Raw genomic sequence first — 72,089 nt, forward strand, 5'->3', positions numbered from 1 at the left:
TTAGCTTTAGGGTTAGGGTTAGGTTAAGGGTTAGGATTAGGGTTAGGGTTAGGTTAAGGGTTAGGTTTAGGGTTAGGTTAAGGGTTAGGTTTAGGGTTAGGTTTAGGGTTAGGTTTAGGTTTAGGATTAGATTTAGGGGGGTTAGGTTTAGGTTTAGGGGTTAATTTTAGGTTTAGGGTTTACAGCGTGCTTCTGTCTCCGCGCTGTTGTCGCCCTGTTGATGATGTCAGCGACGCGGTTTAGTCAAGCACGGTTTTGTGGTGGAACCGAGAACAGAATGGTCATGTGACAGAATGTGACTTCTTTTTTTTGAAGAATTTTTTTAAAAATGAACACAAACAGACAAAAACGAAAAAAACACAAAACCATCTTCCATTACAAATTGTAGAAAGTGTGGCAGTTGGTTACAAAAACTTCAGTGCATCCCTTCCACAGTCATCACCTATAATTCATATCAAATCACATATTTTTAAATCAAGTATGCAGTATTTATATACATTGCTTTCATCATACCTCAGCCTTCATTTGACTGCAATTGTTTTTACATCCTTTTATATGAAATATTCCAATTTAGAGCAAAACCACATAATGGCATTCCGTTAACTCCTCCCAACATCCCACAATAAAATTGGATCTTTATAACATGTTCTAAATAAAAAATTGATTATGTTTAATTTCTAAACTTCCTTTCATAGTCTCCATTTGCAATGTATATAGAATTTCCTCTTAACAAACCAATACATATATATGCATTATCATTATCAATCATTTATTTAACTATAACCATTATCACTTCACTTTATACATAATACTCTAAATTTAACTAAATTTTACTTAATTTTTATTATCAGCTTTCATTACATCAACTTGTGTCTTTCCAGTAATAGTGCAGTCTTATGTCTCTTGCCATTTGTAGCATTAGCATTCTGATTAATTTCTTGGTAAGTCTTATATAGACTTCTCTTCACAAGTTATTGTTCATTTCATTTCTTATGTAAACTCGAAACCCTCCATTTGCTTCTTCAATCAGCTTATCTTTAGTTATCACTCATGCTTCAGATAAAGTTTCTCTCCTTACTTCCAACAATTTTTCTCTCTTTTCTTCTTCTCGACTTTGAAGTCTGGGATAGAGTTCCAGTCCATCTATCTCCCTTTTCCATGTTCCACTCTTTTCATTTCCAGCCAGGCTCAGTTTAGTATCAATATCAACAATCTTCTTGTTACTTTGATTATTTTTTCCTTCAATTTTTAGAACTCTGTCCTCCACTTTTTCCATTTGATAAACATCCTTCTGTCTCACTAATGTCACCTGGTCTCTGCTAAAAATAAAAATGCATATACCCCAATCTGCCCTTGGTCATGAGATCAGTGCTACATGAAGACCATCTGCCAGTATCAAATCCACTAGAGAAATGGCACTTAGAAGAAACCAATAAAGATGCTGCAATGCACCAGCCAGGCACAGACAGTAACAATGATCAAGGTTTTGAACTGTTGCCCTAACTTTGGAACAGCTTCCTCATTCGTACAAGTCATCCCTTAAATATTATTATCCCTTAAATAATAGCTGATGATAATCCATGCCACCGAAGTCCATAATGCTGAGAAAAATGTAAAAAAGAGAAGAGGTTGACCAATAGCAAGGAATTATATCACGATGGGTTTGCCACTGGAAGACCCGAAGAAGCGATTGGAGATAGATCATCCTGAAGAAGGTCTATATATGTGACTACTAAATTGACACCACCTTGATGATGCATACATTCAAAAAGCATAGAGTATTCCTTCCTTTAGGGATTCTTCAGGAAATGGTTTAGTCAGAAATGCACAATCTGTGCCTCCTCCAGAGCAGTGGGGAAATTCAATTTTTTTTACTACCAGTTCTGTGGGTGTGGTTTGGTGGGCATGGTGTGGCTTTGTGGGCGTGGCTTTGTGGGCATAACAGGGGAATGATACTGCAAAATATCCATTCCCACCCAACTCTGGGGCCAGCCAGAGGTGGCATTTGCCGGTTCTCCGAACTAGTCAAAATGTCCGCTATCGGTTCTCCAGAACCTGTCAAAACCTGCTGGATTTCACCCCTGCACCAGAACCTTGAATATAGTCTAGTAGCTAGTTATGACTTTTGGCCAATCACTATCTCTTAACCCAACCTATCTCAGAGGATTGTAGTCGTAGGAGGCAGCAGCATTCCATAATGCTCAATCAGTCAATCAGAATAGAGCTGGAAGGGACCTTGGAAGTCTTCTGCTCCAACCCCCTGCTCAAAGACCTCTGTGGTTTAATGGTTAACACATCTGCCTAAGATGCAATAGAGCACAGGTTCTAATCCCAGTAAGGGTATGGCTAGCTGATGAGAGCTAAATAGCTTGAAATAGATCTATACTAGTCTCCCTTTATTTATTTATCAGCACAAATACAACACACAAACACACACACACACACACACACACACACACACACACACACAGATAGATATAGATATAGATATAGATACAGATACACATACACATACACATACAGATAGATATAGATATATATATATAGATACACACACATACATACATACACACACACACACATATATATATATATATATGTATACACATGATTGATTAGGAAAAAATGTTATGCGAAAGATGAACTTTGTGTAGTGTCCAAAGATCTGAACTTTGAACATCTAGCCAATCTTGGCTACACTAGAACTCTTTTCTCTTGGAGAGCCAATTAGGACAACCTGAAGACTGGATAAGTGGTTCTGGGTGATTATATGTCACATTTTTATTATGATTACAAATAAAAGATCTCTGCTCTTTGCTATAATAGTAATAAGAAAAAATGACAGGGCACAGAACCGTTTTCCAAATCTTGCTGGGATAGTGAAAGACCAGGATTGATTTCAGCAGTTTTAATATGTGTGCAGCATGCTTAAATATTCATAGTTCACGGTTTTGTAATAGAGTCACCTCGTCATAAAATGTTTTGAAGAGAGAGTGATGCTGCCCAGCCTCTGATACAGCTAATGGGTTTGAAGGGGATCCTAATGCATCAAGAATGACTGGATTGAGTCCTTGTGTGCAAAGGAGGATTATAAAACATAATTATGGAGAAGCAACAGTAGCCTGCCTGAGGCAATTTTATGCAGGCCTGGGTGCTGCGAACAATACATTTTGCTGATGAAAATGCCTACAAATTTCACCTCACAGATAGTTAATTAGTTACCCTACAGGGCTGAAGGAAGGTCACCCAATTACTTGTTTATTAATAAGAAGAGTGAATGTTTGTCAGTAGAAAAGAGTTAAGAGAAATTGGATCAACCTCATTCCTTATCTTTACGTAGAGCCTTCTCTACATGCTCAAGAGTATGAGTATGATTTCTTACACAGTATAATTTTGCCTTAGGAGGCAGAGAAATCTAGTCCACCTAGCTATCATATAAACCTGTCAAGTATAGGGCCCCATTTATTTATCAGCAAAAAAACAACACAAATGTAACAAAGGCAACAGTAAAAATATTGGGTTTCTGTCTGGATGGTCTCTTGTGACGAGCCGATAGACGGAGATAGGAAGTAGTACTCTTCCTCCCATATTTGGTAGTAGTCCAGGCAATCCCAAAAGCATCCCTGTTAGTCCTCAGGCTATTTTCTCACCAATTCATGTTGTATAGGTGTTTGGTATTAATTTTAATTTGTGGATGTTTGGAACCTGAGCTCCTCTGCTAAGTGGTAGAGATACAGAGGTCAGAATCAGAGTTGGGTTGCTCCTGGTTTTGCCCAGATTGGGAGAACCAGTAGTAGTGGTGGTAGGAGGCTCCGCCCATGTGCCTGGATGCTTCTGCACATGTGCAGAAGCATTGTGTGCGCATGTGTGCGTGTATGCATGAACGAACCGATAGTAAAAAAAAATGGAAACCCACCACTGGTCAGAATGATAGGCTTGAAATGTAAAAGGCACAGCTTTTGGGGCTCAAAGTTCAGGCTGAGCCTTTTAAGTGAGATGTCAAGCCGCTTTCCCAAAATGGGTGGCACCAAGACAAAAAATAAATTAAATTAGTCAGTTAAATTAACTACACTTACTACGTTAGTTCATTCATATTTAAGATTCCACCCCATTATATTGTATTAAAAATTACCATTCTTTTAGAAAATCCCCCCCCCCCCGATCTTTAAACTGTGATTTATACAATGTAATAATTTCATAATCTATTGCATTACAATTTGGGTCATATATACCAAACCTCATGTGAATTGAAATCTTGGAAAATTAGGTGTGTAAAATTTGGCTGAATAGGAAAAGAAATAGCAACAGCACTTTGACTTATATACCACTTCACAGTGCTTTACAGCCCTCTCTAAGCGGTTTACAGAGTCAGCATATTGCCCCCAACAGTGTAGGTCCTCGTTTTACCAACCTCAGAAGGATGAAAGGTCGAGTCAACCTGGAGCCTGTTGAGATTCAAAATGCCAAATTGCAGGCAGACGGCATTCAGCAGAGGTAGCCTGCAGTACTGCACTCTAATCACTGTGCCACCGAGGCTCATTTTAAAAGCTTCAGTTCCAGAAGTTACCTCAGCCAAAAGTTAATTACATTAATTAAAGGAAACTGGATTTCCTCAGTTTCCTTTGCATTAGATGGTGTAACTGTTGAATGTAGAAGGAAATAAATAAGCACACAAAGATAGCAGAGACTTGAGATTTGAAGAGAACCTGGCCTTTATCTTAGACGTATGGGTTCTAGGATAACACCCAGGTTCACTGCAAATCTCGGCTCTGTGTTAACTTTTTGAATAGGTCTTTCTTTTCTGTGGAACTGTTTTCCCATCTGTATGGCCTCATATCCTGCTACAGATCCATCTGAATAATGTGCCAATATAAAACATTCCTGAGAAATTCTGGACATCTCTTTAGCAAATGCTGTACAAATGCACAGAGAACTGGTCAAACTTCATAAAATTTACTAGAGTCCAGTCTATCTCAATGCATTAGAACAGGGGTGTCAAACACTCGACCCGTGGGCCGGATGAGACATGCGCTGGCTATGTCTACCTCAGTTTAGCGAAGGTGGAAAAGTCGCTATATGTCACGTGATTACGTGATACAGCTAGTTTGACATCCCTGCATTACAAGGAAGCATATGAACATGTATACAGTTATGCCTTTAACTAGAAAGAATGCAGGCCATAAGCTAGCTTATGCTTAAAGATGACCATTAAAAAGTGAACTAACCAACCACAAGGTTGAACAAAATCATCCAGTGCAATATTTCTTATTTTGCCCCTCTAGGATAAAAGATCCTGAAGATGACTATTTCCTTTATATGCTCAATAAGGGGGAAAAACACATTTCCAATGATTATAGTGAGAGGCTTTCCAAGAACAACTGCTAAAATAGATCAAATCATTAGTCTGGCACTTTCATTATTCCGTTTCTAGCAGCAGCTTGATTTAGTGGAAGTTATAAACACTGAAGAGCGGCTCTGTCTCCCGCTGTTCTCACCTAGATTTTTGCCAGCTAGAAATTAAAAGATACCCAGTTTTAAAGACATAAAAGAAGATGACTGGCTTTCAGCTGTTGTTGATAGTATTTTTACCGTGTTTCTCAGCAAATATAATAACAACAAATGGAGCACGTTCTATGAATGGGCTCATTCTACCAAGCTGTACTTTCCTTAGTTTTGATTTGTTAAATAAGTAACAATTAGCTGGGTTTATAGATGGTGCTAATCTATAATGATCATGGGAAGTGTTAATACCACCTTATAATGCCTTGGTAAGGCCACACTTGGAATACTGCATCCAGTTTTGGTTGCCACAATGTAAGAAAGTTGTTAGAGAGACTGCCTCCTGCCAGTTACCTCCCAAAGACCTATTAGATTCCACAGACTAGGCCTCCTCCGAATTCCACCTGCCAGCCGATGTCGGCTGGCGACTCCCCGGGGGAGGGCCTTCTCTGTGGCTGCTCTGGCCTTATGGAACGATCTCCCTGCTGAGATCCGGACCCTTACTACCCTTCCGGCCTTCCGCAAAGCAACTAAGACCTGGCTGTTCCGGCAGGCCTGGGGCTGTTGAATTATCCAGCCCCATCAGATGTTACGACTGTTGTTGAATTTTAAATTGTTGTTTTTTATTTTGGTACCCCCCCCCTTCCCTTCTTATTGTTAGCCGCCCTGAGTCTTCCGGGAATAGGGCGGCATACAAGCCAAATAAATCTAATCTAATCTTGTTGAGACTCTAGAAAGAGTGCAGAGAAGATCAACACAGATGATTACGGGACTGGAGCCTAAAACATGTAAAGAACGATTGCTGGAATTGGGTACGACTAGTTTAAGGAAAAGAAGGACTAGGGATGACATGATAGCAATGTTCCGGTATCTTAGAGCTTGCCACAAAGAAGAGAGAGCCAAGCTATTCTCCAAGGCACCTGAGGGCAGGACAAGAAGCAATGGATAGAGGCTAATCAAGGAGAGAAGCAACTTAGAACTAAGGAGAAATTTCCTGATAATTAGAGCAATTAATCAGTGGAACAACTTGCCTCCAGAAGTTGTAAATGCTGCAATACTGGAAGTTTTTAAGAAGAGATTGGATAACCATTTTGTCTGAAGTGATGTAGGGTTTCCTGCCTAAGCGGGGAGAGGGGTTGGACTAAAAGACCTCCAATGTCCCTTCCAATCTGTTATTCTCTTCTCTTCTCTTCCATCCCACCCCATCCCATCCCAGCCATGGTTACGGAAAGAAGCAAATCTGCTGCCTGATTTTGCTGTTAAAATCATTAAACATGCAGTATGAGCAAGGTATATCCCAAACCAATATTTTTTTAAAAAGTGCTTTATTTGTACAAGTGCTTTTGTGCTACTTCAATCACACACACACACACACACACACACACACACACACACACACAATCTAAACAGCTTATGGAAGCAGGATTCCATAAATACTACAATCCATATAATAGGAATAAATAACATGATATACTGACAGTCTCATTAGCAGCATCCATGCAAACATCTTCAGTCAATACTTCCTCCATACCTCAATCCCTCAGTGCTTACTTAAATAGCCAAGTACTCCCTAATCTTCTAAGTGCCAAAAACAAGGATGCCAATTTTATTTCATGAGGCAGGGGGAACAGATTGCACAGGAGGAGAACTCTAGCACAGGATGCTTGTTTCCAAGTCTTTTCTCATCGCACCTCAATTAAAAGTCCTTTATACACGTTAAATAAAGCCTGCCGTCTGTTGGGTGCCTTATGCCTGTCCATCAAATTGCTTCTTTAATACAAAATACAGGAAGGATCACTTCGTGTCCTACTTTCCACCTCTATTCTGCTACCGCTATGTGCATAAAGAGCTAAATCTGGAATAACCAAAGGCTGCTCTTATGCTAATAATTACTTGCAGCACTGTTTCCAGTGACTCTGCAAAGTCTTGGGCTTTTTAGCCTAGTTATAAACATTATCCTTGACTTACAACAGTTCATTTAGTGAGTGTTCAAAGCTACAGTGACACTAGAAAAAGTAGACTTATGACCATTTTTCAACTTATGACTATTGCAGCAAACCCATTGTCATACGATCAAAATTCAGACACTTGGCAACTGATTCATATTTACGACGGTTGCAGTGTCCCGGGGTCATGTGATCACTTTTAGTGACCTTCTAACAATCGAAATCAATGGGGAAGGCAGATTCTAACAATCCTGTTGCTAACTTTAACAACCGCAATGATTTATTTAACAACTGTGGCAAGAAAGGTTGCCAAATGGGACAACATTGACTTAACAACTATCTCGTTTAGCAACAGGCTCAATTGTGGCTGTAAGTCAAGGACTACCTGTCCAGTCCCAAAGGTGCTTTTTCAAGAGGCAACTGGACTCTCTGGTTTTTCTTTGAAGACAAGAAGCGTCTCCTCCAAGAAGAATTTTCAGCTCTCAGAGCTCTACAGAGCTGAAGAAGCTTCTTGGTTGAGAAATGAAATGTCTTCAAAGAAAAATGAGGAAGTCCAGTAGCCTCTTGAAAAAGCACCTTTGGGACAACCATGAGGTGGATGATTGAGAATCTCTATAGACTTCCTGTACTGTATAGATAAACTCTTGCCTATTATTCATGTCCTGCCCTTTGCTTTTGCTCGCCTCCTACTGCATTTCTCCAGTTAACCTGTTTGGTTGTTTGGATGATGCTTAATAAATAAACAACCAGCTCCTGTATATTTTTTGCTGGCTGAGCTGAGTTGTGTGTGCATTTGTTCTAATCTGGATAGGAGGATTGACTAGGAGTGCACCTGAAGAAAGCAACCTCTGCCACATGTCAGTTAGACTACTGCAATTTCCTCTCAATGGGGCTTGAAGATAAACAGAATGCAACCGTTGACCTAATAATTGGTGCTTGTTTGAGTTTGAGCCTCCCACCGTCACTACTTCTGGTTCACCCTGATAAAAGAAATGTCCTTCTGGGTTCAGCTCCAAGTGGGGAAAAAGACACTGGAGACATGGAGGCTGCTTGGAAAGATGGTTTATTGTTGGACAAGGCCACATGGATTGAGCCCTGAACTGAAAAGGTGATCACATGCTTCAATGTCGGTGGAGAAGAAGAGAAGGGCTGAGGGAGGGGCTTGCTAGGTTTTTTATAACCTGTTTAGTCCCACCTCTCTGCTTCCTGTTCCTGTGTAAGAAATGTATTCTGATTGGTTGTCAGACTCCCATAGGGCCATACAGGGGTAACTCTCTGGGCTGCGTTTTGAATCCAGGTTTGGTTGAGTTCTCAGATGCCATGTGGTCAGTTGGGGCCAATATTACCATGCTTTAATCCCATCTTCCTGGAGCTGAAGTGGAGAAGCCTTTATTATGTAAAGTGAACTAGCTTGGCCTTCTTAATGGCCCATTGACAAAGTGGGGATGGGCAGGAAGCTACAGGCAACTATTCTGTCTTTTAAAACATGTTTCTTTCTTTTCATATCCAGAGAAATATTCTGCCTTTTCAATATTTCCTAGGATATTTCATTTTTCTGGGGGAGGGCTGGGTGATAACTTCCCACAGCCCGATTCGGGCTGAACCGGGAGCAACCCACCTCTGATTCTGACCTCTGAATCTCTACTACTTAGCAAGGGAGCTCAGGTACCAAACACCCACAAAATAGCACCTATCTTTTGTAAGTGGTTTGCTTAACAAGTAGGCTTCGGGTTCTGTTCAAGTGCCAGTTGGTACGTGTAAACCTTATTACCTGCTCAAGTTCCATGACCTGGCTGGGAGAAGATGCTGAAGTTCCTACCACTAAAAACATCAGAGAGGATACAAACTCAGCAAATGCCATTCATTAAAGCGAATCTCTTGTTCTCCTCTGGAAGTGTTTACTTTCCTGCAGTTAGGCTGATCCCATCCTTTTTATTCCTTAGGAAGAAATGCTGAAGCACCCTTTCCCTGTAGCATGACTTTTTGGTGTCATATTTTAAAAACCAATAAATAAGGTGTATTTATAAGGTTTATGTTATTTTTTAAATTTTGTTTAATGTTTTGCTGATTTTATTGAAGTTTAAATTATGTAGTTTATAGGCAATCTAGACTTGGCCCCATACAAGCAATTATAATACATGATAATAAACAAACAATAAAACTGCAGGTTCCTAGGCTGTAAAATGAGAATTTTATATTCCCTCTGCTGGGAATTTATTTTGGGAAGATGCAAGAAAAACTTGACCTTATATTTTCTTCCCTATGACAAAAATGAAACCATCTCCAACATCAGTAAACCAGTTATTTGTTTCACGCCTGGCAAAATATCTAATGATCCTTATCATCTGACCAAGAATGAAACAAAATTGAGTTGCTGGGATTTATGTTTTCAGTGACTCTGTTCCTGCTTCCAAGCAAGAATTGGCAAGATTTCTGGCATATTTTGATTTTCTTGACTTTCTCCTTCACTATAAGAATGCAATTGGATAGGGGACTTGGAAACATCAAGTAAAAGTCAGGGACAATGTTTCCATCCCCTTTATTTAATTTGAATTAAATTTAAATATTAATTAAGCCAGATTTTCTTTTTGTACTGGCCCCATGCAATACTTTTTGGAGTATGATCCCTGGCATACCACTTAAAGTCCAAATACCATCTTTGACCGATAAAACTGTGCATGCCTCTGTGGGAAGTTTTCATCCAGCCCTCTCCCAGAAAAATGAAATATCCTAGGAAATATTGAAAAGGCAGAATATTTCTCTGGATGTGAAAAGAAAGAAACATGTTTTAAAAGACAGAATAGTTGCCTGTAGCTTCCTGCCCATCCCCACTTAGTTAATAGGCCATTAAGAAGGCCAAGCTAGTCCACTTTACATAATAAAGACTTCACCAGCAGCTACAGGAAAGCATGATAATATTGGCCCTTTACTCAACTGACCACATGGCATCTGAGAACTCATCCATACCTGGATTCAAAACACAGCCTAGAGAGTAGCCCTTGCATGGCCCCATGGGAGTCTGACAACCAATCAGAATACATTTCTTACACAGCAACAGGAAACAGAGAGGTGGGACTAAACGGGTTATAAAAAGCCTAGCAAGCCCCTCCTTCAGCCCTTCTCTTCTTCTCCACCAACATTGAAGCATGTGATCACCTTTTCTGTTCAGGGCTCAAGCCATGTGGCCCTGTCCAACAATAAACCATCTTTCCAAGCAGCCTCCATGTCTCCAGTGTCTTTTTCCCCACTTGGAGCTGAACCCAGAAGGACATTTCTTTCATCACCTCACAAACCTGTTCACCTAAAAAACAGATTATCTCAGTCTCAAATAATCACATCTGTCACTGTGCACCTCTAAGTATATGGACAATTCTATAAAGTAAGCAGAAATGCAAAACCTTCCTCTGATCTGACAATGTCTTTGTAGGAGTTTACCATTAGTTAATCAATCATCTGCAAATTCTGATCAACATTGCTCTGCCAGCAATTGATAAAGATACCATAAGCCTCCATTGTGATATATATTGACATGTGTCACCAATTTGTTTACCCCCAAGTACACAAAAATGAGACTCCGAAGAGAGAGCTATGTGCTGTCCAGCCAATGATGGTTAACTTCTTAAGTGTTTACTACATGGGAAAAATCACTTCTTCCCTCTCGGGAGAAGATAATTATTTTTTTTAGTCTATTATTGTTGGGAATTTTTTTTTTTTACAAATTTAATTAAAATGACTGGACTGGAGGCATGATAAAAATTAAAAAAAATCTAGCATATCCATGATCTTTTACTAGATGATAAAACATAAATGTAAACTGGCACAACATAATGAGAGACAACACTACTTTGTTCTCATCTCCTCCTCATTAATTCAGAATTTTAGAATTTATCATTTCTTTTGCCCACACAACATAACGTGATCTGCTCAAGGCTTTTTTTTTTTTTTTTTGACTCCTTATTGGCAAAGCCTTCAACTTGTACTACGGACTTTAGCCTTGAAGCCAAGTGCAAATTAGCTTTAAATCAGTGAAGCTGATTAAAGCCTCATTGTATCTGAGTCCTAATAGGAAGCATATAGACAAAAGAGAGGGAGGGGAGGAGAAAGGAAAGACCCACTTAAACGCAGCAAGAGTTGCCTCTTGTAACTTGGAATGCGCGCAATGCTTCTCAGCTTTATTTCCTTGGATAAAACCATGAAAGGCTTTGGGCTATTTACCTGCTGAGAGAATGGAGCCAAATTTCTAGTTTGATGAAAATAGCCAAGGAACAATCAAAGGCATTACTGTACTTTGTTTCTCCTAAACAGTAAATAGCTTTAAAAAAAAAACCTTTAAAAAGAAATCTAAAATAAAGGAAAGGGGGAATGGAATTGAATCATTTCTAAAGTACCTTGGGTGAGTGTGAAAATGTTATATTGACTTAAATGCATGTTGAGGCGAAATATAAAAGACGATATTTGGGAAATAATAAAAAATGTTCTAAGAATGATCCACTTGTAAGGATTTTGTTGTTGAGCTTTTTCCTTTTTTATTTTAAGAAAAGATCAAAGGTCCTACATGAACATAGCCATGCAGTTTTCATAGTAACAGTACCAAGGTGGATTCCCAGTGGCTTTTTCCAATATGTCTTTTAAGCTTTCCTTGTCTGGACTACTACCAAGTTTTGTTGGTCATCTCTAACACAAGGAGGAATCAAATTTGACTCTGCTCCGCTTTTCTAGAGGTCTAGATATTTCTAGAGAAATATCCTTCTGGGTTCAATTCCAAGTGCGGAAAAAAACACTGGATTCATGGTGGCTGTTTGCAAAGATGATTTTAATGGTTCACCAACAAAACCGTGCCTGACAAAACCGCGCCGACAAAACCGCAGGGACAAAAGCGCGAGTTTGAAATCGCACCGAAGAATTAACACAGAAGTGCGCCGACAACAGCACGCCGACAGAAGCGCGCTCTAAACCTAACCCTGAACCTAACCCTGAACCTAACCCTAAACCAAACCCTTACCCTAACCCTAAACCTAACCCTGAACCTAACCCTAACCCTAAACCTAATCTTGAACCTAACCCTAAACCTAACCCTAAACCTAACCCTAAACCTAACCCTAAACCTAACCCTGAACCTAACCCTAACCCTAACCCTGAACCTAAACCTAAACCTAAACCTAAACCTAAACCTAACCCTTAGCCTTACCCTAACCCTTAACTTAACCGGTTCACCGACCCTTACCTTAACCGTAATGGTGCTTCTGTTGGCGCTCTTTTGTCGGCGCGCCTTTGTGGGCGCGCTATCAACGTCGTGGTTTTATCGCCATGGTTTTGTTGGCGCACTGTTGTCGGGCGCGCTTTCGTCGGGTCACAGATTTTAATGGTGAACAGAATCACATGCCTTAAAGATCTTGGGCGGAGGGAAAAAAAGGGAAGAGATGCTGAGAATGTCCCAGTTTTATGCCCTCTCTGGTTTTTGAATTTGAGCTTGTTTTCTGATTGGTTGTCAGACCCCCTCATGAGTGCTAACCAGGGGTGAAATGCTACCAGTTCGGACTGGTTCACCCAAATTGGTAGTTTAAAAAGCTACCGGTTCTCCCGAACCGATAGTAAAAAAAATGTGAACTGGTGTTTCCAACGATCAGCTGTGATGTGCAATTTATATTGGTAAATATAATTTAAATCGCGTAGCACAGCAGATTCCCCCCTTGCTGTTCTACTTACCTTTGCAGGTGTGCTTGGTAGCAGGCTCTTCCCACCTGCCTGGACATCATCACGTCCATTTTTGATGCTCTGCACATGCACATGGGTTCTGTATCCCGTTGCAACCGGTATGGTGCAATGGGGCCCGGCATCCACCCATGAATGCGTGCAGCTCACGCATGCGTCCTTACCTCTTGTGACGCCTCCACAAGCCTCCGCAATGCTCCAGCTGCTCGGCGGAGCATTGTGCAGGTGCCATACGTGCCGTGTGCATGCATGGAAGCACCGAAGAGCTCAAATACAGGTAAGGAGGACGGGCGGGCAGGTGGGCCCTCCGAAGCATCGTACCGGAATGGTACCCGGTGCTCCCGGCAGGCACCAGTACGCCCGTACTGGGGCGTACTACCTGCAACCCACCACTGGCAGATACAGAAAGTAGATTTGACCCCTGGTGCTAACTTCCTAGAGTCAGTACAATGTGCTTGTGATGCCTCCATTTTTAAAATACCACTTCTAGCAAACCAGCAGTGAAATTTCTTCTCTTCAAGCAAGGCAAGATTTTCAGCATAAGCCTGTGTGAGAATCGGGGTGGGAGTTGATTAGGAGGAAGCAATGTGGTAGTTCTACCCCTATATCTAAACTCCTGCTGGACAGACAGTTTTCCTTGGCTTTCTAGCCTACCAACCTTTATACAGTTTTATTTTCTCCATGCAAAGATTTCTATGGGAAAGTGAAACTAAACTGCAAACATTCTAGGTTAGCATGCTGTACATAAGGAAAAGGTCTACATTGAGATCTGTTTGGAATCTCCCTCTTGAGGGAAATAAGTAGATTTAGATCTTTCCTGTTTCAGGACTTAAGTCTCTATGTTTGGTATAGCTAATAGGATGGAACCGCGAACACTGGATTCATGGTGTCTGTTTGCAAAGATGATTTTAATGGTTCACCAACAAAACCGCGCCCGACAAAACCGCGCCGACAAAACCGCAGGGACAAAAGCGCGAGTTTGAAATCACACTGAAGAATTAACACCGAAGCGCACCGACAACAGCACGCTGACAGAAGCGTGCTCTAAACCTAACCCTGAACCTAACCCTAAACCAAACCCTTACCCTAACCCTAAACCTAACCCTGGACCTAACCCTAACCCTAAACCTAATCTTTCGCGCCTAAATAATCAGACTTAGCTTAGCTTCGCTTCTATTCATTTATAATTAGTAAAAGTACACTTGATTTCAACAAATGGAGTCCGGTGGTTTTCTTTCCTGATTTGTGAATGAAGAAGGGCTGACAATTGGACCATGTGATGGTCTTGTGGGTGTGGGGACAAGATCATGAACTTTCAACTGGGTGGGGAAACCTAGTAAGCTTTCAGATTCAGGTTTTCCACAGATGTGCCAACACGTATCTCTTAATAAATTGGAAGTTTGAGGAAAGTTCTGCCTTGGACTCCGATTTAATTTTGGATGATATTTGGAACGCTGACAATATGGTTAGCAATATATCTTCATGGGGCACCCAGACAAGACAATGCTGTAATGGCCCAGTTTAACCCATGCAGAGAAGATAGACACACGATAGGTTGCCAAGCAATAATTCAAGCTGACAGGAGAAAAAAAAATCAATACAGGCTAACAGTACCCTTCATGTTTTCGCGACATATGTGAGGACACTTTTAAGAAAGAATTCTCACAGCTGCCAAGGATCACAAGAGAAATTCTGTGGCCGCCAAGCATATGAATAGAAAGCTCTGAGCCAAATTTTAATTTATAGAAGAGGTGAATTTATTCTGCGTATGCTCACCAAATCTACAGGTAAAGCCTGCAATTACACGACATAAAACAAGATAATCCAGTCCCACTGAACTTTTCAAAATTAATATTAATTGGGAGACAGCAGTTTTAGCACCCTTCTTTCCTGCCACTACTTTTTTCATGAAAATCTCAAAAGACAGGGTTTTGCAAGTGATCGTTCACACATACACAAATGCACACACCTATACAGAGAGAGAAACCTATACAGGCCTGAGCAAACTACAAGTAATCCTGAACTTACAAACGTTTGTTTATCAATATCAGTATTGATATTACTACCTTTTTATATACCTTAAATTCTATTTTTGCAGTTTCACTTACACTATCAGTGAGTTTCTTACATCTCCAAATCCGCGAGAAGATCACAATACGGTCTAAATATTTTAATCGGCTACTGTTCCTAAAGAATTTTGCTTTCCTTCTTTTATATGTTGCTAGCCTGTTTTACTGTTTGTAGTGTAGTGTTGTTATACAGTTGTAATATCCCACACAAGATCTAATTCCTATAATTAGATTCTAAGTGGTACAAGATTTTATCATTCTGTTAGTAAACCTTATATTTACATTATTAGTATGTTATTTTATATATTAATTATTATTCCTACTATAATTGCAGAGGGACAGTGGTTAAGACACTGAGTTTGTCGATCAAAAAGGTTGGCAGTTTGACGGTTTGAATCCCTAGTGCCGCATAATGGAGTGAGCTCCCATGCTCTACATGGGGCAGCCCTTGAAGAGCATTCGGAGACTTCAGCTTGTCCAGAATGCAGCCGCGCGAGCGATCGTGGATGCACCTCGGTTCACCCACGTAACACCTATCCTCCGCGAGCTGCACTGGCTGCCTATTGGTCTTCGGATACGCTTCAAGGCGCTAGTCGTCACTTATAAAGCCCTTCATGGTATTGGACCTGGGTACTTGAGAGACCGCCTGCTGCCAATTACCTCCAATAGACCGATTAGATCCCACAGATTAGGCCTCCTCCGAATTCCATCCGCCGGCCAATTTCGGCTGGCGACTACCCGGAGGAGAGCCTTCTCTGTGGCTGCTCCGACCCTCTGAAACGAGCTCCCCATGGAGATTCGAACCCTCACCACCCTCCAGGCCTTCCGCAAAGCCCTTAAAACCTGGCTGTTCCGACAGGCCTGGGGCTAAAGAGCTTTTGCCGCCCCCCCTCGAATGGTATGGTTGTTGTGTGCTTTTAAATTGTGTATTGTTTTGTTTGTCTTTTTATCCCTTATCTGTATCCCCTTCCCTGACTTGGATTGTGAGCCGCCCTGAGTCCCCTCCGGGGAAAAGGGTGGCATATAAGTGCAATAAATTCAATTCAATTCAATTCAATACTTGTCCCAGCTTCTGCCAACCTAGCAGTTGGAAAGCACGTAAAAATGCAAGTAGAAAAATAGGAACCACCATTGGTGGGAAGGTAACAGTGTTCCGTGTGCCTTCAGCATTTAGTCATGCTGGCCACATGACCATGGAGACATCTTTGGACAGCACTGGCCCTTTGGCTTTGAAATAGTTTGCCCCCTAGAGTCAGGAACAACTAGCACATATGTGCGAGGGAAACCTTTACCTTTACTATAATTGTAATTCTATGTATTTTATATTGTTCTATGCCTGAAACAAAGATTGACCAATTGATTGGCTTATTTATAGGCAGGAGACCCTGCTAGCAAGAGAATGACCACAAAAACTGCTAATATCAAATCCCAGTTTTAGGCCTTTTTTGGGGGAGATGGCACTATCTGAAGGTGCTCCGTGTGTTCAAAGTTTTTCTTTAGTCCTATAAATAAAATAAAAAAAAGAAGTACATGTGGACTGGAATGCTGAAGCAGCAATTTTATCAAATGCTAGCTAAAGGGTATCTCAGATGCTGAGTTCTATAAAGTCTGAAATCTAATTATTTTTATGATAATGCCTTGAGCTGATGGAGGCCAGGGGGAGGGGATGTGAAAATGTGGCACTAAATAAAAACAGTAATGCACTGTCAAGCTCAAGTCCAAAGACAACACAGCAAAATCCAATCGAGTTGTATCTTTTACTTGCTTATAGCTGATGGACAGAATCTTGCCAAACTAAAGCTACAACTTGCTAACCTACTAGGGATATCCTGAGAGGTTCTATGATGTGCCTACCCTGAACCTTTTTCTCCCTTACCAATCCAGTTTGGGACTACACAGTCTCTTAGTCTGAACCTCTGTGAGAAAGCTCCATGTTGCTAGAACTCTCCCTACCTCCTCCTCCTCAGGTGCACATTCTACTACATACAGGTCAGAGGTGAGTTGCCAATTTGTCTACTATCGGTTTGGGTGCGCTCCGGTGCATGCTCCTGCGCATGCAACACTTCCGTGCATGCACAGAAGTGTCCAGGCAGGTGGGTAGAGCCTCCCGCCGCCACTACTACCGGTTCGCCTGATCCAGGTCGAACCGGCAGCAACCCACCAGTCCTTGACTTACAACCACAACTGAGCCCAAAATTTCTATTGCTAAGTGAGACAGCTGTTAAGTGAGTTAGATTAGATTACTTTTTAGATTACTTTATTTGTATGCCGCCCTTTTCCCTGAGGGGACTCAGGGCGGCTCACAATTCGAGGGGAGGGAAGGACAAACAAGTTACAAACATGAAGACAATACATCGTTAAAAAGCACAACAGTCATACTATTCGAGTGGGGTTGAAATCTTTAGCCCCAGGCCTGTCGGGACAGCCAGGTTTTAAGGGCTACGCAGAAGATCTGGAGGGTGGTGAGGGTACGAACCTCCACGGGGAGTTCGTTCCAAAGGGTCGGAGCAGCCACCGAGAAGGCTCTCCTCCGGGTAGTTGCCAGTCGACATTGACCGGCTGATGGGATTCGGAGGAGGCCTAATCTATGGGATCTTATTGGCCTAGTGGAGGTAATTGGCAGTAGGCGGTCTCTCAAGTTTTGCCCCATTTTACTACCTTTCTTACCACAGTTGTTCAATGAATCACTGAAGTTGATAAGTTATGAACACGGTTATTAAGTGATTGGGGCTTCCCCATCCACTCTGCTTGCTAACCCCTTTCAGTCGCCCTAGGATTATCTATGCTATTGGTCAGAACAGTGAATGCCATTCCACAGAACACAGCTTAAAGACTTAAACTGGGGAAGGAATTTGGAAGTCCAGGCCCAGCTGCCATTGCCAGATGTGGGGAAATCGGGGAATACTTTAGTTTCCCTCTCCACCTGACTATGCCCAGATCTTCACAATACAGATGGCCAAATACCAATAAAGGAGAATATTTGTAGCTCAGGGTTGACGTGATGGGACCTTGGTGCTTGTTTCATTATCCAAACTACGTAACCTCATCAGTGCTAGTCAAGCACTGATGATGTTGCCTAGTTTGGGTAATGAAACATCTGTAAGAAAACAACCAGCCTCCGAGAGCACCAAGGACCTCTCAGAGAACTAAATATACTGGGAGATTTGGCACAAGGTTTCAGTGCGTGCTCACTTCCCCTTCCTAGTGTAATTCTATAGGTATTTTTTACCTGAATTCATAATTGCAGATAACGACACCATGAGACAGGCAAGGCTCTATAGACCTTTATTTCTTTTTTTAGGGGAAGAGAGACTTGTGAGGGAGGACTGGTACATCTGTATAGGACTGTGATAGTGAACCTAAGGCACATGTGCCACAGGTGGAACGTGGAGCCATATTTTGTGGCATGCCAGCCTTCAGCTCCCTTGCGCATGCACGCACCAGCCAGCTGGCTTTTCGCACTTCCGGAGGGCCAGAGGAGGCTATTTTCACCCTCTGTGGGCTTCAGGAAAGCCTCCGGAGGCTGGGGAGGGCAAAAAAATGGCCCCAACAGGCCAACCGGAAGTTCGGGAATTAACTTCCGGTTGGCCACCCGGGGCAGTTTTTCGCCCTCCCCAGGCTTTAGGAAAGCCTCTGGAGGGGGGGTCGCATGCACATGCATGGGGGTGAGATGTGCACACATGCGCAGGTGGGCAGGGAGGATTCAGTGGGCACACGTGTGCACGCAATAGCCCCAACGCAATGTGCATGCGCAGAAGGTGGTGCTACCACCCTCTCATTTGCGAACCAATAGGGAAGGTGAGTGAATCCTACCGCTGATGGGCACCAACATGAGTCCAAAAGCTCAGAAGATTAAACCTCTGGTCCTGATAACTGACCCCGATTGGATCCTGCAACATTATCCTGTGAAATGTATATTCACCTTTATTTGTGATAAGGTTTCGGTGCTAAAATGGTAGCAATTAAAAACAAAACTGAGAAAAGTAGGTATTCATTTTGTCTTTTGGGAAGCCTTTAATTAGATCCCATATTTATTTATTCATGACTTTCCAAAGACAGTCTGTGAAGAAACACCACTTGCTTTGTTTAATGTTCTATTACGGTATGTGTGCATTGCTGTCACTTCCAGCCTAGAGATAATAGTTGACCATCTTCTACAGAGAGCAATGTGATTATCTGTGAGAAGCGCATACATCCCATTTTTTCTATGCAATGATTTTTGCACACCTTCAAAATCTGCAAGATGTGGTACAAATGAGGTGAGCTATTATTATCGTGGGAAATATTGCTTCCGTTGCTTCTATTGTTCCCTTAAAACTGTTAAGTATTTAACTCATTAAGATGAATGTGCCACCAATTTGGTTGGCAGTGGGGCAGCCTTAACTCATTCCGCACTTATCTGATGCTTCCTCTCTCTAACCAGAGGGCTCAACTAAACTTATAGTCAGTGGTGGGATTCAAATAATTTAACAACTGGTTCTCTGCCCTAATGGCCAGCAGGGTAGGTGGGGCTCAGTGGTCACGTGACTAGGTGGGTGTGGCCAACTCAACATCACTCCCCGTCGATGGGTGCTTCACCTTAGCTCTTACAATGTAATCAGGGTTAACCAGAGAGACAGTTTCTGTAAGCAGGTCAACAAAGATGAGGCTAGAAACAACACCAGAATGTTTCCTTCCTGCCTTCCTTAAAGGATTAGCCCTGTAAAGTGGGGAAAAACAAAAGGAGATTTCTTCCAACAACCGGTTCTCCGAACTGCCTGGAAAGTTACCAACTGGTTCTCCCGGATAGGTGCGAACCGGCTGAATCCCACCACTGTTTATAGTGTATGTCTATTCATTAGATTTAAGGAAACTCTTTTCTGAAGGAAGCACTTCTATTACCACATTGTCTTAATCCAAAACTGCATTTTCTGGCCCCCTAAAAGAATTCCTTGCATATGTTAATTATCTCCCCCCACCCCACATTGTCCATTTTACCAATAAATATCCATCAAGGAATAAATATCAGTTGTTGCGATCATTAGCTCAGACTTCCTCCAAACTGGACTTTCCAGATATTAGGAATTACAAATCCCAGAATCCCATTTTGCAGGGCCAATGTGTAATCCCAACGTGGCATACATGTGCAATACTAGCTGGTAACTAGTCTCTGGTAACTAGCTTCCGCATAGGAAATGACATCACTTTGGTAACGAGATCATTAAACAAACATTGTCACGATGGACAAGATGTCACTGAGCCTTTTATAGAGGTACCTCAGATGGGTGGATTCACACAAGATCAGAGTTGGTATTCAGCAGGTTCTAACCAGTTCTGGAGAACCAATAGTGGAAATTTTGAGTAGTTCAAAGAACCGGTAAACACCGTCGCTGATTGGCCCAGCCCCCATCTATTTTCTGCCTCCCGAGTCCCAGATGATCAGGAGGAAATGGGGATTTTGCAATAACCTTCCCCTAGAGTGGGGTGGGAATGGAGTTTTTACAGTATCCTTCCCCTGCCATGCCCAACAAGTCACGCCCACCAAGCCACACCCACAGAATTGATAGTAAACAATTTTGAATCCCATCACAGCATAAGATGACAAAAGTATAAATTGATAGGTTTGGCTTGGTACATTGTGTGATCCTAACCGTTATGGCTAGTAAGCTATGGGTTATGTATCAGCATGGTGCATGAACTTGGTTGCCAATCACCTAGTTCACTCCCCTGTCTTCTTGTCAAAAGCTTCTAACGCCAAAAGCTTCTAACTCCATGAAACTCAAAGAAAACCAAGACTGACTCACCATAGTGGTATTCTGGCAAGCCCTGTGTTGTGTTTTACCCCAACAAGTTCTGATAGCGTATCAAACAAGCTCAAGGACTTTTCCCCAAATCTGGCTAGGTGAAAAGGAATGGGGAGGCAAGCCATTGGAGACAATCTGTCTGAGGAGAAAGAAAACAAACAAGGGATGATCTCACAGGAACATAAATCCCATCTGTAGCGTAAGTGTGGGAGGGCATCCTTCATTTTCGGGGAGTGGAGGAAGACGATGCTGCCAGTTTGCTATCAACCTCATACAACGAGCAGAATCTTATACCGCACCCGAGTTCTGGTAAAATGGTTGTGTATCAAGATCTGTTAACATTTCTTTTCTTTTTTTTGTTATTCAAACCGCCAAGGAACCTTGAGAAAGGTTCTTAGGGGTTAGTTCAAACTATGGAATATTTCTCTTTAAAGACTTGCCAAAAACTCATGAAATGCTGCATTAAAAAAAAAATTGCAGTGAAGTTAGTGGAAAGCTGAGTGCATCTAAATCAGATTGAGGACTTACCTGAGCGTTTGTGGTGTATCCAGCAAATTCCAACAAACTCAAGGCCACAGATTACTTGTGTAGATGCAACTCTTCAGGAACAAAGTCATCTCTTAGAAGAGAATTAGAGGGGAAAGAATGTGTTTGTTCTTCTGGTTATTATCACACTTTAAAAGATAAATTGGGCCAATATCTTTTGTGGCTGGTTTATATCTCTAGAATGTGTTACACATTTGCATTGCAATGTTACGAGTGGAATCGTATCTTCATTTCACATGATTGCCAGCTCTGAACTAATCCTAGCTCTTTGTTTGGGCTATCTGGATTCAAATTTTGCATATAGAGTTTATCTGATTCCTCTTTGAACTGGTTGATTATGCATTCTCTCTATCCAAGCAGCTACTATATTATTTCCCAATAAATGAAGATGCCACTAAAAAAAACGTTGTTCATGTTGGATCTCTTAAGGTTGTATCTCACAAAAATTTGTTTCTGGAAACAAATATGTTTAATTGAGCTGTGCATGCTTCACAAGTTATTTATAAATAAGTCTTCCAGTCCCATGAAATGGTGGTATCTTTCTGCTATTCATTATATTTCAGGCTTCCATGACAATCTGAAAAAGTGGCTGTTTTTTTAGTAAGTCAAACTAGAGCCAAGGTGGCTCAGTGGTTAGAGTGCAGTACTGCAGGCTACTTCAGCTGACTGCTAGCTGCAGTTTGGCAGTTCAAATCTCACTGGCTCAAAGTTGACTCAACTTTCCATCCTTCCCAGGGGGGTAAACTGAGGACCTGGATTGTTGGGGGCAATAGGCCAGTGGTGGGATTCAAATAATTTAACAACTGGCTCTCTGCCCTAATGGCCAGCAGGGTAGGTGGGGCTTGGTGGTCATGTTATTGGGTGGGCATGGCCAACTCAACATCACTCATGTTGATGGGCGCTTCACCTTAGCTGTTACAATGTAATAAGGGTTAACCAGAGAGGCAGTTTCTATAAGCAGGGCAATAAAGATTAGGCTAGAAACAACACTAGAATGTTTCCTTCCTGCCTTCCTTACAGGATTAGCCCTGTAAAGTGGAAAAAAACAAAATGAGATTTCTTCCAACAACCGGTTCTCTGAACTGCTTAGAAAGTTACCAACCATTTTTCCCGAATAGGTGACTCTGTAACTTACTTAGAGAGGACTGTAAAAGCACTATGAAGTGGTATACAAGTCTCAGTGCTAAATGCTCTTAAAGAAATATTTCTTAAATACAACTTGTAAAGGAACTATATTTTTTAAGGCTCACGAATAGCCAAGAAAAAAAGTTGTGGCTGGTACAGATGTTTTGCATTCATGTGAAGAAGAAAAAATATGTTTGTAAAATTGCAGCAAGGAAAAACAAAACACGTGAACTAAAATTTCCCATCTCTAAAATAAAACTATCTTCCAGGTGTTCAGCAAAGGTTTGTTATGCAAGGTTCAGAACCCCATGTTTTCCCAATCTCAACTCAAAGCAAGACAGAGATTGACAGTAGCTATGAAGTCAGTTCAGAAGGGATTTAAAAAAAACAGTCAATTACCAAATGCTGCTATAATGGGATAACTTGCATGCAACCCCACCTATCAAAATCAGGGATATTAATATCTCAATTTAATCTACATTAAAGATCTAGCAATCTTCCAGAAGATCTCAGTTGCTTTCTGCCCATCATTGATCTTCTTTATAAGGAAAGCATGGTGAAAACATGCCTGAAAACCTTGAATAAATGGTTTTCAGGTCCACTAGCCAACTTCCTGAGCAAGTATCTCTGCTAACCATAATCAGGGGAGGGGCAAGGGAAGGGCGAAGCATCCAATGCTCCAGGAGATACAAAATGATTGTATTGGTACCTGGGAAAGGGAAACATCATGCAATCAACTGGGATGCAAGATATGAAGTGTGGATGAATGAAGAGCAGTTTGTCAAAGTGAAAATTGTGAGATTTTAGAAAAGACTCAGTATGGCAAGGATAAAAACCTTCCTCTTACAATTATCATAACTCTATGCTCAATGGATGCGTAAGATGTAGGATGATGCTAACTAGACATGCCTAGGTTTACCAAATCTGGATAGCAAACACAGCAGCAAAGACATGCAGAAAAGACTCTAGTGTTTTCCCGTCAAGCGATCACTCAGAATTTGGAAACCCAGATTTGCTGCCCCTCAATAGCCACATATTTGTTTTGCTTTTCCTCAATGATAAGATTCTCCTATGGCAATAGACCAACCTCAAATAGGCTTTACTTGGGAATCAGTGTGTGTATATGTGGAATCCTAACAGTACAAATGATCGAACAATAAAAACAGACTGTCCTTGGGAGTGAAAGATGACATTCCTTTGCTGAACACCATTTGTCATGATGCTGTAATGGTAGATCTCCACACCAGGCAAGTGGTTAAGAGTAGATGATCTCCAAGATCTGTTCCAAACCTTACATTCTGTTGTAAATTTAAAACAGATGAAATAGATAGCTCTTTCACAGTTTCACTTTGTGGAAATCATAACCACAAGTTCTGGTGATCAGCATTCACTTGGGTAGCTTCAAAAGGGGATTGGATGAATACATGAAGGGCAAGGGTCTTGAAAAGAGTCGGGGTTGCCTTTGGGTTGAGATCAAGCATGCCTTGGCTACAGAGAGGTATACCTCCAGCTCCTGTTTAGAAGAACCACAGAGGTATTTGAGGTTCTAGTTGCTAGAGAGGACGAACAAAATTCTTACCAGATTCTGGAATTTCGTTTATATTTAATCTGTACTCTGATTTTTAATGACTGCACCTCTTCATCAGGGTAGACGTGTCTCCCCTTGGTTGCCCTTTGATGAAAGAACACCTAATATCTGCTCAAATTCCAAATGTGTCCACTGGCCCAAAGGTTGCCTAGGCCTAATGTAGCTCAATATACCTACATGCCAGTGGTGGGTTTCAAAAATTGTTCGAACCTACTCTGTGGGTGTGGCCTCCTTTGTGGGATTGTCTTGCCCATGTGACCGGATGGGAGTGGCTTGCCACCCATGTGACCGGATATGAAGATGCCAACGACACTTGTCAGAACCACCTTAAATTACCTCACACACAGCACTGGCATGCATAAGAATATGAGGTAAACTTGTTTTTTAAAAGGCATCTTTGGTTTGCGTTAAAACAACTTCAACACACGCAATGTTCTGATTGCACCACAAACGCAGTAGTCATCCTTACCTTTCACAGAGGCACTGAGTTTTATAAATATGAGCATGATAGTGTAGAATAATCATATCCAAGGACCAGTGGTGGGTTTCAAAAAATTTTGGAACCTCTTCTGTAGGTGTGGCCTGCTTTCCGGGTCCACTGGTGGAACCTCTTCTAACCGGTTTGGTAGATTTGACGAACCGGTTCTACCGAATAGGTGCGAACTGGTAGGAACCCACCTCTGCTACATGCTAACATGAAACAGTGTCCACACAAGCCGTAATAGCATATACTTTAACTTTGAGGTATATGACTAGACAATTCCCCACCCCCCCTTATAAAACCCCTGAACTTGGATCTTGGAAGGTTGTACGGATAGTTATCTGACCATGTAATGAGAGGACTGGAAGCAGTGCCCTCAATTCGGCCTTCCCCACTTTGATGCTGTCTTGTAGAGGAGCACAAGGATGTCCTTGGAGAAAACATAGCTAGCCTGGAAATGAAGCATGAGAAAGGAGCTTAAGATTGCCCTGCGTTGACTTTCTTTGGTATAAGAGGAGGGAGGGAAATATAACCAGGCTTAGGCCCAGGGTACCTGCGACACCACCTACTGCCACCGGTAGCCTCCCATCGTCCAGTGCGATCCCACAGTGTTGGCCTCCTCAGGGTGCCGTTGGCCAGACAGTGTTGGCTAGTGACCCCCAGGGGGAGAGCCTTTTCTGTGGGAGCGCCTTCCCTCTGGAATGAGCTGCCCCCGGAGCTTCATATAATCCCCGACCTCCGGTTCTTCTGACACGCCCTAAAAAATTGGCTTTCCCAGCAAGCCAGCCTGGTCTGAACAAAACAAAACAAATTATTGATCACTGTTAATTTTAATTTTAATTCTTTTTTTAAAAATGTCATTTCAATTTTAATTGGGTTTGGGATATCCTCTTTAATTTCTTTTTAACTTTTGTATTATGTGTTTCTTTTAATGTTGTATGCCGCCCTGAGTCCTTGGGAGAAGGGCGGCATATAAATCGAGTAAACCTAAACCTAACCTAATTCTGTTAATGTGGTCCATATCAATAAAGTAGGGTTTTAATAATTCTTGTGGTGTCGGTTTCCTGACCTGGCCTACCTCATAGAACTGAGATATGTTGAAGTTCAATTGTAATTAGTTCCAGCTAGCGTGGAACTCTGTTGGCATGCATTAAATCCTGTTTGAACCCCATTCCTATTTTACACTGCTGTGTGTCCTGGATCGAATGGTGTTATATGTAAAGGTAAAGATCCACACACACACGCGTGCTAGTCGTTTCCAGCTCTAGTCGGTGCTCATCTCTGTTTCTAAGCCATGGAGCCAGCGCTGTCCAAAGACGTCTCTGTGGTCACGTGGCCAACATGACTACACGCCAAAGACTCACGGAGCACTGTTACCTTTCCATCAAAGCGGTCTCTGTTTTTCTACTTGCACTTTTTATGTGTTTTCGAACTGTTAGGTTGGCAGAAGCTGGGACTAGTAACGGGAGCTCACTCCGTTACGTGATGCTAAGGATTCGAACCGCGGAACTGCCAACCATTCTGATCAACAAACTCAGCGACTTAGCCACTGGGCCACTGCATCCCTAATGGTATTATACTTTCTAGCAAAAGATTTAAGGCCCCAACACTGATAGAAAATCGAGTGATCTTCAAGCATCGGAAAAGTTACTTGCAAAATGCTGCATTTGAGGATAATAATAACTGCATAATTCAAGGTTGAGACCACACAGCACAAACACTGTAGGGACATTTCCTATCCCCAGTGAATTTCCCTGACATAGATATAAGATTTATTATAGCCCATTTCACCATTATAGTATTCACTAAACGGGCTTTTTAAAAAAAAATTAATTAACAAACATAAAAAGTGAGAAGGCAGCAAGTGAAGCAGAACATTGTAGGGGGGTGGGGAATGAGGTAAGGTTTTTATAGAAAGCTTCTGAATTTGGATTCCTTCTTCACACTGCAATAATAATTCCATATATACCGAAATGTAAAGACCTTATTGAACATTCAGGAGACTCATTAAAACTAAAAATGCCATCTGAAAAAAAAAAGAAAGAAAAATAAATTAATACTTTTCTTTGGCAGCCGATACTTAAAAACATAAAAGAAAAACCTCATTTCTAATGTGGAAGTTCCTTCAAAAATTAGCGTATTCGGTGATATAAATTAGTTTTCTTTGTGAACTAAAATTGACTTGCCGTTAACTACTTAGTCCAAAAAAAAAAAAAAAAAGATAGCTGGTGAAAAGGCCCAGCCTCAGAGCTTTGGACTGTGAGTTCCTTTCATGCTGTAAACAAATGCTTCAGATTTAAAGCTTTCCCATAATTGTTATGCTAACCTTGGAGTGAAACCTCTCCATTTGCATTTGAAGGAGCTAAATATTAGGCAGGAAAGAAAAGTGCTCTTTTTAAAAGCATGAGAAAATGTTCCTTCTTTTTGGTCCTCAACCATCTGGGCAGGCTCTGTTTTTCTCTCTCTCTCTCTGGCAGAGGAAGAAGTGGAGGGAAAGGGACGGGGGGGGGGGTGGCGGTAATCTCACTCACTGCTGCTCCCCTAGAGGAGGAGGAGGAGGAGGAGGAGGAGGAGGAGGAGGAGGAGGAGGAGGAGGAGGAGGAGGAGGAGGAGGAGGAAGGAGGAAGGAGGAGGAGGAGAAAGCAATTCCTTCTGCATGTGAATGGGAGCATGAATTAGCTTTATTATAGGGAAAAGCCAAAAAAAATGCATTCCTGAAGGATATTAAAATGTAGGTGAGAAAGTCAAGGATGTGGTGGCTCAGTGTCTAAGACATTGAGCTTGTCGATCAGAAAGGTTGGCAGTTCAACGGTTCGAATCCCTAGTGCCACGTAATGGAGTGAGCTCCCGTTACTTGACCCAACTTCTGCCAAACTAGCAATTCAAAAACACTAAAAAGTAGAAAAATAGGAACCACACTTGGTGGGAAGGTAACAATGTTCTGTATGCCTTCGGCATTTAGTCATGTTGGCCACATGACCACGGAGACATCTTCGGACAGCACTGGCTCTTTGGCTTTGAAACGGAGATGAGCACTGCTCCTAGAGTCGGGAACGACTAGCACATATGTACAAGGGAAACCTTTAACTTTACCTTAGGTGAGAAAAGGGTGGGAATAGAAAGAAGCAGCTTTGATTAAAATCCTCAGAAGTTCAGCAACATAAAATATATTGTAAGAGCTGAGATCTATGTGGGTGTGGGTGTATAGGTATTCTTGATATACAGCAGTTCATTTAGAGACTGTTCAAAGCTATAGGCTACTTACAGCTGTTGCAGCATTCCCCATGATCATGTGATCAAAATCCAGATACTTGCCAACTGTCTCATATTTATGACGGTTGCAATGCCCCAGGGTCATGTGATCACTTTTTGTGACTTTCTGACAAGCAATGGTGAGGCCAGATTCACTTAACAACTGTGTTACTGATTTAACAACTGCAGTCACTCACCGAACAATTGCCGCAAGGAAGGTCGTAAAATGGGGCAAAATTCACTTAACAACTGTCTCACTTAGCAACAGAAATGATGAGCTCAATTGTGGTTGTAGGTTGAGAACTACCTGCATAGATAGATGGATAAATAGATGAAAAAGAGAGAAAGAGATAATCAAGGATCTTTGAAACTTTGATCATACAATTTTATCTTAGGCTATGTTTTCACTTGCTTGGGACAAAAATATCCAGTAGGATTTATTAAATAGCAAATTTGAAGAGAAAATTAAATGTGTTTGTGATCCTATACACGTATAATCAAAAGTATTATAGAATGGCATAGTGCACTCTTAATCTGGTTGTAGAAAGTGTAAAGAAATTTTGATTTGAAGGAGATTTGGGTGAGTGATCCCTTTGAATTGCATCTTCACATCTTCAAATCAGTTTGTGCCATCGAATCGTATCAGGATCATATAAGTAGCTTCAAAGAAGTTGGATAGTGAATGGCTTTGCAATGGTTTTTGCTGACAAAACATTGTAGAAATTTTTCTCATATGGTCAAAGTTCAGAGACTAGAGATTGTTACAATGGGCTTTCCAATGTTGATATGAGTTGCTGGTCAATGAATTGTATGACTTCTACTCATCTTTCTGCTGTTTGGAGGGCATGCGTTGTTATGCATGTCTCATCCTTCTGAAAGAATCTGCTTAGGCAGGTTCATTTGCAGGTAGAAAGAAACAGATTTATTCTGCTGCTGTTTCTGCTCTGATTGTTCTTTCTTGGGTGGGTCTCCATCATTCCTCCAATCCATAGATTTTTTTTGTTCTTATCTCTCAAACCATTTGTCTAATGTTTAGCATACTCTCTGCTATTTTTTGTGCTCAGTAATTGCAATTCTTCACTCTGTCATTTTGTTCTTTCTCTCTCATTTCATTGTCATTCTCCGGGCCTCCTGTTAAAAAACTAAAATAGAAACCACGCAGACATAAACAAAAAAATCCTGTTTACTTGTTTTATATTTTAAAAATAAGTTATCCTCATTTCTGTTGGAAGGGAGCTGAGGCTTTGGCGAAGAGAAGATGGCTTCCTCAAGCACCTATAGACTGAATGGACTTCTTCAGGTGAATCAATTAGGCTGACAAGCCAAAACTTCTTCATCCCTGATTAAAGATACAACCAGCTGCTTCTTCTGCACAGCTGGCAACAACTCAAGAAAATGTGGCCTGACAGCCATGTCATAAGAAAATAGGGGGGGGGGATCCAAATAGTCAAGAAAGAATGAGGAAAGGAGAATTCAGCAATGGTAAATATATAAACACACACACACACACACACACACACACACACACACACACAAGATTACACAATTCAAAGAAAATCTTTCAGTCTTACAAAGTGCACACAAATTCCAGTGTGTTCCTGTATGATGTCAGTCAGTTACACATTTGCTAGGTTAAGACATATTGAAAGAGTTTCAAAATCTTCAAGTATATAAAAAAAGGGTGACAAAATGGTTCCACCACAAAACCGCGGAGGACAAAATCGTGCTCGACGAAAGCGCGCATTTGACGTCATCACAGTGCGACGAAAACATCGTGCTGTGATCGAAAAATGTAAAAATAAAGCGAAAACCTTACCCTAACCCCCCCAAACCTAACCCTAAACCTAACCCTAAACCTAACCCTTAACCTAACCCTAAACGTAACCCTTAACCTAACGCTAAACCTAACGCTAACCCTTAACCTAACGCTAAACGTAACCCTAATGCTCTAAACCTAACCCTAACCCTTAACCTAACCCTAACCCTAACCCTAAACCTAACCCTTACCTTTATGTGAATCGGCTTGCTTTAATTTTAATTTTATTTCAATTTTTAATTTTTTTCGTCGCGCTGTGATGATGTCAAATGCGCGCTTTCGTCGAGCGCGATTTTGTCCTCCACGGTTTTGACAGGTCACGGACAAAATCACAGATGTAAAAAGAAAAATCTGCCATAATTACTCTTGATTTCTCTCTTCCTGGTTTCCAGGAAAGAAATGAAGATTACTGAAAGGAAACAGGAAGCCTTCCTTTAAAAGGAATCGGAAAGAAATCCCCCCCCCCTGCTCCTTAGATACAAATGGCAATAACAGATCATCAATCTGGTAATCGACTGACCTTTCATCGTTTTATTATTTGTCTTTCACATGATGCAACTACATACTACTTCTATAGAAAAGAAATTTAGTGTCCGTGCTACCACTTCCGTACTGTGCAACTCCTGGTCCTTACTCCGTGGTAAGTAGCATCAGAAAATGCTAAGCAGAAAAACAGGGGGACACTTATGCGATAGTCCTTCTAAATCTACATAACAAATCTACATAAATTTCCATAACACGGTGCTTCTCAAAATAGGCAGTTCTGCCCCATATATTTTCTAGACAAGCATCACTAGGCACGTGTTCCCCATTACCAGGTATTTTCACGTGCCACTGATTTACTTCCCATAAACTCTTGTTTGCTAAACTGTGAATGGTATTCAGCTGAGATGTGTTTAGTTCGGTGGATTTTTTTCCCCCTAAGTTGAAGAGCTTTGGGTTCGCTCAGTAGATCATCCCACAATGAAAACCTTCAAGAAAAAAGCATCATGTCTCAGCAGTAGGTGTCCACTTCTAATCAAATGGTGTGTAAATGCAATATATAGCTATTAAGCAGAAGCTGGGGATTGCAGAAAAAAGAGATTACATTGTAAATTGGGCTGTTAAAGAAGATGGGTTTAGAGCTAATTTCGGTCGCATTGTTTTTTTCCATTTTTCCTCACTCTGAACCAATGCTAACTTATGCCGTTAGAATAAGAATTCTTAACATTTCAATGCTGAGGAATGGAGAGTTACTTAGTTTAATTATTAAATTTATATGCCGCCCTTCTGAGTGTTAAGTGACTCTGGGCAGTTTATCTGGTTGGGTTTCCCAACACTTTTATACTTGAGGAACATGCTGAAATCCTGAACTCGGAGAATGAGATTTTCCCCCAAACTGAAAATCTACTATTTCTCAAGGCTGTAACGTTCCCGTGGTTCGCCCATGAGGCCAATGTTGAGAAAAGACAGGAGACAACCTTTCTCGGGATGGAGCGACGACCCAGATTGGGGGTCTGGTAGCCCCTTTTATTGAGATAGAGCAAAGGCAGGAGGAGCAGTAGTACAATTTCTAATCTACTGCTCAGTCTATATATGGTCAAATCCTGGACGTCAATGGTAGGGCACATCTCAGAATGTTATGTTATGCACTATCAGGATGTTATGGCGTTTTAGGAGTTTGTTTTCTCCTGTGTGGTTCAGCGTGACTCTGCAAGCCCTAGTATGAACTGGGCCATGGGGGACACACACCTACACAAGGAACTATATTACAACACAAGGCCTCTTACAGTAAGTAGACCATGCCATCGTTTTCGTTTAAGAGTTGTGGTCTTCAACAACAAAATTCAAAATAATCTAGTTCTCCTTTAGGAGGTGTATTTTCATCTTTCCATAAAAGGAAACAGGACATTGTATAAATAGCAATGGCAGTTAGACTTATATACCGCTTCATAGGGCTTTCAGCCCTCTCTAAGCGGTTTACAGAGTCAGCATATTGCCCCCACAGTCTGGGTCCTCATTTTTCCAACCTTGGAAGGATGGAAGGCTGAGTCAAACTTGAGCACCATCAGGATCGAACTCCAGGCTGTGGGCAGAGTTTGCAATAGTGCAATTTAACCACTGCCACCATCAGGGTTATTATTAGAGTGGTAGCATATTATGTAGCATAGATTTTTAACTTTCCATTATAAACAGATACCTGTACATGAAGAAAAACAATTGAAACAGTTCAGTGGCTGTTTTTTCTTTTTTAAATGCATTGTATTTCTCCTCCTCCTCCTGCTCCAATGATGTGGTGAGAAAGAAATTGTTAGGCAAGATACTTAATGAAGAAGACTGCCATTGAACTAGAAAACAGGATATTTTTTCACGGCATCCCAAGGTAAATATAAAAATGTTCTCAAATCAAATTTGGCTACTGACTTCATGGATGTTGACATAGGTGAAGAAACAAAAATATAGAATTGATCTTGGGTTCTTCCAGGATGTTCCCTTCTCAACTTAGAAGCCACAGGCCTAGAATTTGCTAGTGGTCTCCCATCCTAATATTTACCAAGTCTAACCCTGCTTTGTCCAGAATCAATCAAAACCAGATAGGTGCATATTCTATCAGCAGGTTCAAAATAGATTTTGACACCGCACCTTTCCATGGTTGCCAGTGCTGAGAATCAACATCTAAATCACCATCACTAAGAAGAGTGGTGCAGTGGCCTAAGGGTAGAGCTCTCTCACCTCAAAATCAGGAGACTGTGAGTTCAATCCTAGGTAGAGGCAGATATTTCTCTCTCCGGGCACACTGGGAATATATCTGCTAAACAAAACTCCGCATTGGCAACAGGAAGGGCATCTGGCCAGTAAAACACTTAGCTCCATTCAGTTGCCCAGATTAAACCCCACAAGGGATTATGGGGCCATTAAAAGAAAATGATTCCATCACTAAGAACATACCTAGGAATTATGCGGCAGCCAATCTCAAGCGAGGCTCACCTAATATTAAAAGTAAACAATAAGAGTCCGGAATGATACAGGATCTCCTGTTTGACCAAGGGGTTGGACTAGAAGACCTCCAAGGTTCCTTCCAATCCTATTATTCTATCTTCTAAATCTTATATAATTTTGCTGGGGGTTGAAAACCAGTGCTACTTTCTATAAGATCAGACCAAATCAGTGTCCTGGACAAAACAGGTCTTTGTCACTGCAGCGAGGTTGACACTGTGATGATCATCTCCTGCAACACTCTCTACTGAGCCAAAAAGTGAATCTAAGCAATTCAATCCGATCCAGCACAGGGGGACATAGGCGGCCCATCGTTTTTTTAAACCCCTAGAGGAAAACAAAAGAATTCACTCTTAATTGCTGTTACTTCGGCAGCCAAGCCATTAATGCATGGGAGAAAAGTGACAGAAACTTTGGAAGAAAGGGAAATTCCAGCAATTACAAGTGAAAGTGGTTGTAATAAAAAAAACAAACCGCTGAGAACTGGAAGGGGATGTCAAAATAGGAGTCGGGGGATAGAATGCGCTGGAAGAAGGGGACGCGGCTTGCTGGACTCCCGAACAGCCGCTCTGCACGTTGCAACAATATATTCCAGGCTTGACTTGAAGGCTATAAGGCTGTTTTCATCTGCTTTGCACTCCATATAAGAAATATGGGCCTTAGTCATTTGGGCTGATGGAGCTGCAGACAAGCATTCAGGAGAGAGATCCTTTCAAGCCATTCCAAAAATTAAGAAGACAAAAGAGTCCTTGAGCAACAGGCTAACAGAATAGACAAATGAAAGTTGATGGGAAGAATGTAGCAGGATCATGAGAATGTGTCTTAAACTTGAGCGTTCCCTAGTTTGAAGCCGCCTGGATATTTATGGGGCCGCAATTCTCAATATTCCCAGCCAGATCCTTTTTCTAATCTTTTGAAGGCAATGCTAACAGATACCAGTTCCCCACTGTTGCTGAACTGGGACAAATATATCAGAATTTCTGCCAGAATAAGTCAAACAGCCAGCAAACAGGAAACATGCAAGCAGATTCTTCCACCTTAAGCGTGCAAACAAATCATTTCAAATCTGCACCTTTCAGTTGTTCTACTGGCAAAGTACCTTTTCCCAATGTAGCATAAATGCCCCACAGCAGTGGTGGGTTTCAAAAATTGTTTGAACCTACTCTGTGGGTGTGGCCTCCTTTGTGGGAGTGGCTTGCCGCCCATGTGACTGGATGGGAGTGGCTTGCTGCCCATGTGACCGGATATGAAGATGCCGACGACACTTGTCAGAACCACCTTAAATTACCTCACACACAGTACTGGCATGCATAAGAATATGAGGTAAACTTGTTTTTTAAAAGGCATCTTTGGTTTGCGTTAAAACAACTTCAACACACGCAATGTTCTGATTGCACCACAAATGCAGTAGTCATCCTTACCTTTCACAGAGGCACTGAGTTTTATAAATATGAGCATGATAGTGTAGAATAATCATATCCAAAGACCAGTGGTGGGTTTCAAAAATTTTTGGAACCTCTTCTGTAGGTGTGGCCTGCTTTCTGGGTCCACTGGTGGAACCTCTTCTAACTGGTAGATTTGACGAACTGGTTCTACCGAACAGGTGCAAACTGGTAGGAACCCACCTCTGATACATACATACATACATACATACATACATACATACATACATACATACATACATACATACATACTCCCTCTCCATTCCCCACCTGTCTGAAAAAGTCCAATGCAATCACATGTTTGCCATTAGGCCAGTGGTAAAAAAAAAAAAAATCAAGATGGTGGCCATAACCATGAATGTAAAAAAGGGTTGGGGTTTGATTGCATAGTGGAGGCTAACATTTTGTCTTTTTGATCTTCCTTCCTGTGGACATTCCTGCTTGCTGGATGATACCCCCTAGAACAGGATTCCAAATTTGCCAACATAAAGATTTGTGGAGTTCATTTCTTAGGAATTCTGGGAGTTGAAGTCGACAGAAGTTGCCTAGGTTGGATACTTCTGCTCTAGAACTTCCTCAGGAAGCTTAACACGCGAGGCAGGTTGTCCTTGTTCTCCTTGAAGCCTCTATGATGGCATTTCTGATGGTTAGGTTCAGTGGTGGGATTCAAATAATTTACCAACCAGTTCTCTGCCCTAATGACCAGCTGGGTAGGCGGGGCTCAGTGGTCATGTGGTCATGTGGGCGTGGCCAAGTCAATGTCACTCAGGTTGATGGGCACTTCACCTTAGTTGTTACAATGGTAATAAGGGTTAACCGGAGAGGCAGTTTCTGTAAGCAGGGCAATAAAGATTAGGCTAGAAACAAAACCAGAATGTTTCCTTCCTGCCTTCCTTACAGGATTAGCCCTGTAAACTGGGAAAAAGCAAAAGATTTCTTCCACCAACCTGTTCTTTGAACTGCTAACAAAGTTACCAACCAGTTCTCCCGAATAGGTGCGAACTGGCTGAATTCCACCACTGGTTAGGTTGCTATACCTGGCTCTGGGAAGGGAAGCAGGAACAGATTGATCTATCCCTGATCCCTGCTGCTTTAGGCACCTGTCAGAGGCAGAGGAGGCCAAATACTAGTATCTGTGTATGAAGCTGTTATCACATAAAGGCTGCCCCTGATGTCCTTGGGTCAACATCAGAATGCAAGTGCAACTTCACAATGCTGGCATAATGACATCATCCACGCGTCATCTTTCTGATTACAGTGTGATTTGTTACAGAGGCCAGACTGTGCTACCTCAATATGCAGAGATACTGGGGAGAATTTAAAGAGCGGCTCTCTAAGGACTCTTGTGCCACCTTTTTCTAACCATGCCAGGTAAACTAAGCCACATTTAAAAAAAAAAAAAAAGATAATATCCCCCTAGCAATGGACATCAACCAGAAGGAATCCTCCGATGCAGGTTGCCCAGCATTTGCTTCTGTTATCCTGAGGTGGGTCTCAGACTTACCAGAATGAAATCCATCACTCTGCATGCATTTTAAAACAGTCCCCAAATTATCCCAAACAGAAGAACAGGTAGTCCTCGACTTAACAACAGTTCATTTATTTCCCACAATACTGCTTTAGGCCTAAAGATATTTAGCCATGTAGTAGGCTGTTTTGCTATTATCCTTCTCATCTTTCTTATCTTCTTCTCTTTCTCATCTTTTCATCTTTCCTACTACCTTCTCTTATTGGTATCTATGATTATCACTTGTTGTTGTGTCTTATGATGAATGATTGCAACGATGATCTATGACTTATCACTTTGTTATTTGTATGTATACTGAGAGCTTATGCACCAGAGACAAATTCTTTCCGTGTCCAATCGGGTTCCACCACAAATGCGCACACAACAAAAGCGCGCCTGACTAAACCGCGGTGTCTAAAGCGCGGTGACAAAAACCGCGCGATGAATTAGCGACTAATTAGCCCTAAAGCGCGTCGACAAAAGCACGCTGACAGAAGCGCGCTGTAACGCAACCCTCAACCTAACCCTAAACCTAACCCTAAACCTAACCCTAAACCTAACCCTAAACCTAACCCTAAGCCTAACCCTAAACCTAACCCTAAACCTAACCCTAACCCTAAACCTAACCCTAAACCTAACCCTAAACCTAACCCTAAACCTAACCCTAAACCTAACCCTAAACCTAACCCTAAACCTAACCCTAAACCTAACTGTAAATCTTACCTTAAATGAAATCGCACTTCTGTTGGCGCGCTGTTGTCGGCGCGCTTTTGAAATCGCGGTTTTAGCGCCGCAGTGTTGTCGGCACGCTTATGACGTTCGCGCTTTTGATGGGTCACGTCCAATCGCACTCAGCCCATAAAGAATTCGACCTATCTTCTATTTAGTGACCATTCAACGTTGCAATAGCGCTGAAAAAAAGTGACTTATGACCACTTTTCGCAGTTACAACTTTTGCAGCATCCCCGGGGTCTTGTGATTGAAATTCAAATGCTTGGCAACTGGTTCATATTTATGACGATTGCAATGTCCCAGGATCATGTATTCTTCACCTTTTACAAATTTCTGACAAGCAGAGTCAATGTGGAAAACTAGCTGTTGTTAGTTGTTACTAACTTAACACTTGCAGTGGTTCATTTAACAACTGTGGCAAGAAATGGGGCAAAAAAATCGCTTAACTAATGTCTCACTTCACAACAAAAATATTTGGACTCAATTGTGGTCGTGAGTCAAGGACTGCCTGTACTTGAGTTATTCATTTGGAAAACTGCCATACGGGAAAGTAATATTTCAAGGTATATTAACCTGAAGACAAACATGGCCATGTACCCAAAAGTCATGCTCCAGGGAAGCTAAAAAAAAGCATGGTTTTTTTCTTCCTAACGCACACACAAACCATTTTTGATGAACCTAGTTTTAAAATCAAAATAATCTCACCATTATTTTGTATCCTTTTGTTGAAGGGGGTGAGAAGTCCACATGCATAAAATAATTGATTGTAGATCTGGGCACATCTAGGCTTGTAGATTAATGTGCTAGGTTGAAAAATATTTGTTTTATAGCAGGGAATTTTTATATTGTGAGTGGTTGCATCAACCATATATCAACACGTATCATACAATTTATAGCCGGTTTTGCATCATCATCATATATTCTACAGTGACCCAAACTTTTGTGATGTTATGGCATGCTGTCTTTGTAATTACATTAGTTATATTTATGATGCCATAAAGCAAATTATAGTTTGCATTCTACGCACAAGGCCAACCCAGTAATACACTAAAATGTTTTTTTATAACCAGATGGAAATGGATTAATACAATGGGAAAGTTGTTTGTTCAATGTGTTGAATGTCTTCTATCACAATGTGGAGATACTTGGCAAGCACCAGATGAAGGGGAAAAAATATATTAACAATAGCAGGAATCCATCAAAAAAAATGTTCCTTTACATTTTGGGAGTGTGCGTGATATTTGAAAGAAAGCATTGATCCTTCAATATCTGTGTTTATTCTTTGACAAGCCAATCTACCTCCTTGAGAAATAGATCTGTATTAACAGTCACTTGAAATGGGTTATAAAAAGCGCATAACCGGGGGAGGACAATATTTCAGACAACAATGCCAAGAACTGTTGGCATCCTACGATTTTCACATCATTGAAACTTTTCCACACTTTTTGGATGTGCAGCCCTGGTATCTATTGAAGTAACAGCATTAGCTATTTGCACAGGGAGAGAACTAAAAAAACAAGGGATAGAAAAAAATATCCAGTAACAAAAATAAGTAATAATTCAACAACAAGCACCGAGGGAACAGACACAAAATTAGCTCTCTTGCATTTCTCCATTGTGGCCTCCTGCCTGGGGAACTTTGTTCCAGTTGCTATCTGCCAGGTCCTGTGATTACAGGCCTTAAGGGAACTCTAAAAACTGGTCTCTTTGCCTTGGCTTAGAACTCCAGTTGACACAACTGTAGGCATGGCCCTGTCTGAATGTTAACTATTGGCTTCACATACAAAGAGGCATAGATACAGATATAAAATTGCTATTGTCTGAGTTTTAATTTTGAGGGATAGTCATGCTCTCTTGGACCGGATAATGCCAGTTAAAAAAAGGGAGTGGGTGAGGCTTCAATGGCATAGTTGTAGCCACCATCCGGCTTCCTAGGCAGGAAACAGACCAGATGAGTTAATTCTATTTTATGGTAAGGCTTCCATTAACAGAATCTTGTAAATCTGAGAGTACAAAACTCCCACTGTCTCTTTTACAGTCTGATAGCTTAGGGCAGGGGTGTCAAACTCGAGGCCCGTGGGCCGGATCCAGTCCATGGGGTGCTTAGATCTCCCCTCTGGGGACACCCTGGAAACAGCAAAGGACAAGCCCATGGTCCCTCTGCCAGTGAAAACTAGGCTCCGTTTTTTTGCTGGGCTGCCCACAGGCCTCCAAAGCTCCATTTTCGCTGGCGGGGGGCTGCAGGAGACGGGCCCTGGGGTTTGTTTTGCTAGCCCTCTGCCAGTGAAAATGGAGCCCTGGGGGGGGGGCACAGACAAATAAACTAAAAGCAAAGCAAAACAAAACAAAACGATGAATGTTTCCCCTTTTGCATTTAAGCATCCAAGAAGGGACAGGAAAGGAGAAAGGGAAAGAGGAAACACAAAGAAAAAGATAAAAAGATGGGAGAAGAGTAAGGAAGGGAAAAGAAGGAAGGAGGGGAAGGAAGAAAAAGGAGAATGAAGAGGGAAGGAAAAAGAAAAAAGGAAGGAAGGAAGGAAGGAAGGAAGGAAGGAAAGAAGGAAGGTGCAGTAGTTACTAAAGAGAAAGAAAATAAGCTCTAGCAATGGTTTTGTACATATTTGCCTTGGCACTTGCTACTAGCAGCCCTGCTGCCTTTTCGCCATCCCCTTGTCTCCTCCTCCTGACCTCTTTTGGTGCCCACAGGTGCCCCTGACACAAGTAATGTCAAGCTGGCCACGCCCATCCTGGCCACCCCACCCCAGCCACGCCCACCTGGCCTCTTGAGATCAAACACAACCCTGATGTAGCCCTCAATGAAATCAAGTTTGACACCCCTGGCTTAGGGAGATTCCTTTCTAAGTTTCTTTCTCTGTTCATTGTGCAGTTGTGGGCTTCCCACCATTTATCTAATCGTTCCCAGCTGCAGCATGCTCCAGCTGATTCCCACCTTCCATTATACAGTAGATATGGGCAGTTTGGGCCCCCTTCCCTCCAGACACCCATTTCTAGCCCCCCCCCCCAAGCTAAAGTGAAGCTTTTACAAATTGTTTGGCCAGCATTGTCTTTTGCATTTTTAACCAAGGATCTAGCATTGGATGGCCTATTCTGTTATATGAGATGGCAACAGGCGATTTAGACATCTCTGGAACAGTGGTGGGTTTCAAAAAATTTTGGAACCTCTTCTGTAGGTGCGGCCTGCTTTCTGGGTCCACTGTTGGAACCTCTTCTAACCGGTTCAGTAGATTTGACGAACCAGTTCTACCGAACCGGTACGAACCGGTAGGAACCCACTTCTGCTCTGGAAGAATGGTTGAGCAGCAGGGGTTAACTCAGCCATGGCTGAGGAATTCTGGGACTTGAAGTCCACAACTCTTAAAGTTGGCACGTTTGGAGACCCCCTGAGCTAAAGCAAGGAAAGCTGGGATCCCATACAGCCACAATGACATCCTACCTTTATTTAATAGATGTCCTAATAGTTTATTTTGTAAATGAAGGCAACAGTATATGAGCTGTGGAACAATCAGCTGGGCAGATTCCAGTAGTAGAGGGAATGTGAGGATCCGTTTAAATAACCATGAGCACAGATGCCAATCAAGAAATGTAGCATAGAAAAAGATGCACTAGTTAAAGAATTCAGTGATAGAGTCCACGTTCTTCATATGACGGATAATAGCAAATGCTTGGTATCATTATTTAGAATAGTATAGAACAGAACAGAAGGATAGGATAAGATAAGATAGAGTAGAAGAATTGGAAGGGACCTATAGATGTTTAGAACATCTATAGAACATGATGTTGAAGATGGCTACCTGAGATTGATGATGCTACTGATATTTAAGTAGTGAATGAGTAGCTCCAGGGTAGATCAAGGACTCCAGATGTAACAGAATGATATCTTCCATAGACCTTTTCCACGTACGAATAACAAGGACATGCTTTGCAGAGGAAGCTCAGGAGAAAACAGGTCGTTTCCCGTTGTCTTGTTTACATGGAGCCCTAAATGAAGTATAGTCTTTGAGGTCTTCATGTGAAGGACTGCATGTGAGATTATAATCCTTAGCATTGACTCATACAATTGTGTGGATGAGCTCAATATATGGGGCTCCCCAATTCAGACTGTTGAATACAAAAGTCAAAAAAGCCATTTATGGGCATATCTGGCTCCTGTTAACACTGCATACTTGACTCAAGGGTCAAGGGCAGAAGAGGGTCATTGTGTTCCGGCCACATGAGTCAATACCAAACAGATTAAATGTAGCAGATTGTGATGAGATGGGCAGTCAACAAGTGTAGTAAAATAAAAACATAAATAAATGTAACCTCAAAAAGAGCCCATCATGAACAGGTTAAATGGAATGAGCTGCCCCCGGAGCTTTGTATAATCCCCGACCTCCGGTCCTTCTGACGTGCCTTAAAAAGTTGGCTTTTCCAGCTAGCCAGCCTGGCCTGAACAAAACAAAATAAATTATTGATCATTGTTAATTTTAATTCGAATTTTCTTTTTAAAAAAATGTTATTGTCAATTCTAATTGGGTTTGTTTGGGATATTCTATTTAATTTTTTTTAAACTTTTGTATTTTGTGTTTCTTTTAATGTTGTACGCCGCCCTGAGTCCTTGGGAGAAGGGCGGCATATAAATCTAATAAACCTAAACCTGAACCTAAATGAATTCCATCCAGGCTTTTGGGCTGTGGGTACACTTATAGCCAACCAAACGATTCATTTTGCATCAGTTGTCCCCCCCCCCCGCCAGAAACTGTCCCTAAGTGATGGAGCAACTGAAATTACAAACCCTTCAGTTATAAAGACAAGAGTGGCAGTATAGAATAGCCTTGCAAATGCTAGTTGACTTTAATGGCCAAGCCATTCTGCTTGACTAACCAAAGGGGAAAATATAAATGATGTCCCCGAAGCTTTGAGGTCCTGGGATACTAAGTACTTTCTGAACAAAATGGGGGAGGAATTGAATCTTTGTTTCCAGAACAATATTGTTTGTTTATTCATTAAATTAAGATTAATGGTCCTGGATGGGTTGCAATTAAAAAAGGTGAGAAAAAGAAAAAAGAAAGAAAAAACAAAGGAAGGAAATCATGAGTATTTAGAAGGCAAATATATAAACAAAAATAAGCCCATCCCACAAGCACTCAACCGTTACCCTGTCCCAAAGCTTGAGAACAGAGGTCCCAATAGCTTCCTGAACAACATCAGGTGGGGAATATCTGGATCTCTCAGTCAATTAGTGTGACTGTATTATTAGAACCATCATCACTGAGTTTTGATTTTTAGTGACAAACTAGGTTAACCATATTAGTTAAGTAATATGTTCAGAGCTTATGTTCAGTAAGTACTTCAGTCTAATTATGCACTGGAGACCAATTCCTTGTGTGCCCAATCACACTTGGCCAATAAAGAATATTCTAATCTATTCTATTCTATTTTGGTCTGGTTTTGTCTATACTCTTTTTTCCCCGAATGTCATCACTCTGCTAAACAACTAATACCCAGAACACTGTCAAATTATCTACTAAGACTGTATTACTATTATTCTTCTCTTCCTTCCTAATACCTGTCTCTTCCCACTTATGTCTATAACCATATTGCTTGTATCTTTACAATGTATATTGTTTTATTTATTTCCTAGTATAATTTGATTGCTTATTAGTAACCTATGACTATCACTAAGGGTTGTATCTTATGATTCTTGATGAATGTATTCTATTTTATTTTTCTTTATGTACAGTGAGAGCATGTGCACCAAAGACAAATTCCTTGTGTGTCCAATCACAAATTCCTTGTGTATGCAATTCTTTATTGGCCAAAAAAGAATTCTATTCTATTCTGTTTTGTTCTGTTCTGTTCTATTCTACACTCTAGCCTACACTCTGTTTTGCTCTATTCTACTCTATACCCTACACTCTACACTCTGCTCTGTTCTGAACAAGGCTGTCATCTCCCACATATTTATGTCTCTGGAGATTTTGAATTATACAGGTCATCGTTGCCCCAAAAGTGGTTTTCCCCCCAAAAGATAACTGGATTTTCTTGATTTTTTTCCTTTGAAAACATTCTGTTTCTCATCCAAGAACTGAACAGAAGAAGCTTGTTGGGTGAGAAGCAAAATGTTATCAAAGGAAGAATCCAAGAAAGTCCAGTTGCCTTTTGGAAAAAGCACCTTTTGAGTCCCACTTCATAAAACCATCACTGCCTATGGCTTCTTTGTATCTATATTCATTTCATCCTTTCAAAAAGCCACCTTATGTAAGAACAAAAACAAAAAAAATCAGCTCAGAATCCCCCCCCCAGACAAACAGAAATTGAAGAGGGTGTTCCTTTAAGTTTATTTGCACATAAAGATCTAAATAATAGGCACATTCCATACAATCGCTAGCTCAATAAAGGCAGATTGCAACAAGAGGAAAAACCAGGAAATTAAAGAATAATTAAAATTAGAATTGTTTTGAAAAGAGGAAAGAAAGAAAAAAAGAGAAATAATGAGCAATGTAAATCCTTAAAGAGACTTAAACTTTCTTTAGACATTCTGAAAAAAGAACATATGGAGGGAGATGAAAATATATGGTTTGGTTGTGACCCTCTTCTCCACCCCCATATCACACTGTATTAATAGGGAGAGTGTGAAAAGAGGTTAAAAGTGTAATTGAGAGAGCACAGTTACATGATGCTCAATAGGATTGGGGGAAAGACATTTGCATCACCAAAAAGATATTTGTGTCCATATATAACATTGGAGCCCAATTCCAACCATGATGTTGAAAAAGCTGATGCCATTAATGCAGTCCCTGTCATCTCATACTTGTTTCCCAACTCCAAAGGCAAGCAGGTAAACCCATAGGATTATAATATGACATCATAATTTACAGAGGGATACAATCAAGATCAAGTGATAATCTATAAAGCCTTAGTAAGATCACACGTAGAGTACTGCATCCAATTTTGGTCACCACACTACAAAAAAAGATGTTGAGACTCTAGAAAAAGTGCAGAGAAGAACAACCGAGATGATTAGGGGACTGGAGACTAAAACAGATGAAGAACGTGCAGGAACTGGGCATTGCTAGTGTAGTGAAGAGAAGGACCAGTTCCAATGTTTGGGGTGCTGCCACAGAGAGGAAAAGATCAAGCTATTTTCCAAGGGACCCGAAGGCCAGACAAGGAATAATGGATGGAAGCTGATCAAGGAGAGATTCAACCTGGAAATAGGGAGAAATGTTCTGACATCGAGAGCAACCAACCAATGGAACAGAAGTTGCCTTTGGAAACTGTGGAAGCTTCATCACTGGAGACTTTCAAGAAGAAACTAGATTGTCATCTGTCAGAAATAGTGTAGGGCCTCCTGCTTGGACAGGGGAGTTGGACTAGAAGACCTACAAGGTCCCTTCCAACTCTATTAATCTGTGTACCTTGTCATCTATCCATTCCCTCCTATGGGTGCCTACAGCCACATCATCACTGCTGACAACACAGAGACTTTAAGGCAGTGGTTCTCAACCTGTGGGTTGGGACCCCTTTGGTGGTCGAACGATCCTTTCGCAGGGGTCTCCTAAGACCATTGGAAAACACATATTTTCGGAAAAATACGGAAAACATAAAATAATTTTATGGTTGGCAACATGAGGAACTGTATTAAAGGGTCGCGGCATTAGGAAGGTTGAGACCAGAGGTGGGTTCCTACCAGTTCACACCTATTCGGTAGAACCGGTTCATCAAATCTACCAAACCAGTTAGAAGAAGTTCTACCAGTGGACCCAGAAAGCAGGCCACACCTACAGAAGAGGTTCCAAAATTTTTTGAAACCCAGCACTGGTCCTTGGATATGATTATTCTTCACTATCATGCTCATGTTTATAAAACTCAGTGCCTCTGTGAAAGGTAAGGATGACTACTGCGTTTGTGGTGCAATCAGAACATTGCGTGTGTCAAAGTTCTTTTAACGCAAGCCAAAGATGCCTTTTAAAAAACAAGTTTACATCATCTTCTTATGCATGCCAGTGCTGTGTGTGAGGTAATTTAAGGTGGTTCTGACAAGTGTCGTTGGCATCTTCATATCCGGTCACATGGGTAGCAAGCCACTCCCATCCGGTCACATGGGTGGCAAGCCACTCCCACAAAGGAGGCCACACCCACAGAGTAGGTTCAAACAATTTTTGAAACCCACCACTGGTTGAGACCCACTGCTTTAAGGGGAATGGAAGGAACATACCACAGTTCATTCCATGTCTTGAGAGGTTATTCATGCATTCAATGGTTGAAATGGAAAGAATGCAGTGGGTATGCCTTCAATTTAGAGTGGTGCGTCAACCGAACCGAACCAAACCTAGCCAAGCGGATACCCACCAGACATTCAGATTAGACTAACGTCATGCTTTATCACAGTTAGCCAGCTGCTGTCAAGGATTTCCCCCCTTCTAATCTTAAGCAGTTAATATGAGGGGAAGTTTCTTGGCTGCAGAGACACCATTCCTCTCGCATTCACAACCCTTTCAGGAGGTAGCGCGATGCAATTGCACAACTGCGTTTTGCAACCAGACATTTTCCCCAATGGTTGCTGCAGCAGATTGCAGGTGCTATATTGGAGGGGGTTGAGAGGCAGAGAGAAAATGTTTAGAGGAACTGCAAAGCAGGGACAGGCAAGAGTTCCCACATAGGGGGAGGGAAATCCTGTTCACAAACTCTATGAAACCACAGCAATTTAAAGGGAATGGGATTATTCCAATTTCATATAAATTGGTGGACAGCCAGCGCTACATTCCCAAGAGCTGACACCATGCATTTAAGGATGGAGCTCATATTGAACTGGCACAAAGTCCTTGTGCAAAAGTACCTTGGATTTACAACCATTTGTTTAGCAACTCCTCAAAGTTATAACCAGAGTGGGGGAAAAGTGACTTATAAACTGGTCCTTGCACTTTTAACATTCACAGCCACCGTTTCTGCCTTCTGCAGAGCCTCCAGGGGGCTGGGAGGGCATTTTCGCACTCCCCAGGCTTTAGGAAAGCCTCCAGAGCTTGGGGAGGGCAAAAACTCCCCCCCATGTTGAGAGGGGTCACACACAAACGAGTGTGTGTGTGTGTCACACACAATTTTGGCACGCCTTTAGAAAAAGGTTAGCCATCACTGGTATAGGATCTGCTGCTTGAGTAGGGGGCTGGACTAGAAGACCTCCAAGGTCCCTTCCAGCTCTATTCTGATTCTGAATCTGGCTGGCTGGCTGGCTGGCTGGCTGGCTGGCTGGCTGGCTGGCTGGCTGGCTGGCTGGCTGGCTGGCTGCCTGCCTGCCTGCCTGCCTGCCTGCCTTCCTTCCTTCCTTCCTTCCTTCCTTCCTTCCTTCCTTCCTTGATTCATACTCGGCTTTTCATTCAGGAATAAAGTCTCTTTTCAAAATTTTCTTTACCACAACAATCCTATTGTCATGTTGCTATCAATGATCAACTGAAAGCCCAGAACTGTGGATAGATTTGAATCTTGAGCTCGTCAATGCTAATCTAATACCTTCACCACCATACCACAACTCCCTTTTGTGCTGAGATAACCCCGTTATCTCTTAATTAGTTAATCCTTGCTAAGGGATTAGAAGTTGAAGTTAGTTGTTTGCATTTCAAGTTTATTTTTATATTTTCTTTATTTTTAACCAAATAAAAACACCTTTTAACGATAATAATAGTATGTTACTTATACTGGTTTTTTTGTTGTTGTTGTTGAATGGCATCACTGACTTCAAACACACATTAAATGTCTCCTTTAATAGAGTTTTCTGGTAATTGTGGAACTCTTCATTTTTTTTAAGGAAATCATTTATATCATGTAATTTTCTTTGTGCTGTTTTAACTGGACTATGTTTGCAAGGGGAAATATCTTAATTATACAGAGCTCAGAGGGTTTTTTAAAATCCCGCCTTTATTATTTTATAAATAACTCCACGTAGCAAAGATAACTAATGCTCCTCCCTCCTCCTATTTTCCCCACAACAACAACCCTGTGAGGTAGCTGGGTTGCCAGAGAGCAAGTCCCCACCCACCCCCGGCTAGTGATTCATGCTGGAAGCATAAAAGAATTCAGTTTCTAGCCTGGTGCTTTAACCATTAGTCCAAACCGTTGCTCTGTGCTACTAGTTAACGGTCCGCTTTCTGTGCAGCTTTAAACAGGAAAGATGCTTTAAAAGTTTCAGTTTCCAACATGCAGGAGGGTTCTTGGGAGTGAAGGCAGGGCACAAATATCTAAAAGAAATAAAATAAAAATGACAGGCTGTATGTGATATAAAGAAATATTCTTTATAATGAATATTTCATGCATCCGTTATTGGCCTGAGTGTTTTGCTGCAAAAGAATTTAAACCCCATTTCTGCAGGTGATCCGCAGAGCAGTCGGTTTGGAGAAAAGCAGGACCTATTCAATATGTCACTTCTTCAGCGATGGGAGAAGGTTGGGATATAGAAATCTCAAAGGCAAGGAAGGAACTCCGGGGACACAATAAGGCTAGAAGATGCTCTGAGTTCTTTTTCCCGCCTCCCGCCTCCCGCCTCCTTCGCTATCTGCCCCTCCTCCCCCTCTCTCCACCCCTCCGATTTTATGGTCTAAAAGCTGGCACCAATGGGTGTGTTCTTTCAGGTTTATAGCCTTGACTAATGGAATTGCTCTACATAATATTTTGATCTTGTAAGGTCACAAAGAGTACTCTACCTTTCCTTTCATGATGCAGGTCTGGATGAGGCATTTCCCAGAATTGAGATGGTAATGAAGTCATTAGTTTCTCCCTACTTGAAGCTCCCCCGTTAGAAAAGGGAATTCTATGGGTGCGGGACGGAGTGGCCCTTTTTAATGCAGCTCCTACCCAGCTGAGATAAAGCACCTGTTACATTTTCCCAGAACGGCAGCTACAGGCTTCTCCAAAGCAATTTGCTCTTCATGGCTCATGGACAAAAGCAGAGGGGGCAACTGTTTTAAAGGCAGTGTTAATTGAAAAACTCTGACCAGTGGAATTGCTAGAGTCCCTAATCAGTAAAGCCTTGTTTATTATTTCCTCTCTGTCTTTCAGGAACAAACATCATGCAAAAAACTATCATCCATCCATCTATCTATATCTATAAATCTATCATCTCTGTCTGTCTGTCTGTCTGTCTAGGTGTATCTATTTATACCTATCTCTATCTCTATCTCTATCTCTATCTCTATCTCTATCTATCTATCTATCTATCTATCTATCTATCTATCTATCTATCTATCTATCTATCATCTATCATCTATCTATCTATCTATCTATCTATCTATCTATCTATCTATCTATCTCAATCTCAATATATCTCTATATCTATCTATCTATCTATCTATCTATCTATCTATCTATCTGCCTGCCTGCCTGCCTGCCTGCCTGCCTGCCTGCCTGCCTGCCTGCCTGCCTGCCTGCCTGCCTGCCTGCCTGCCTGCCTGCCTGCCTGCCTGCCTGCCTGCCTGCCTGCCTGCCTATCTATCTATCTATCTATCTATCTATCTATCTATCTATCTATCTATCTATCTATCTATCTATCTTTATTTCTCTCTCTCTCTCCATCCATTGCTATCTACCTCCCTCCCTCCCTATTTATCTTCCTACCCCTCCCCCCTTCTCTCTGGACCTCAGTTCTAAAAAGAAGAGGGAATTCAGACCCAGCATTTATTTAATTGTTACAGACACTGGGATATTTAAACATAAAAAAAGACCTTTAAAAAAAGAGAAAAGGTTGCAGACTTTGGATAGTGTACATGAGAAATGGCTTTTCCTTCTAACAACAGGAGTATATATTTAATTATAAATGACAGCCAAATGTCTCACATTCAGATGTTTTGCTAATAGGAATTAGTAGAGAAATTGATTTAAAACTTTGATAGTTAGAACGTTATTGAATTGTTCAATAATCTTAAGAATCCATTTGAATATTAATCTCAGATATCCAAGTGCAGGAGGTTATGCATCAAGCATATCATTTTCCATACAGGTTCAGATTTTTTTAGGGAGGAAAAGAATTTTTTTAAAAAACCTAAGCAACTTTAAAGCAGTTCAATCTTTAGTGGCTACAGAATGTTGAGGAGGTCAGGAAAAACATAGAAGACTAAAGGGGGATAAAGGGAATGGAATGGAGTCACCTCACGGCACCGTAGCAGATCATAAAATGTATATAAAAATGAACAGAAAGTTATAACTGGAAGTGAGGCAGGAATGGTCTTGGGAGAAAATGGTAAGACAAAAAGATACAGGGAAGAGAATTAAGGTAAATTGTGTACACCTCCTTGATTGTGTGTGTTTAATGATCGCTCTTCATTTTGCATTATTACTCTGTATGGATTTATTAAGCGCTAATTTGACATTAACCTTTTAAAATGATCAGTGACCAGAGAGGTCGGATCTTTCCAGCATTTATCAAGATTATTATGCAAATACTCTGACTCTGCTTATTATGGGAATAGTATTCAGCCTGGTGAATACAAATGCAAAGGTGGTGAAATTATAAGAGCGAAAAAGCAGAAAGTATATGATTGTCACATCGGCTAATGCAGAAGAGCAGCCTAAATAATTGTGTATCTGAATTAGTAGCATTGGAAAGGACAGTAAATTCAAATTAGTGCATCATGCAAATGGCAAGACTTGCAATATTCCAATCTATTCCTGTGCAAATAGCCATGCAGGTGATTGCTTGTAAATGCAACTCACCGCTAACTGCTTGCTCAACTGGCATCCATAGCAACGCAGCAGCAAAACAAGTCCGCCAATAGGTTCAACAGCCTGAAAACAGTAAGGCATGGAAGCTACAGCCATGAAAAGGGATGATAGAGTCCATTGTCCACAAGTCAAAAGGAGCTCACTTCAGCCTGCACGTGTAGGTCAATCTTTGGACAGATCTGAGAGACTGGGCAATCCTGCTACAGGGCAGTCTCACTCTCTTAAAGGTAAAATTAGGGTCCATTGAGTTCAGTGCAGTGGTGGGTTTCAAAAATTGTTCGAACCTACTCTGTGGGTGTGGCCTCTTTTGTGGGAGTGGCTTGCTGCCCATGTGACCGGATGGGAGTGGCTTGCCATCCATGTGACCGGATATGAAGATGCTGGCGACACTTGTCAGAACCACCTTAAATTACCTCACACACAGCACTGGCATGCATAAGAATATGATGTAAACTTGTTTTTTAAAAGGCATCTTTGGTTTGCGTTAAAACAACTTCAACACACGCAATGTTCTGATTGCACCACAAACGCAGTAGTCATCCTTACCTTTCACAGAGGCACTGAGTTTTATAAATATGAGCATGATAGTGTAGAATAATCACATCCAAGGACCAGTGGTGGGTTTCAAAAAAAGGGATATACCAGGACTCAGAGGTGAAATACTACGGGTTCGCCCTGAACTGGTATTAAAACAAATGCTTAACAAAGTAAAAAAAAAGGTCCAACAATCAGCTGTGCTACATGAAGATAGGAACTTTTAAAAACTTTATTTTAGCACTTGGAGTCCATTTATGCTCCCAGAATGCTTCTCTGAGATCTGCTAGACCAAAAACATGGTGGTAGTGAGGGGGGATTGCTGCGAAAGAAAGAAAGAAAGAAAGAAAGAAAGAAAGAGAAAAAAGGAGAGGGAGGAAGGACCACAAACGTGGCACTAGACACAGTTTCAAAGGATACCTTGAAAGAGTACAGCAATCCAGGGCTGGAAGAGACCTAGAGGTCATCTACTCCAACCCCCTGCTCCAGCAGAACATTGTTAAAGTGAGTTTCTGTCTTTTGACCCCCCCCTAGTCATATGACTACATAGCCACGCCCACCCAGTCACATGACCACCACCACCAAGCCATCCCCGCAGAACCAGTAGGAAAATATTTTAGATTTCACTACTGCCAGGGCCTCTAAGCCTATGGCAGTTGAAGGGAGGCCTTTTTTGTTTTTGTTTTAAATCAAGATGGCTGCTACCATCTCCTATATCAGGAGTGTCAAACTCGCGGCCCATAGGCAGATGTGCGCTGCCCATGGAGGATTTAGCGAAGGGGGGAAAGTCACAATAAATCACGTGACACCACCGTGACGACGCAAATTTGATGCCCCTGTCCTATATGGAAAGGGATGGAAGGAAAGTGGAACCAAGTGAGGAAATAGCTGTATCAACTGTTCGTCCCTTGCCACTCCTGAATTAGCTGTTTCCTCAAAAAGCAACAGCAGTTACTGGTAATGGAGTCATTGGAACAGGAGCATCTACAGAGGAACTCCAAAATTCAAGTTGGCATCCATGATCGAAGCCCAGCCTCTATTATGTACGCATGTGGCATAATCTTGACTTTTTTGAAAGACAACTGTGAGATGATGGTGCCTGAGACTAAACAGACTCTCAGATACATCTATATACACAATATACATTACATCTTAAAGTGCTTTTAAAAAAAAAATCCACAGAAATATCATTCAATTTGAAGGTGAAATATTTCACAACCTCCAAACAGGAGCATAACCTAGTTATGGTCTATCAGCATCTTTTTGTTTGGGAAACATAATTTAAATTATAAGAGAGTATTGGGATTAAGAGACTTTAGCAATGAAACATGGGCTATTGCAGGAACAAGCAACATCAGTTTGTGTTTGTTATCCCTACTACTATGGCTGAACCATAAACACCAATTCCACCACCTTGAAGCTTAGAAAGCTCTTCTAAAACAAATCCTACAATAGGCGATGCCGTACTGTCACCCCATTGGGGGAAATTGCATGCAACGGACACGGAATTACAGCTTTGAGAGAACAGGATACATATGACTCATCCTCAAAATGTTTGACAACTTCCATTTTACCCAAAAGATGGGCTCAAAGGACTGGAAAACAGAAAGCTATCAAGGAATATTCCTTTAGCCTCTGCCTATCATAAAGTCAACTCCGCTCCCAATTTGTTGTCAAAGAAATTAACCTAGTCTGTATTCCAAACTTGAACAGAAAAGGAGGAAAGACATCGACGTATCTCTGAATCCACCACCACGTTAGAGCTACTGCATCTGGCTGAAAAAGCCGATCAGTTTTAGATGATTCCTAGTATTATTCCTGGGAAATACCAACCTACCACACTAGTTCTGCCCTACTAGAATGAAGTCACAGCTAGTTCACATGTTGAGTTAAAAGTCATGAATCATGGCTTGCAAACTCTAGGGACTGTGTTCCCACATATTGCCAAGCAAGAGTAAACAAGCCACGTTATAACCAGGGAAGGATCATGCGTAAGAGACCAGATGTGTGAGTCTTATCACTACATGCCTCTCTCTGGATTTATTTTTTAAAAAATTGAAAGTACCTAAAATGTTGGAATAAGCTTGCCCATCCTCGATAAATAAGTATTCTGTATTCCTATTTGTGATGTTTGTTCTTTTTTTATTTTACCTTTTTTAAGTTAGGGAAAATGAGGAGGGTCTTCAATAGAGACACCCTTGCTTTTGCAGTGTGTTCCTGTCCTTCCCTCTCTTTCTGTCTCTGTCTCTCCCTTTTAAAAGCCAAAGAAAGAAAATCCAAATTCCTCATTTGTTGAGCTTGAAATCCTCTGCACATTCCCACAAACTATTTCCTTTTCTCTTCCCTTTCTCTCTCCCCCCCCCCCCATCCTCAGGCTCCCTCCCTCCCTCGCTCTTCTTTTAATGAAGAGAAGTTCAGAAAGGATTTTTTTCCTTTCTCTCTCTCTCTCTCTCTCTCTCTCCCTCCTCCCCCCTCCTTCTCCATGAATAGATGGTCGGCACCTGGGAGTTATGAATTTTAAAGTGATCATTTTCTTTCAGCCCGTCCGGGACAATGGAGATCTCCTTTTGACTCAGTTTCACAGCTTTGAGGGGCTCTCAGATCAGCCACATTCCAATCAGATTGGAGTCAGATCAGAGCCGCCTTCGACCGCATCAAGGTCTCTCACAGAAAGACAAGGAGCAGATGGCCAACACCAACCTCGCCTCCTCTTTTCAGACGGGGAAGGGAAGGCAATGTGGGAAAAGCGTTCCCGCAGCATTGCCTATTGAGGGCTGAATAGGACCACCACAGGCCACCAGCCTGTAGGTATGAACCTCTGTTAACAGATGGTGAGATCATTATGAGCAATTAATTCCTTTAATGTATCAGTGGGAACATGCTGGAAAGGATGAGGCAGGCAGGGAGTGAATAGTGAGTGCCTCACTCCTCCGGGAGAGATTGGCCGACCCAACCGCTAAAGGATGGGAATTGGCTTTCAAGGCCTCCGAGGTACCCATTGAAAACCACTGGGAGCTCTTGGGAATGCAGGAACAAACCATGGTTTTTCATTACCTAATAGGTCCTTACTAGGTTGATTTGCATGATTAATCACAGAGTTTTACATGCACACACATACAGAGGGAGGGAGGGAGGGTGTTCCCAGAGGTCATTTTTACCTACAAAAACCATTCGAAAGCTTGGTTTAAAAACAAAAAAGTTACCAATCTGCAGCAGGGTTATAAAGAGAGAACTCAAAACAAAATTCGATGTTCTCAATTTAAAACAAAACAGGGGTGGGGGGGGGGATCCTGAATTATCTGTGTATCCCAGGCTAGCTTTAAAACATGTCAGTGCTGTTTAGATTCTATTGGAGAATTCAACCAGCTTCATGTAGCTACAACACACTCTACAACAATTCGGTGTCGTTTTTAATTACTATGTGCCATCAAGCCATTGTTGACTCTTAGCAACTACCCTGTTTCCCCAGATAAGAAGCCCAATTGGGCTTTTGAGTGCATGTGCTAAAATAAGCCCTTCCCAGAAAATAAGCCCTCCCCAAAAATGTTGCAACACACCAGCAGCCATGAGGTGACCACGCTTGCTGCCTTCTGCACCTCAAAAATAATAAGACCTCCCTGAAAATAAAGCCAAGTGCTTATTTCGGAGGTCAAAAGAAAATAAGACCCTGTCTTATTTTCGGGGAAACACGGTGAGTAGATAGATGTCTTCTATGACATTGTCCCTAACCTAGTCCTTCAGCTCTTTCGACAGTAGTGCCACTGCATCTAAGTCAGTGGTGGGTTTCAAAAATTGTTCGAACCTACTCTGTGGGTGTGGCCTCCTTTGTGGGAGTGGCTTGCTGCCCGTGTGACTGGATGGGAGTGGCTTGCTGCCCATGTGACCGGATATGAAGATGCCAGCGACACTTCTCAGAACCACCTTAAATTACCTCACACACAGCACTGGCATGCATAAGAATATGGTGTAAACTTGTTTTTTAAAAGGCATCTTTGGTTTGCGTTAAAACAACTTCAACACGCGCAATGTTCTGATTGCACCACAAACGCAGTAGTCATCCTTACCATTCACAGAGGCACTGAGTTTTACAAATATGAGCATGATAGTGTAGAATAATCATATACAAGGACCAGTGGTGGGTTTCAAAATTTTTTGGAACCTCTTCTGTAGGTGTGGCCTGCTTTCCGGGTCCACTGGTGGAACCTCTTCTAACCAGTTCGGTAGATTTGACGAACCGGTTCTACCGAATAGGTGCAAACTGGTAGGAGCCCACCTCTGATCTGAGTCCATCCACTTGGCTGTTGGTTCATCCTCTTTTTCTCCACCATAATGTCATTACTACTAGGTATTATATATAGGAGCAAGGTAAAAGTCTGAATCCTGCTCAACAAACCTTGTGACTGAGCTTCCTTTTCTATCAGATATCTGAGTGCAGAAGAGGACAGCATACACCCTTCCTACCTGCTAGCCTTCTGACTTAATTGCATGCACTTCCAAGTCTACCCCAAATATTTGGGTCAATGTATTAATTATAGCTTCAAGTAAATTATCCATGCAGCATCAACACTGCCCAAGTAGCATCAGGTTAAATTTATTCTCTGCAACTGAGAAAAATACAGTTTCCAGGCAAGGGGAAGGCAATTCACAGTGGTGTCCTGTTGCACCCTAAATATTCAGATGTGGGTATAGTCCACCTCATTCTTCATGCAATTCTTCTTTGTCCTTTGTCATTGGCTCTGTTGGCCAGGACTGGGTCATCAGGGGACATTCTGGCCAACTCTTTCCCCATCTTTTGCTCAGGAGTTTAAATTTACAAGCTTGTCTCTTTCTTTGCTTCACTTATATTTCAACTTGGATAACTTTCAGTTTAACTCATGCACTTGTTATCTTAGGCAAGATAAGGGAGGTATATATAAGTGGTGGTTTCTAGTCTATAAAACTTTCTGAACTTCAGCTCAATTGTTGTGGTTATGTCCTACCTGTGGCTTCCCCAAAAATCCAGTTTTTCATTTTTGCTACACTTTATTTCACTTTTGAAATCCGGGGCTACAGCTGATAGCTCTTTCATCTGAACTAACAAGCTGCTTTTAAAATCCTTTTATTTCTAAATCCTTCTTGAAATATCCGTATTTACTCAGGGAATGGCTAGTGAAATTATACCGCCAGTTTGCTGCTGAGCACTGGGAAATAATGTGCTGGAAATGCCACAATTCATCTTAAAACGACACACTTTTTCCCCTTTTTGCCTATAATTAAGACATTTCAGTTGTGTTCTAGTCCTAAAATTTACATAATTGTACAATAGGTTACATAATAACAGCAAATGATTGTTAACCTTGAAATCTGTTATCTTAATTGAGTAAATCTGGCTTTAGTTCAAAAAAAATTAAAACAGAATGGTTTTTAAAAAAATAAACATTGCAAAAAAATAATTCCTGCTGCAGCTGAATCGGTGGGGGAAGGGGGTTGTTTGCTATATTTTTTTTTAAAAAAAATTCTCTTTTTCTACCCATTGTGGAAATGAGGGAACATTTCTACGCAGTTAGGAAGGGCCTGATACACATTTGCCTTTTTCTTCTCATTCTTTGCACTTTGCATTCGTGCCACATTCTGGAAAGCCTTGATAAGAATATCAGCATGTGGAATCCAAATGTCTAACTTGCTGGAGATATCTCTTCCCTTTTATCCTCCACCCTCCCATGTTGCTCGGCCTCTTTTGAATTTCCCATCCCCCGTTCCAACATGTTATATATAACACACCAGCTACACAATTTCCAAAAGCTCTGCAGATATTTCAATTTAGGGCGGGAAGGGCAAGAAAATTGCAGATTTTTGCAGAGAAGCAAATAGACAAATTCCACTGTCCTCATATTGAAAAGAATTACAGATAAATCCTCTTCCAGAACGGAGCCCATTAGAAAGGAATCCGGTGAAATCTATTCCTTCTGGCACCACCAAACCAGAGGTGGGTTTCTACCAGTTCGCACCAGTTCGGTAGAACTGGTTCGTCAAATCTACCGAACCGGTTAGAAGAGGTTCCACCAGTGGACCCGGAAAGCAGGCCACACCTACAGAAGAGGGTCCAAAAAAATTTTGAAAACCACCACTCACACACACCACACACACACACATACACACACACACTCACAGACTCACACAGAGAGAGAAAGAGAAAGAGAAAGGAAGAAAGAAAGAAAAAAAAGAAAGAAAGAAAGAAAGGAAAAAGTGAGAGAGATGAAAGAAAAAAAGGAAAAGGGACAGAGACACAAAATGAAGGAGAGAGAGAGAGAGAGAGAGAGAGAGAAAGAGAGAGAAAGAAAGAAAACACATGGCCAGCAAGCCACTCCACCAGGTCACATGGCCGGCAAGCCACTCCCACAAAGGATGGCCACACCCACAGAGTAGGTTTGAAAAAGTTTTGAAACCCACCACTGCACCAAACCATCACCAGACCTGCTTGTGACACCAAAGGAAAGTTATGGGGATGTCCATATTACTTTTCTATCAAATAGACATCAGCATTCTTGAGTTGTTTCCCAAGACTGACATTTGGGGGAATGCAGGTGTCCTCATATCATTCATCTTTGGCTATTCCTGAAGACTGACATTGTTAACCACTTCCAGCACACCCTACCTTAGGAAGTCACAGTCGTGGGTATGTTTGGCTGTACTTTAGTGGGGGGAAAGAGAAAAGGCAGTGATTACTTGGCTGTTGGAGAACACAAAGAGAACGGGAGGGGGAGCTGCAATTTCTGCTTCGCTCACAATGTACACCATTGTGTTGCAGCAATATAAACGGTAGGGGCTCAGTGCTAACCCATATCACTGGAAAAGAAGAATTCACACTGTGAATTACCATTTTTTCCCAGCATCTCACCCTTGTCCACGACAGCACAATAATAAACTAGACGTTCCTTTGTCTGTAAAAAAAAAACACTGTTCTTCGTTGCAACATGAAAAGCATGTAAGCTTTCTATAGAGGCACTGCCGCTGCCGGAGGAGGCAAGGAAGGATGGAGGGATCATCCTGGATCACCTGGCCGTAAGATAGACCCGCCAGGTACCAATCTGCTCCTTAGCAGTCTATTTGATGCCAGTCCTGTTAAGTTAGGCTCTGTCAGGTTCAGAAGTTCAGGAGAAACCCAGATTTGGAAGAGACAGCACGAAAGATGATCCAATTGCCACCCACAAAAGGCTCACGTAAATCACCTGTGTGTGTGTGTGTGTGTGTGTGTGTGTGCTATCTGGATAAAATGGAGCAAATCAGCAGGATTATCCTACTAAGAGGATTGATTTTGGTAAGCGCAGGCCATTCAGGCTGGCAATTTGGAATGTAAATGAAAGAATCATATTTTTGTCTGATAGAAACGGCTAATCAATCACAATTCAGAATTTCTATTTGTCTAGCCTTGCTTTTCTTCACTATTGTTCAAAGCAAGGTTGAAGGTTGTGCTGTCTCTCCGGAACTGTTGTTTGTGATTCCACCCTCCTTTCACTACGTTTTTCCTAAACGCTTAAAGCTGAAAATCCCCAAACTTGAAAGAATTAAGGGGGGGAAAAAATAAAATCAGCAAAAGTCAAAATGAGCAGTTGCCCTCTTTTGGCCAATTTCTCCTTTTGGATGCAAATTTGGTTTTTCTTGTTGCTTATCTACTTCTACTCTGTAGCAAGAACATCCCTTTTCTTACCCCTCTTTCCTTTCAGAGGCACTTTACATGCCCTTTTCCCAGTATATGTATAGGTGGTCCTCGACTTACAACTGCAATCAAGCCCCAACATTTCTGTTGCTAAGTGGACAGTTGCTACATATGTTTTGCCCCATGTTACAACCTTTCTTGCAACATTTTAAGCAAATTACTGCACTGGTTAAGTTAGTAACACCATTGTTAAGGGAATCTGGCTTCCCCCATTGGCTTTGCTTGTCAGAAGGTCGCAAAAGGTGATCACATGACCCCTGGACACTGCAACCGCTATAAATACGAACCACTTGCTATGCAGCCGAACATTGATCATGTGACCGTGGGATGCTGCAACAATCGTAAGTGTGAAAAGCAATCACAGGTCACTTTTTTTCAATGCGGTGGTTGCTTTTGAACAATCATTAAACAAATGGTTGTAAGTCCAGGACTGAACCTGTAGTTCAGTGGTGGGTTTCAAAATTTTTTAGAACCTATTCTATAGGTGTGGCCTGTTTTGTGGGAATGGCTCAGCGGTCATGTGATGGGCGGGCATGACTTGGTGGGCGTGTGACTGGGTGGGTGTGGCCAACTTGGAAAATATGGTGAAACTCACTTAACAATGTTCTGCTTAGCAACCAAATTTTGGGCTCAATTGTGTCATAAATTCTCTTTCTTTTTCTTTCTTTCTTTTCTTTCCTTCCTTCCTTTTGTCTCTCTCCCCCTCTTTCTTTTTTCTTTCTTTCATCTCTCTCTCCCACTTTCTTTTTTTATTTTATTTTTTTCTTTCTTTCTCTCTCTCTCTCTCTCTTTTCTCTCATTCTCCCTCCATTCCTTCCTTCCTGCCTTTCTTGTGTGTAGCTCCCTCCCTCCCTCCCTCCCTCCCTTCCTTCCTTCCTCCTTCCTTCTCTTCCTTTGGAACAGGTTCCAAAAGGTACACTAAATTTCACGAACCGATTCTGGCGTACCAGTGCGAACTGGGAGAAACCCACACTTGCTGTACTTAATGCCAGTGTTTTCAAATACAAAGTATGCAACTTCATCATGTGAAATTAAAGTTTTAGGTCTGCCACTGATGCTCCAAAACCATGCTTTTCGAACAAGTTTGATCTTCGAGGCCAGAGGGGGTTACAGGAATGTATTAAGAAAGACAGGGCCAGAATTTCACATTTGCCTCCTTCCCTAAGGTTTGTCTTTCCATGTGAAGAATAAAAAAGCCCTATATTTAACAGATTAACAGAGTTGGAAGGGACCTGCAGGTCATCTAGGTCCAACCCCCTGCCCAAGCAGGAGAACCTAAACCATTTCTGACAGATGGCAGTCCAGTCTCTTCTTGAAAGCTTCCAGTGATGAAGTTCCCACAACTTCTGAAGGCAACTCCTGTTCCGTGGTTTGATTGCTCTCACTGTCAGAAAATTTCCCCTTATTTCCAGTTGAATCTCTCCTTGTTCATTTTCCTTGTCTGGCCTTCAGATGCTTTGGAAAACAGCTTGGACCCCCTTCCTCTCTGTGGCACCCCCTCAAATATTGGACCAAAGTTATCATATCTCCCCTGGTCCTTCTCTTCACCAGATTAGCCATGGTCCAGTTCCCTGCAACCATTCATTGTATGTTTCAGCCTCCAGTCCCCTGATCATCTTGGTTGCTCTTCTCTGCATGCTTTCTAGAGTCTCAACTGATCAGAAGACTTATTTATTGTATTCTTTCACATGGAAAGGCAGAACCTTTCTCTATCAGCTGTTTGCTGCCTAAATTTGGCCAAGGTAAAATGTTCCACATCTCAGAAAAAAGTAAATGGAGGCTCCTTGCAGCACATGCTACCAATAGCCTCATCTATTCCAATTCATTTTACTACATTTCCCCTAATAATACATTTTTTTTAGATGTGAAACTGCCAAATTCTGTGCGTGAATTCTGAAATGCATGTGTGATTTTGTTCCGTTTATATCTATTCCAGAATTGGAATTTTAAAAAATTGTGCAGCAAACTAACGTCGTTTCCACCTGTCCAAGCTATCTCGTACTTTACATTAAATCAGTCAAACATCCACAGGATTTTTTTTATAAATGGCAATAGGTGTGGAAAGAATACTAGTGCATTATTTCCCTACCTCAATCTTCCAAGTAACACAGAAGACTTAAAGATCACTTGTTCTTTTCCAACTGCAAAGATTTTAGGTGTTTTTCAAAATAATCCTCGGAAAATTCGGTTTATACTTTGTAGAGAATCTGACTATGAAGTTTAGAACACTATATTAATGCTTCACTTTTTTTTCCCCCATGCACTGGTTTTCCTTCCTTTTTCTTTTAATTAGGAAGCTGTTTTATTTACCAAGAGCTGCTGCTAATTAAGGTAAAAGTGATAGTCTTGTTGTCATTGTCAAAGTCATGACCCAATGCATTACTAATTAAAGCACATTTAAAGTTAGGTTGATTGAAAAGTCCTCCAAAAACATGCTGCGTTCACCTTTTCAGGCCCTTTTGCTCCTTAATGGTAAATTCAGTGCTGGTAGTCTTTTGACTTACGACCACAATTGAGTAAAAATTTATATTGTAGAATGAGACATTCATTAAATGAGTTTTGCCCCATTTTACGACCTTTCCAGCCTCAGTTGTTAAGTGAATCACTGCAGTTGATCAGTTAGTAGGGAGCCGAGGTGGCGCAGTGGTTAAATGCAGCACTGCAGGCTACTTCAGCTGACTGCAGTTCTGCAGTTCGGCTGTTCAAATCTCACCGGCTCAGGGTTGACTCAGCCTTCCATCCTTCCGAGGTGGGTAAAATGAGAACCCGGATTGTTGGGGGCAATATGCTGACTCTGTAAACCACTTAGAGAGGGCTGAAAGCCCTATGAAGCGGTATATAAGTCTAACTGCTATTGCTATTGCTATCGCTAGTAACCTAGTTGTGAAGTGACTCTGGTTTCCCCAATGACTTTGCTTGTCAGAAGGTTGCAAAAGGGGATCACATGAACTTGGGACACAGCAACAATCATAAATATGAACCAGTTGCCAAGCATCTGAATTTTGATCACATGATGCTGGGGAAGCTGCAAAGTTCGTAACTGTGGAGAACACTCATAAGTCACTTTTTTCCAGTGTGGTTGGGCCACTAAGGGGTCACTAAATGAACTGTTGTAAGTTGAGGACTGCTTGTATAAGGGATTCTTCATGGATTAGTTATTCCTCTGTTTATGTTATTCTTTTCTTCATCAAACTTTATAGCTAGAAATAGCAATAGCAATAGCAGTTAGACTTATATACCGCTTCATAGGGCTTTCAGCCCTCTCTAAGCGGTTTACAGAGTCAGAGTCAGCATATCGCCCCCACGGTCTGGGTCCTCATTTCACCCACCTCGGAAGGATGGAAGGCTGAGTCAACCTTGAGCCGGTGAGATTAGAACCGCTGAACTGCAGATAACAGTGAGCTGAAGTGGCCTGCGATACTGCACCCTAACCACTGCACCACCTCGTGGTGTTGTTTGTCTACAGTATACAGTATTACAGATAATGCAAAAATAAAACTAAAAGGAAGGAAGGAAGGCATTAATTTCTGAATGTGTATGAAAAAATGCAGTTGAATTCAGTTTTACTCATACTTCAGTGTTATTGGTTCCAGTGCAATTACTTTAAATCTGTCTTGATCTATCCAAATGAGTTTCCTACAACATTTCCTCATTTGCCTTTCAGGAAATGATAGAATCCATTTGTTTCAATCAACCCATTTATCTGGGATGTGTTTCACATTACTTCATGGATGAGAAGATGCCTCATTTCCTACTTTGACCAGGGAATTCTACCTTGCTTGAAGTCACCGTTCCATGGGGCCACGGGGAGGAGCAAGTAGATGGACAATGAACTATGAATCCAGAGTCTAAGGTTTTTAATCAAACGTCTTAAAGTTTAAGTTCTTTCAAACCGAGGAAGGGAATTAAAATTATTGAAGGGCTTCTGTATAATACTGAAGATAAAAATGGATTGGTGCACCAACAGTTATTTTTGAGACATATAACCCCAGCTAAGAATATTTAGATTCTACATAGCTTAGTATTCTATGAAATATCCTTTGTCTACCAGAAATTCAAATGGGGCAAAACTACCCTTGCTTGATAGAGATTAGGATTATGTATATATTTGTATAATAAATGAAGTTACTCACTGTTAATAGACCCATAAATGTACACACACTTTTCCTTCTGTATGCATGCCTTACCTATCTTTTGTGACGGATACTATTTGTAAAGAATTACTTGTCTACAAAAACAACAGCTGTTTCTCAAAGTTTGCTCACATTTGACAGTTTATAAAGTTTGTACAGCATTCATCAATTTTGTACACCAAATCCCAGAGAGATTTTTGAGACAGGCAGCCATATAAAGTGATAAGTAAATAAAATAAAATAAAGTTTCGTGTGATACACAAACATCAGATTTGCATGTATCACAGATTTTAGATGTCTAAGCATGTCTTCTAATTTGCAATATGGTATGCTAGCAAAAGAGTAGTGGCCATTGACAACAGAAGCAAATCTATTACTACTTGTTTGGACAAAACGTGGGGAATCGGGTCAGAAATATAAACAGATTTTGACTTTCTGGAAATATTTAATTTCTGGTCTTTGTAGGCAGGGATTCTAGTAATCATGAGAAATGAACTTTCACATCTTTGCTGTTTACATATTTTGTTTTTCTGAAAATAATTTTTTTTTAAACTACTGCCAAAAATGGAGGTGATTATGTTTTGTGTATAGAAAAAAAAGATGTCCTCTCTAGACGTTCATGAAATATAACAGGGGTGGGGAACGATGGCCCTTTTATGTCTTATGGACTTCAACTCCCAGAATTCCTGAGCCAACCTCTGGAAATTGAAGTCCATAAGTCATAAAGGGCCATAGTTCCCATCTCTGATATATAAGAAACTTCTACAATTCCAGCTAACCAACTATTAACTCTTCTTAAGAAAGTCATTATGTTGTCAATCACCATGGGACTAATAAACATGGTCTCCTTGGGAATTAGATATAAAAATTGGGAGTATAGCAGAATGGCTCCCCTTTTCTTATCTAACTTCCAACCAAAAATAATCTGAACATCTGCCATAAATAGAAAAGGACCATAACCACATTGAAGATGGGTAGGGAAACATAAAGAACCACTGAGACAATAAAAATGTTAATATTTAATGTTATAAGCCATCCAGAGTCATCTTGCAGCAAAATGAGAGGCAAATATAAATAAATAAATAAATAAATAATAAATAAATAAATAAATAAATAAATATTAATAAGTAAATAAATAATAAGGAAGCAAGCAAGTTTTCTTATAGAAATTAAGTGGAAAAGGCAACTTAGATCATCAAATGGTTGGCATTTTCACTCTTTCTATATTTAATAGGAAAATGTATTTTTCTGTTGTTCTCTTCCCTCTCTCACTTATTATCCCAGTCTGCACATAAGCTGTCATTCACTTAATCTTAGATAGTGGGGGTTCCACTAGAGAGCAATCCCCGAGTCTGAATTCCTCTACTATCACAGGGCATGAATTTGGCGCGCTATTATTCTATAACATCATAAATGACCATTTACATCCAATACTTTATCTTCCAGGTATCTAGTCTTCCACATGCAACAGCCTTAGCTTGCAAGGCCAGTGGGAGCTGATGGTTCAGGTCAGTGGTGGGTTTCAATTTTTTTTTAACCTACTCTGTGGGTGTGGCCTCCTTTGTGGGAGTGACTTGCCGGCTATGTGACCTGGTGGGAGTAGCTTGCCAACCATGTGTTTTCTTTCTTTCTTTCTTTCTTTCTTTCTTTCTTTCTTTCTTTCTTTCTTTTCTTTCTTTCTTTCTTTCTTTCGTTCGTTCTTTCTCTCTTTCCCTCTCTCTCTTTCTTTCTCTCTCTTTCCCTCCTTTTGTCTCTCTGTCCCTTTTTCCTTTTTTTCTTTCATCTCTCTCACTTTTTCTTTCTTTTTTTATTTCTTTCTTTCTTCCTTTCTTTCTCTTTTTCTTTCTCTCTCTGTGTGATTCTGTCTGTGTGTGTGTGTGTGTGTGTGTCAGTGGTGGGTTTCAAAAAATTTTGGAACCTCTTCTGTAGGTCTGCCCTGCTTTCTGGGTCCACTGGTGGAACCTCTTCTAACCGGTTCGGTAGATTTGACGAACCGGTTCTACCGAACTGGTGCAAACTGGTAGGAACCCACCTCTGGTTCAGGTAGTCCTTAATGTACTATCAGTCATTTAACTACCAGTCGCTTAAAGTAGCAACAGATACCTCCCTCCGCCCCCCCAAAAAGAAGAAAACAGTATTCCAGCATAGTCAGAATAAAGCTGGAAAGGACCCTGGAGGTCTTCTAGTCCAACTTCCTGCTAAAGGAGAAGACTCTATACCATTTCCGACAAATGGTTGTCCAATCTCTTGTTAAAATCCTCCAGTGTTGGAGTACCTACAACTTCTGAAGGCAACCTGCCTGGTTAGTTGTTCTAACTGTTAAGAAATGCCTCCCTAGTTCTAGGCTGCTTCTCCCCTTGATTACTTTCCACCCATTGCTTCTTGCCCTACCTTTGGGTGCTCGGCTGTAAGTGTTCAGCTGTATGTTGCTGTAAATTGAAGAAAAACAAGTGAAAACATTACAGTATTCTTAAAGAATGGCTATCAACCACAAATGTTACCATCCTTTGTTAAAAGAAAAGCAACTATATTTGTCTTGCTATCTCATATTCTTTAATAAAATGGCGGTTTCTTCTTTAATTTTAAAACCAAAACAATAGCAATCTGCCCATGGTCGTTCTCTTTCTCGGTTTGGGTAAGGAAATGTAGTACATGTTGTCAAATGAAAATTCAGTTTTATAGTCCAAGGAATAGAGTGTAAAATATTTCCTAAAAATAATGGGTATCTACCATCTCAATAAGTCCAAAAGGAAGAAGATAAGTCACTCAGCTTCTATCTATCTATCTATCTATCTATCTATCCATCCATCCATCCATCCATCCATCCATCCATCCATCCATCCATCCATCTATCTATCTATCTATCTATCTATCCATCTATCTATCTGTCTATCCATCCATCCATCCATCCATCCATCCATCCATCCATCCATCCATCCATCCATCTATCTATCTATCTATCTATCTATCTATCTATCTATCTATCTATCTATCTATCATCTACCTACCTACCTACCTACCTACCTACCTACCTACCTACCTACCTAAATCTGTCTGTGTTTGTGTGCATTTGTGTTCCAGCATAACTCTGGAACGCCTTGAGCAATTTCAACCAAACTTGGTACACAGATGACTTACTCTCTGGAAACAAATACTGTGGGGGGTAAGACACCCTTAACACCCCTCGAAGTATGTGTTCTATTATGATACAGCCTGTTGTGCCTTAAAATGGCTTCTACTGTACTGCCGTAAAATAGTTTCTACTGTATAGTGCAGTGGAGTTGCCATGGTAATGGCTTCACAGTACCCTCAAGGGGGCTCCCTCTGGTGAGGGGGAAAATCCAACATTAGAAATTACGTTTGGCCCAGACATTTTCCCCCTATAAATAAATAACTGGGCAACTCTGAGTTATCAGCTAGTTTCAAATAAAATCTGTCTAACACATAGCCTCCATGTAAATTTATATATTTTTCTAAGAGAACTATTGTAATTCATAACATTTTTGACATTGCAGTCTATAATCTGGAAGATTTACCCTGAAAAAAACATATGGAGAGACAAACCATGGCATTGGAAAGAAAAAAAACCCTCTTTGCAGACTCCCAAGAGCCTCTCTTAAGAGAGAAGAGCCAGGAGACAGAAGTAGGCAATAGTTGAGCACTCAGATCTTCAAAATTAATGTTCAAATAAAGTCTGCAGTGTCTATATACAAATGTTAACAATTTCCATGGGGGGAGTGGGGGCAAAAGACACCAAGGGAGAATAGCAATAGCAATAGCAGCAATAGCAGTAGACTTATATACCGCTTCATAGGGCTTTCAGCCCTCTCTAAGCGGTTTACAGAGAGTCAGCATATTGCCCCCAACAATCTGGGTCCTCATTTTACCCACCTCGGAAGGATGGAAGGCTGAGTCAACCCTGAGCCGGTGAGATTTGAACCGCTGAACTGCTGATCTAGCAGTAGCCTGCAGTGCTGCATTTAACCACTGCGCCACCTTGGCTCTGGGTAGAGCCAGGTTGCTCTGAAACAGCAGAGTTTTTCCCAGCACTGGCCAACATTTTGTAAGCCCACGTTCTTAAAGACTAAACTGGTTGAAAAGCAATGGCTGCGTCTGCAAAGTTTCATAGTTGGTTGTGTAGTCACACATGACACATTTATTTCACACATCATGAAAAACAACTCTTCTGGGGAGGAAGGGAGTTACAGCAGTGGACCTGCACTTGTTGTTGCCGATTTGTGTGAAATACCGAAAGGATTTCAACACTTGTTTCCTGGCACTGGAGATCGGAGGGCAAAAGACAATGTTCTCCTTGCAGCTGGTTCATGCTCTTTCCCATAATTTCCACCCATTCCATTCCTCCTTGTTTTTCTCCCTCTCCTCTCCACTCCTTCCCGCATCTGCAAATCCTGGGTCCCTATGCAGAGCAGGATACAGGTAATCTTTGACTTACGATCACAACTGAGCCCAAAATGCCCATCGCTAAGCAAAACAGTTAAATGAGGACAACCTATTTTATGACCTTTCTTGCCGTAGTCTTAACTAGTTGTTCGTTGAATCGTTGCAGCTGTGACGTTAGTCACACCGTTGTTGAGTGAATCCGGCTTCCCAACTGACTTTGCTTGTCAGAAGGTCTGACAAGCATCTGAATTTTGAGGACAGGATCCTGGGGATTTTGCAACAGACGTATGCGTGAAAAACGGTCACAAATCACATTTTCAGTGCTGTTGTAACTACAAACGGTCACTAAATGAACTATTGTAAGTATAGGTAAATGTAAACATTCCCCAGCACATGCACGCTAGTCGTTTCCAGCTCTAGGGGCGGTGCTCATCTCCGTTTCTAAGCCAAAGAGCTAGCACTGTTCAAAGACATCTCCGTGGTCATGTGGCTGGCATGACTAAACACCGAAGGTGCATGGAGCACTGTTACCTTCCCACCAAAGTGGTCCCTATTTTTCTACTTTTTCTACTTGCATTTTTACATACTTCCGAACCGCTAGGTTGGCAGAATCTGGGTCAAGTAATGGGAGCTCACTTCGTTATGCGGTACTAAGGATTCGAACCGCTGAACTGCCAACCTTCTGATCAACAAACTCAGTGTCTTAGCCACTGAGCCACCACGTTCCTATTGTAAGTATAGGACTCCCATCATGTTTACATCCTTATTTCCCTTAAGAAGGGAACTTCAGTAGTTGACTTACTGGGACATGGTTAGCTGAAGCTCGAAATGATTCCTTGCAGTGATGTGCGGTGAGGTTTATGGCTAGTGAGGCACTGACACAGGGGTTTCAAATTTTTTTAGGCTTGTGGACTTCAACTCCCAGAATTCCACAGCCAGGCATGCTCAGTTCCGATTTAAAGTGACAGCTGTAAAAGGAAAAAGGCAAGAGCTGAGGTCAGGCTGAGCTAGTTGCTGCCAGAGTCATCGTGGATGACTCTGCTTAACTGTTTTAAAAAGCCTCTAAAAATGCCCTCTACAGGAGGAGGCAGGAGAACGACTTACCTCATCTACGTCAGGAATTTTTTGGCTTTTAACCCTTGCTTAACCCTGCTCAAGTGATCATAAAACACCAGACAAGATGAGGCATGTCATTCTCCTGCCTCTCCTGTAGAGGGCATTTTTTAAGAGGCTTTTTAAAACAGTTAAGCACTAAGCAGAGTCATCCACGGTGACTCTGGCAGCAACTAGCTCAGCCTGACCTCAGCTCTTGCCTTTTTCCTTTTACATTTTTTTTCTTTTCATGATGACAGCGGTGAGGCTCTGCCTGCCCTGACTGCACGTCCCTGATTCCTTGAGTTCAGTTTCATTGGTTCTGAGGCATTTGGGGGCCTGTTAACATGCTGTCTTAACCAAAGTGACTCTCCACAATCCAAGCTATGGATGGGGCAGAGAACAGAAAAACATTGCCTTCTGCCTTCAGAAGAGGGAATTCTTGTGAAATCAGGCCATTTCTTGCAGTTTATGATCTTTATGCTAATCCAGTCACCCCTATCAAATACAAGACTAGAAACTACGCACATCTGGAAGGCCAAAAACTGACAGCAATGTTCAAAGGTTATTTGGAGTATACAATAGAGCTGTTGTACATCATTCACTGAACTAACTGAATGTGAATCATATGTTAGCAATGATTGCCAAACACAACACCCCATTGTGCAAAAGAGAGTTTGAGACTTTGAAAAGGCCTTTGACATGAAGGAATGAAAAGTAGCTTCAGAAGGACGGAGAAGGAAGTTCTAGAAGGCTGGGGATATCTAACAATAATCCCAGGACATATTTTACATGGATTTGGAGAAGACATTTTAAGGCTGCCTGTTCAACCAACTTTTAGCTTCGATGCCATGAGCCAAGAGACACTGGCTTTCGTTCATCAGTTAATGGTGGAGATGGATTTCAAAGAGATTCCTCAACTGCCAATTCAGCTACCATACATGGGTGCCAAGGCAATGCGGAAGAAAAATCAAAGCTATTGTTTGTAGCACTCCAACTAATGATTCATTGCCTCATTGAAAGACAGTAGGATACACAAAAAGGGGGAAAAGAGACATCTGAAAACATTGGGATATAACAAACGTGCCCATGTGCAAATTGTGGAAGAAATACCTTATCACCAGCAATTGTGCCTTGTTCAAGTTATTCCCCTGACCCATCTATGTCCTGGCTGCTTAAAAGATACTAAGGCAGTGGCATTGGGGGCTGTGTGTGTAAGAGAGAGAGAGAGAAAGAAAGAAGGGGGAGGGAGGGAGAGGAGGGAAGAGAGACTGGTATGGGGGAAAGTCAAAAAGTTAAAATAGCAGCTGAAACCAGGGCAATAAAGCCCCCTCCCCTTTTTTCTACACACAAGAGGATCCACAAAAGAGCTAGAGAAACAAGTTCCAGAAGACTAACTATTGAGGAGGGTTTAAAAAAAAAAAAAACTCAGTGTTCTACCAACTAGCAAAACTTTGAGAGTTTTTTACTCCGTCTGCCAGAGCTCATCTAAGATTAACCTGGCAGTTTTGGTGACACTTCCATTATACTGACCGTGACCCGACAAAAGGGCGAATGACAAAACCGCGCCCGACTAAATTGCGTCGCTAAAACCGTGACATCATCAGCGCAGCGACAACAGCGCAGAGACAACAGCGCATCGACAGAAGGGCGATTTAAGTTAAGGTAAGCGCGTCGACAGAAGGGCGATTTAAGGGCGATTTAAGTTAAGGTAAGGGTTAGGTTTAGGGTTAGGTTTAGAGTTAGGTTTAGGTTTAGGGTTAGGGTTAGGGTTAGGGTTAGGGTTAGGTTTAGGGTTAGGGTTAGCATTAGCGTTAGCGTTACATTTAGGGTTAGGTTTAGGTTTAGGTTTAGGGTTAGGTTTAGTGTTACATTTAGGGTTAGGTTAAGAGTTAGGTTTAGCATTATGTTAGTGTTACGTTTAGGGTTAGGTTTAGGTTTAGAGTTAGGTTTAGTTTTATAGCGCGCTTCTGTCGCCGCGCTGTTGTCAGCGCGATTCAGCGCTCATTCGTCGGAGCGCTTTAGAACACGCAGTTTTGTCACCGCAGTTTAGTCGGGCGCGGTTTTGTCGTTCGTCATTTTATCAGTGAACCATACTGACTTCTGTAAATATTCCCTTACCTCTTCATGGCTGAATTAATTAATTAATTATTAATACTAATATTGTGTTTTAATCATAGTTTGCTGAGCAAGTCATGAGGGCCTGGTTTATTCATTAAGAGCTAATATAATTTGGTATTCACAGGTATTCATCACTTATCAACCACATTAGGCATCGGTAACTCCATCACTAAACGGCGTGGGTGTTAAATACATCACATGCCTATACCAACTTACTTCTGGTTGTGATCAGTAAACAAATGGCCATAGGTCCTTAAGCATCATGTCATATAACCCCAACTTGCTATTTTGTACCAGCTTCTCACTTGAAGTTGAAAATGATGATTGTGTGACTGTAGGACATTGCAACCTTCATAAATGCGAGCCAGTTACCTGGTGCCCAAATCACAATTGTGTAAACACAAGCAGACTGTGATAGCCACAACTTCAAGGACCAATTGTAAGTCTCATTTTTCAGTGCTGTTGTAACTGTCACTGAACAAGTGTCAGTAAGTACAATATTATATCTGCATGTCATCTGCATATATCTGAATATCATTTAGAGAGATGTACAAATCCAGTTATTCCAATTTGTAAATTGCTTTTTTTAGCATTATCTGTGAATTATGCAACTGTAGCTTGATCAACAAGTCATGATTAAAACAAATTACACATTAATATTCTGTGTGAAGTCATCAATAAGTACAGGAGACACAGCTGAATCTCACAAAGCATCTACACTGAACTGGGAACAATCCATTCACACATAAAATGACTGGGGAGGGAAAGTAGAATTACTGTAGTTATTTTTCCACTGTTATTACATCATAAGGAAAAAATGTACTCCATGTTTCAAAAGCAGCAACATTCACAGTATAAAACATAATAGTTTTCTGCTTGGCTGATTTCATAATTAGAACAGCATTTTTCTCCACAGTAAAAAGAAAAGTTGCTTATTTCATGATAGAAAAATGGATGTGTCACAACACACTATTCCAAGGATGGTATTTCACAATTAAGCTCAAATTATTTATTCATGGAGAAAATTCATGGAGAAAATTAGCTCTGTCCCATTCCGATATCTTTTCCTCTTTATTTTGTGGCATTTAATTGCAATGAATTCTATACACCCAAAAGTTGCTGATAATGAAATTCCTACCAAACCAAAGCAAAGTAAAGCTATCAAATGTCAAAAATACATTTACAGTTAAAATTAAAAGTATAAGAACTGGCAGGGTCGCATTAAAAGAATTATAATACACCTCTTTGGTAACTGAATCATTACCCAACTCATAATAATAAACATGGCTGGGTTTACAAGATGTTGGGCTAAGCCATGGTTTGTTTCACAACATGTCATTTGAAACATGGTCAATAAATCACAAAGGCTAGGTTTACACATCACTCTCAGCCTAACCCATAATGTTATAGCTCACTGACTATTCTATCCCCTTTACCATATTTAGGATTTATTTGTTAATGTATACAGTGTAGTTAATAGTTTCATAAATGGCAACAAATGATAACGCCTAGACAACTGTGATCAATCTCAAGAAAAGTTAAGGAAGTTTGGTTAGAGGACATTAAGAAATTCATTCATTTTTTTAAATTCTATTTTTATTTTGAGGCTGCCTGCTAACACACACATATACACACAAAATTACAGCGCTATTTCTCAACTTTGGCACCTGCATGCCAGCTGAGGAATTCTGGGAGTGAAGGGCCACGCATCTCAAAGTTGCCAAGGTTGAGAAACACATATTTAAAATACCCAGTTTAAAAAACATGACTGTCCAGAGCAGTGTTTCTCAACCTTGGCTACTTGAAGATGTCTGGACTTCAACTCCCAGAATTCTGGGAGTTGAAGTCCAGACATCTTCAAGTTACCAAGGTTGAGAAACACTGGTCCAGAGAAATCAACATACAGAAACACCAAGCCTGAAGTGTGAAGGGAGTGTAGCCCTTCAGGGACCTAGAATATACATGTGAGGGAGTGCACAAATATCTGAGCAAGGATGGGCCCCATTATGAGCTGTGGACTTCAACTCCCAGAATTCTGAAGTCCACAGGTTCTAAAGAGGCCATAGTTGCCCACCACAGCTGTCTGTAAAAAAAACAGATCCTAAAAAAAAAGGCATTGGTAAACCCCTTCTATAATGTTGACAAGGAAACTCAATTTCAACCTATATATTTAGTTCCATGCCAAGTCGTAATTTATTTTAAATCATAATTTCTTGAATAAGCTGCAAATATCACCAACCATAGAAACCACATCTCATCCAAGCTTTGCACATATTGGCATAAGATACTCATAAACAAGCCTTGCATCGCAGGCACAAGGCCTAGCTTGGCCTCTTAATTCCTGCTTCCCACTGGGTCAAAAGGCAGCACGGGCAGTCCAAAATCCACAGACAAGGAAGCAAGAGCCATCTCACCCCAATCCCTTGTATAAAGTCAGTCCAAGCGGAGAGTCTTCCTTCTACTCACCCTGTTAAAATAAAGGATTGAAATATGTAAGATGCCCTGCTAATTGAGGAACTAGCCTCGTGCCATTTTAAATTGCTCAGGGCAACGATTCTTGAATTTGCCCTTACGCTATTAGTAAGCTACACTGCACAGCTTTATTTTAAAGGGGGTTGGTAGTGAATAAAATGTGGTTTGTCCTTCACTGGGACTGAAGAGCCAAGAGGCACTAATATATAATGAGAATTAATGGCAAACTGTGGTTAATGACCCTCTGTCTATACCTCAGGCCATTAACTCCTCCCTCCCTGTTATTAATCCTTAGGCAATGCCTTCCACGTCCATCTTTATTGCTAGCTCATAAACTCAATGCTACAAAACCACCAAGTCCATTCTTAGTCCTCCTTTCTATATTTACTTACGTTTGAAAACACTTTGCGCTGTAAAAAACAGTTTCTGTTGCTTATGAAAGAAAGGTGCCCTTT

The sequence above is a fragment of the Thamnophis elegans genome, chromosome 8 (assembly GCF_009769535.1).
Source record: "Thamnophis elegans isolate rThaEle1 chromosome 8, rThaEle1.pri, whole genome shotgun sequence".
In the NCBI taxonomy this organism is placed as follows: Eukaryota; Metazoa; Chordata; class Lepidosauria; order Squamata; family Colubridae; genus Thamnophis; species Thamnophis elegans.